General features: G+C 46.4%; 1 protein-coding gene and 1 pseudogene across 1 annotated transcript; both read right to left on the reverse strand.

Moving 5' to 3' along the window:
* Positions 1 to 7,816: 7,816 nt before the first annotated feature.
* Positions 7,817 to 59,085, reverse strand: TNFRSF11A (TNF receptor superfamily member 11a). Its single transcript, XM_036109037.2, has 10 exons — positions 58,985 to 59,085; positions 36,677 to 36,758; positions 35,202 to 35,327; positions 31,238 to 31,381; positions 27,698 to 27,791; positions 26,093 to 26,187; positions 24,469 to 24,582; positions 21,086 to 21,138; positions 19,049 to 19,802; positions 7,817 to 8,274 (listed from the first exon to the last, which is right to left on the reverse strand). Exons 1-10 carry the CDS (start codon positions 59,057 to 59,059, stop codon positions 7,928 to 7,930), a joined length of 1,884 nt encoding a protein of 627 aa, XP_035964930.1. The 5' UTR covers positions 59,060 to 59,085; the 3' UTR covers positions 7,817 to 7,927.
* On the reverse strand, positions 46,239 to 46,755 carry LOC118546334 (large ribosomal subunit protein eL34 pseudogene; annotated as a pseudogene).
* Positions 59,086 to 59,333: the final 248 nt, after the last annotated feature.

The following is a 59,333-nucleotide window of genomic DNA, read 5'->3' on the forward strand; positions in this document are numbered from 1 at the left end:
GAGTCCATGTGAAAGATTTTGGTCTTCTGGGGAGGGAGGGGTAGTTGTGGTCAAATTCATACTGTCCTGATTCCTCTTTTTTCATCATCTGTCCGTCCCTGGCATATTCTACTTTACCACCTGCACGTATAAATGTAGCCACACCTCTTTTATTTTTCCTATTAATTGCTGGAGCCCCATATGTCAAATTGCTCACCTGTGAAGTCTCCCCCTCTAGTCATCCAAGAACCCCAAGCTCTTACTCAATCCAAAGGGAACAGATTTTCCTTCCAAATACCCCTGAGAGAGGCTGAGAAAGGCTAGCGAGCTCAGCTGTGCATTGTCACAGTCTCTGGTCACTGTCCAACACTGTCCCACTCATACAGATACTGTGGACTGCCGAGGGGAGGGAAGGCTCCAGGGTTAAAATCACATTTACCTTGCTCACGCACAGCCTTAGTCTCCAGAGCAGAGTCAGAGGTGCTGGGCCCCAGGTGCACCCACCTGTCCAGCCCAACCTTCACCACCAGTGCAAGAGCCCCTTGGGAGCCCTTGTTGTCCTTCCTGCTGAGGGACCTCACTAGGATCCTCCTGATCCTTCAAGAAGCTCCCTAGTGTTGACCCTCTCAGGAAGCTGCTCTGTCCCCCAGCACTAGCTCTGCAGACCAAGGGGCAAATGTGGAGGCATTTTTGTCAGGAGACAACAGCTCCCTTACCCTCCAGGCCAACAAGACACTACCTGGCCCTACATTCAGGTGACCGACAGCCTTTCCCGAGGCCACCTGCTCTCTCCATTTCCACACACAGAAGATAAGAGTTTGTCTTTACTTTTTTTCCTCCTTACACAGTCACTCATTATTATAATATTATGAATATAAAAATAATGAAATCAGAAAATATCAATAGAAAAACATTCCATATTTCCTCAACCAATAACAGACATTTATGTCGGCATGTTTATCACAAACTCACAGTTTCCATGGTTGAACGTGCTCCCTAGAAGTGTGCCTGCTTCATTCCAGAAAGCCTTATAGGATGTGACAGTCCACTGAGTAAGTGGTGGCTCTCGGCCCTGACACTGAGAGTCCCACTGTGAAAAGAGTTTTTATTGTGGAAAACATTTACTCTGAATAAATATTACTGGTATACATCTCCCAAAACTTAATTTTTTTAGAAAATAAAAAATCGTGGACTGCAGATTAACGCCACAATGAGATACTATACGTCTAGCAGAATGGCTAAAATTAAAACAAATAACTGACAATACCAAGTGCTGATGAGAGCATGGAACAACTGGACTCTCATTCATTGCTGACCTGAGCGCAAAATGGCACAGCCACTTAGAGAAAAGATTTTGCAATTCCATATATATATTTACCCTATGACCCCACAATCCCACTCCTAGGAGAAATGAAAACACATGTCCACACAAGTTTTTATAGCAGCTTTATTTGTAATCGCCCCAAATTGGAAGGAATCCAAAGGTTGGTGAACAGATAAACTGTGGTACATCCTTACCACGGAATACTATGCAGCCATCAAAAGGAGCCAAGTACTGAAGCACCCAACAACTTAGATGCAGCCCAAGGGCATTATGCTGGAAGAAGCCAAACTCAAATGGATTCCATTCATACGACATTCCGGAAAAGGCAACACTATAAGGACAGAGAACAGATAGTGGTTGCCCGGGGGTGGGGGTAAAACAAAGAGGATTGATTACAAAGGGAAACAGGAAATCTTAGGGTGCTGAAAATAGTCTCTATCTTGATTGTGGTGGTTACACAACCATAAATTTTTGTCAAAAACTTATACTAAAACTGTATACCTAAAAAGTGTAATGGAGCAAATAGAAGAGTCGCTGCTGAGGGGAGGGGAGGCTCCAGGGTTAAAATCTCCCCTAAAAAGGGGAGAATCTTACTGGATATAAATCACAAACTCAATAAACCTGATAGGAAAAATTATGTTTGTTTTCCCACTGAGAAAAAGCTCTTTTAAGAACCTTAAATATGTATTTTTTTTTTTCATGGTTCCTTTGTCATTGGAATAGGCCATGAAAGCCAGTAAGTTGAATTTGCTTTTCCATTTGAGGGTAAGATGTTTTACTGCCTCTGCCTAAATTAAGACAACTCGTCAGAGTCTCGTCACGAGGAGGTAGTTTTCTCATGACTTTATAGTCCACATAGCCTTGTTTTTAGGGCTACACCTGCCCATAAGAAATCAACAGCCTAAGTCACAGGGAAGGGCTCCAGTCCACCCCCAACCCCGAAGGGGCTTGGGCCTATAATGCCACCTCTTCCAAGCTGGTGTCAATTTATTATGCTTCCCAAACTGGGAGAAAAAGAAACAGCCTTTCAACCTGCACATCCCGGTATCCCTCACTCTCCCCAAATGTCAGAGGCCAGGACAGAAAGGCCCCCCAGTGCCCATTTTGATTGTACTGGCCAGTGAAGGCAGTATACTGGGGGCCTACACGGCATAAGCCCCCTTCCCTCCATGTGGCATCAGGAGATGACAACTTTGGGTCAGCTACCACAGTCTTATGAATTTACAATGGAAAAGGCGCACCTCTCGGACCTAGTTTCAAAGAGTGGGAAGGTGTCTGAGGTGGGCAGCAGGGTTAGTTAATAGTTGTGTGGCCCGACTCAGGAAGTGGACACGACGTCTGAGGCCACCACTGTGTCCAGGAATGGACAGCTGTAAGAGACAGGGGGAGGGTGACGTGTAACAGATGGTCTCTCCCACTAACATCTTCCAGGAGCTCTGCTGGTGCACGGTTGTCTCTCATCCCATCCCATCCTCACCCCAACCCTATAAACTAATAGGGTGATCTTCAATTTGCACACGTGGGAAGTGGAGCTAAGGAGGGTGGCTGCACGAGGGAAGTCAGGAAGCAGCAGGGCTGGCTCTGGACTCCGGGTCTGCCTGCGACTCTTCTATTTGCTCCATTACACGGGGGATCAGGGGAACGTCTCCAGTGCCTCGCGGTAGAAGGAAGATACTGGAAACGTCCTGGAATTTGTCATTTTAACTTTTATGCTATTGGCAATCTTATTCTTAAATGAAGATTTTGGGGGGGAAAGTGTTCCTGCATGTCAGTTTTACTAAGGGGAATGGAGGAAAGAGATGCAAACTAAGCAGGGGTTTCAACTTCACCCTGGGGTCAAGGTAACTGTGCAGTAACGAGGTGGACAGACCTAGAGAGAGAGTCAGGCTCACAAGAGCATGAGAAGCCAGGGTGAAGGGAATCATCGAAGGTCACAATCAGAGGTCACTTAGGTGTCCCTCCCCACTTGGAAATGTATTCTGTGCTCCCCTTGTTCAGACCTTGGGGGACACTGAGTTGTTTTCCTAAGGGAGGCAGTTCCTTAGTGGGGGCAGCCATGGGGGTGTCGGGCCAGGGTCTCCAGCATCTGTGGCCCCCTGCCCCTCTGGGCTTGGCTTCAGTGATTCCACCCGACATGCTGTGCCTGCTGCTGGCCCCACCAGTGCCCAATTTTGGGTCCCCACCTCTTTTTGGCAAGGCATTGTTGCAAGGCAGTCTGTTCACCGGCCAGCACAGCCCCTCCTTGGCGGCAGTTGGGGGGGGGGGGTAAGGGTGCGGGCGGGGACGGCATGCTGTGGCAGGAATTCCAGATAATCTCTGTTCCCAGAAGCTCCTCTGGTGCCCTATTGCAGAGCAATGTCCAAGGTCTTCCCTAACTCTCTAGGATGTCCCCAGATGCCTTAGGACTCTAGCTAGCTTCACCTCCTTTCTCAGGGATGCTCAGGGCCCAAGCATAAATAAAAATGATGACTCACCAACTGAATGTTTAGGCCTTTGAATGCTTATTCCCTCCCCTTAAAGGGGGCTATGCAACTGGTGCCCAGAGCACCCCACAGCTCCCCAGAGCAGATGGCCAAGGGGAGCCATGTACCCTTGGAGACTGTCAAAGAGCAAATGTTTCAAAATGACACCTCTTCCACCAGAGACAGAACCTTTGCTCAAACTCACTCTTTTGCCCAGTACCTAACCATAAATAGTTTGTTGAGTCAGCACAAAGAGTGAACGTGACATCTTTTATCTGTTTATATAACAGGTTCCTCTACCCAAGTGTCTCATCGGTTTTCTTGACTTTACAAATAGTCGCTTTTCAATGACCTGTGCCAATGGAATGCACTAGTACAGTCGACCCCGGTCCCCAACCATGGATGTTTGGCTTTGGAAGGAATTTCAATACTTAAATATGGATGTGGGTGTCTCTCTGTAGGAATGTGATCACCAGTGATGGAAGCACTCCTTAGGGGCTAGGAACATCCCTCTCCTGCTCCCAGATGAGCTCTGGGAGCGTTTTATTCCGCACCATTTTATTCTGAACAATACTCCAATGGTAGACAGATGGTAAAAGGGACTCATTCTTCCCCTCCCTGCATCCATCCCTCTTCCTCTCTCACACTGCAGCTCTTCCCGCTTAGAGCAGGGGGGTCTGTCTCCCCCAACTCTTGAAACTGGGCTGCCCCTGTGTCTTGCTTTGGCCAACAGAGTGTGGCAGAAGTCACAGCATACCAGTTTGAGCATTGGCCTCAAAAAGCCTGGCACACTTGCTCTCTCAGAAACCTGCCACCACCAGAGAGCAAGGCCAGACTAGCTTGCTGAAAGGATGAGGGAGCACATGGGGACTGTTTAGTCTGGCCCCACTAACCCCAGCCAGCAAGCCAGCCAGCCAGCCTGCACATGGGTAAGCAAGTCTTACCGGGCTCACCCAGGCCTGAAGAACCAGCCAAGCTGAGCCAACCCACAGAATAAAGGGTGGTTGCTTTAAGCCACTATGTTTGGGGGTGCTTGTTACATAGCAGGAACCCCTTCCTCTCGCCACAGGAAGGTTCGAGTACATCACATTCCAACTGCTCTTTGCACTTACAGGTAGAGAGAGAAATGAATTCTTCCTTCTTCTGGTAGTGGAGCTAAATGTGGGCAGGAGACCCTAGACTCCATTTCCCTTTCAACTCTTTCACTGCACAGCCAACCTGTATTTTAAAGAATTTTCTTATGAGATCAACAGCAGATACATCGTCAAAGCAAAGCATTTTCTGTCTCAACTCTGTTGTTGAGGGTTCCACCGATAAGAAATAACATAACCAACATTTGACACCACAGTGGACCAGAGATCAGGAATAAGTCACATCAATTATTTTACAAAGAGCCCCGTTCAAGCAAGCCATGAAAAAAAAAAACTTTTATGGTGAACTCTAAGTTTAATAATCTCTTTAGCACATTCCCCCCAAATTTTTCATTATTGTCTTCATTTTATTCTGTTTACATCTGTCATATATGTCTCTGTAATACATAGACACAGACCTCTATTTGCCATACATTTCTACCACTTAACTGTCTTTGGATCAATATTGAATGTGGGGATCAGGGTGGGAAAGAATACCACCTTTTTCTGAAAGTAGATTCTTATGTATTTATTTAGCACCTTTTATTGAAGGAGCTCAAGATACTTAAACATTCACTGTAACATCCTTTTGTTTTCTCTGGGTAAGTGTCAAAAATGATCACTAGTGCTTTTTTATAGAAAGAAATATGAAAGCACAGAAAGGTGAAAGTAGTATCATGAGATGATGATAGTCACGGTAGAGACTCAGGTGTTTAGCTTTAGCATTCTACTCTGTGAACCACATTTTGTCTGTTTAATACACTCCATATCAAAAGGTATAGTGGTTTCTTCCATTTTTATGACATCTCTCTTTGGATGGATGTTAACTAAATGGGCAGAACAGACAGTAAATTCCCACAAACTAATCATCCCGGCAGTGCAGTTACTTCCTGCAGCCTTTTATGTAAGCTAAGAAGTCCCATAAATTATAGAGCCACCCTCTGCTTCTCCATTAAAAATTATAATTGAGGGGCACCTGGGCGGCTCAGTCAGTTAAGCATCTGACTCTTGATTTCGGCTCGGGTCATGATCTCAGGGTGGTGAGATGGAGCCCTGCGTCGGGCTCTGCACTGGGTGTGGAGCCTGCTTAAGATTCTCTTTCCCTCTCCCTCTAACCCCCTCCACCCCTCCAATCATGCTCTCTCTCTCTCAAAAAAAAAAAAAAAAAAAAAAGTCATAATTGACTGCTACTATTCCAGCACTTCCAAGAGATCTGCAACCAGTAAGGAGAAACCAGTGACCAATGGTCATTCCTTCAGCTGGGCACCTGTGGCCATTTAAGTCTGGACACTGACCACTATTAGCACTCTTAAAACCTACCAGATCCACAAAATTAATTTTAATGTGCTTAGGTATTTTAACTTTTCTTTGGTATATGAGAATAAATACTCACTGACCACAACAGATGGAAGAACCCAGGTATTTCCTTTCAATCTGACTCATGCTGTGTGTTTCCTCACAAGCAGGCTGATCTAAGAGAAAAGTATCTCTGTGATAAGTTTTCTTAAATTCACAATATGAGGATTTGGTTTTTAAATAAGATGCTTTGGAAAATAGCAGAAATGTTTTTCATTTCTACAAGGCTAAATTACAGATGCACAATTATTTAGGAAGAAAATAGGGTCTATTGCCTAAACACACTTATGCACTTCTTATCTAGAAAAAGAAAACACAAATTAACATTTCAGTTTTATCCCTTCTTTCTTTTTTTTTTAAAAGATTTTATTTATTACTTATTTGAAAGAGAGAGCAGGAGGAGGGGCAGAGGGAATTTCAAGCAGAGTCAGAGACCCTGAGATCATGACCTGAGTGGAAACCAAGAGTGGGATGCTTAACTGACTGAGCCACCCAGGTGCCCCATCCCTGCTTTCTTGAATTTCCCTGGCAGCTGCTTTTCACCCTGTACTCGGGCTATCCTGTGTCCTATTCATTTCTCACGTATTTTTGAGAGAGACATTAAGAATAAGAACGCCAAGCTGCAGCAACTTGGATTTTAGAGATTTAGTTACCAAAGTACCTGATTGCCTCTGCTGGAATGAGTAAATACATTCACCTCAGGGGTGAGCCATTTTTGGGGTGAGGAAAAGAAGGATACATTACAGCTTAGTTCTGCCTGTGGATTGACAGAAACTTAAAAACATTCAGGGGGAAAGTAGGGTTTCCCTTTTTCCTTCCTTTAAAAAAAACACGAGAACACAGGAAATTTTTCAAAAACGAAAATCCTCTCCATTTGCTCCTGAGCCTCCCTCTAGGCTTCACAGTCCTGGCCTTTTCACCGAAAGTGCTTAGTACAGACCTCCCTGCCTACCCCCCCCCCAAAAAAAAACCCATCACCAAAACACAGGCAACCTACTTTCAAGAAGGGGTGCAAAAGAAAATATATAAAGAAGACCAGCACCCTTAGGAGAATTTTCAAGAAAACCCTTACAGAGTAAAAACAAAAGGGGGGGAGAGTATCAAGAAAATGTTATGGAAATGAAATACAAACATAAGGGGAAAAAACGGACCCAAAGAGAACAGAACAACCATTAAAACAGATGCCATAAAGAGACAAACTACTGATGAAATGATAATGGGGAATAGGAGGGGACGGAGGAAAACCCTAAAAGGAGGTAAAAAGTGGAGCGACGTGTACCTGTGTCATCAGTTGATACGTGACTGTGGGTATCAGTAAATGGTCATAACAATTGCAGGTTTTTAAAAAGTGCCCGATTCTACAAAGAGCAAGGTGGGCGCTGAATGTCGGGCCATTTGACGCGGATGTACCGAAAGGGAGGGCCGTCAGGGAGCAGAGCCGGACCACCGCCCCGCCCAGGCGCAGGTGCGCGCCGTCCCCAGGCCCCGCCCAGGCGCCGGTGCCAGCCCCACCCCCCGGCCCCGCCCAGGCGCAGGTGCCCCTGGCTCCCGGGTGGGGTAGAGACGCGGCCCCTGTGGTGCCCGCGGAGGCCGGGCTGGAGACCCAGAGATCGGAGCCCGCCCCCAGGCAAGGCGGCTCCGAGGGGCGCCGAGAGCCGCTGCGGGTCCCCGGCCGCTCAGCGCCGTGCCCCTGTCGCGCCGGCCTCGGCCTCCCCCTGCTCCTGCACCGGCCGCGACGCCTTGTCGGGCCCGGGGGCGCCGCGCTCCTGCAGCCCCCCGCCCGGGCGCGCGTCCAGGCCGGCGCACGGGTCCGGGAAGCGCGGCGCGAGGCCGGCGAACGAGTCGCAGCGCGGCGGGCTCTCCTCCTGCACCGGGCGGCCCACCGGCTCCCCCGCGCCGCTGCCCGGCCCTGCCGGGCCCTCCTGGGAGTTCTGGCTGACGTAGACCACGATGATGTCGCCCTTGAAGTTCATCACCTGCCCGCTGGAAATAAACGTGGAGTTACTGTTTCCAGTCACATTTCCTACAAGGGGAGAGGAAGAGAGAACACGCAGAAGGTGAGTCATCAATTCTTGATGAGAACTTGGTCTTGTGAGAGGGAAGTTTCCCAAGGCAACAGGCTGTTCTAGCAGCGGCCTCCCCTCACCGACACGTCTCTAAAGTGCATCGGACACTCCCACTGGTTCCTTCATTTGTCAGCTCACCAGGACCGACTGAGGCAGAGGAAGGAGGGAGAGAGAAGGCGAAAGAGAAGCAAGACTACGGGCCATGCTCCAGTTTTGTCGTCTGCCACATGGGACTCAGGATACCGGCAGGAGAGCACACCAGGTGTTAGACTGTAACAGGTGCAGCCGTTACCTGGGAAGGGGTGTGCGTGCGGGAGATGCAACGGCCGCAAACAGCAAATGCATCAGTAAGGGAACGCGCCGCTGGAGGGAAGGTCGTTGCCTGATAGGACCCTGGAGCCCACCAGCCCAGCCTCCCCGGCGACCAGAGTGTCACACCTTTGTACTTCCACAGAGGTCCCTAATAGTTCAGCCCTGGAGGGGCATGGGTCCACCCAGGCTCAGTATTTAGCAGAGGTTAAATCAATTTCCTTAACACCTTTAACTCCTGGAACAAAAGAGATTCATAAGACTAAAATGGAAAAAAGAAATCCTATAAATCACTCTTTCCTTCTGAACCCTGAGAGGTGATTTGTCCCTAGGGGGTCTACCATCACTTCTTTGTGGGTGACTAGATTTGACCAGTCTTGAATTGATGAGCCTTTTGGGAAACAAATAGAAAGTTCAACAAGTGTTAGGAAACTTGCTACTCTTATTACTCTTCTATTTTAAAAATTGATAACTCTAGAAATGACCCAGGTGAAAATAAATGCCATAAACCAAGCAGATGCAGAAATGTCCCAACACTCAGTATCAGAAACAGAATCTTTCATTCTGAGAAGAGATGAACATCAAAATGGCTCCTCACTGTTAACTTTTTTTCTCATCTACTGTGACCCAGCTTTAATAATTTATACAACTTTCTATCACCACTCCACAAGAAGAGATTTTCCCCAAGTTTGGAAAGCATGTTTTGGATGGTCTGACTAAAATACCAACAGCCTACAGGAAATCCCATTGGGGAGCCTTCCCTCCACCCACAAAGTACCTTCAGAGAAGCTGAGATGGAGGCCCAGTGACCCAGGAAACTATAAGGATTTCAAATGAAAACAGATTTCAAGTGTGAGCAACAAATCAAAAAGATTTATGACTCATGCTATTTCTCTCATAGGCAGTTGTATGGGGTATATTTCAAGTTGCTGGTGGGGATTTATTTGCCTAATGACCCCCCACCCAAACAACAAGGGGGAGGCCAGCTAGTGTTTCCATTCACCAGCTAGCTGGATCACTCCATGTCCTCTGAAATATACCAACAGGTGCTCCTAACATACGGTGTACTCTACGCTAGGAGTCTACTTTCTAGTATGTCTATGCCTTTCTTCTCCCACCAGTTACTGAGTTAGTTCTGTTGTTTTTACCAGTTGAACTCATTAGGAAATCTAATTAACTATATATTTTGTAAAGTGGTGAAATGTAAGTGTGATAAAAAAGGGGAACTGTTTCTGTAAAAACTCAAGTGCATGCAAGACCCAAATAAAAGTGAGTCACACTCAACGCAAAAGACAACATCCACAAACGGCTGAACTAGTAGGTAAGGAGACATGGGCAAGAGAACTGTTGAAAAAAGATACAAAACAAAACACATGAAAAGGGCAGAAGGATACTGGGCTCAAATTTGCTTTGCAAATGTCTACAATTTCTCATGCCACACTAAAGACAGAGAGAGTGGAAATTAAGATCACGAGGTTAATGTAAAAAAAAAACTATCATCAGCCAATACATATGGCCCTTTATTAAAAATAATCCTTGTGAATGTTATATGTTTTAAGTTTAAAAAGATGCCCAAGATATGGACTTGTAAATGACTGCTCCAAGTAACTCAGCAACTACTGACCCAGCGCCGGTACCGGGGCCTCTCCGGTGGCGGCAGCAGGAGTGAGACCGTGGCACGGAAGTCCTCCCAGTGGAGAGATCACTAGTTAACAGAAGTCAAAGTGAGAGGGGTGCCTGGGTGGCTCAGTCATTAAGCGTCTGCCTTCGGCTCAGGTCATGATCCCAGGGTCCTGGGATCGAGCCCCGCATCGAGCCCCGCATCGAGCCCCGCATCGAGCCCCGCATCGGGCTCCCTGCTCGGCAGGAAGCCTGCTTCTCCCTCTCCCACTCCCCCTGCTTGTGTTCCCTCTCTCGCTATCTCTCTCTCTCTCTGTCATATAAATAAATAAAATCTTAAAAGAAAAAAAGTTAAAGTGAGAAATTAACAACAGTATGAAGATACCATCAACATTCTATTCTAATTTAAATATACCATGTTTGTTTAATAAAAGCGATTTAAGAAGCTGTTTAAAAGTATGATTTTCTCGGTCTATTATTACAACATCAGCGACTGCTGGTTCTGTTGGTCTCAGTAGAATAATGGAGCGCTAACAGAGGGCATCACTAGCCCCTGTGTGATTGACTTATGGCTTTGAATTTAATCTCCCATCTTCTTCGTCCTCTTCATACGGAGATTTATCTACTGATGTCATGGTATATATGACTTCTCCCTCGTTTTAAATTTTATTTCCCAACAAATCATCCTCATGAATCCACACGCTGTTGTTTACCTTCTTCCTGGTCAGAATCTTCAGTTTGTCTGAGCTCAAGTCAAAGCCCATTTTTTCTTATCATCTTGCACATCAAGATCTTGTTTAATTATTCACATTAAGAATTTCATCCCATGCCAATTTACCTCGGGGCAAACAATATCTTTGATATATCCCATAGGATCTATATTCTTTTTTTCCATCTAAAATGGAACTCAAATCCTTTTGCCTAAGATATATTTAGACATTTCAGGATCCTCTGACTCAGACTGGATCAAGAATATTATTCTTTTGGGGGTGGGGGAGGGACAGAATGGGGGGTGGACAAGAACAAGGCCTTTAATTTCCTGATAATTAGGATGTAAAGAAAAGGTATCTAGAAGAGTATAAGATTCTAAAGCAATTTTATTCTTCATTTTCTTTCTTTTCTTTTTTTTACTCAAGGTACAATTAATGACAAAAACCACCTTCGACCAAGTCCAAGCCCATTCCGTACTGCCGACTTTTATGAGAGTAGTAACCTGGTACAGACTGAACTTCCTTAAAAAGCTCTACTGATCTGCCAATGACAGTAAGTGGCTACGGAGCTGTCTTCATGGGCACATGACCTGTGCGGTTAATGGTGCCCGACCCTCAGAAGGCCATGCTTGATTAAATGCTCTGCTGTCATCATCTTGGATTTCTTACTAATTTTTGCACATGGACACCTCGTGTTTTCATTTTTCACTGGGCTCTGGAAATGATGTAGCGGGTCCTGAGTAGCAGGCAGCTCTTAGGAGTATTGCTCTGGGTTCTTCCCCCACACCAATGCTTTAATTCAGTGTCACTCTTTTTGGAGGTAACCTCTTATAAGTTGGATGTCTTTCAGTATCGCAGAAGTGTTTGTGAATCTGATTTTCTGTACTGATAAAGAACTCGATGTTTGGGAAGACACTGAGTCCCAGAGGCTATCTACGGTGCCACTACAACACGGATCCTATGATATGTTTCCCTGATGTTCAAAGCCACTTGTCATTTGTGGTGAAATGTTCGACACCAACTTTCTGGTGTAGCACTGAGGCTCGTCCCTTTAAGAAAAAGTCTAGTGATGGTATCAATGGTACCTTTGATGCTTTGCCTATAGTCTAGAGTCTTGGTTTCTTTAAAGTGCAATGAGAACCAAGCCACCTGCCAAGCAGTCTAAGTGCAGAATCCTTCTAGAGTTGTCTTCCCTCAACGTTCATAGTTGTCTCATCCACCTCAGCTTCAACAGCAAAAAGATTTTAGCAACTCATTCTTTGAATAGTCCCAAAGCACTGAATGGTTTTCACAGAAATAGTTCTCATGCTTTTCAAACTCACTTCTTTTTACCAGCTCACCAGTTTTAATAGGATCAACTCACAGTCCCGGGACAGGGAACACCCATGGATTTAGTACGCACAGCCATTCACCAAGTGGGAGCAGAAGGGCCTGGGTGTTCTGGAGGGATCCATTAGGTGTGAGTAATCAGTGTACTGTGGGCTTACTCTACAGAGGGAGGGAAGAATGTGTGCTAATCTATGTTTAGGTGTACACGGTTAAGAGAGCACCCATTATAGTAACAATAGTAATGGAAACAACGCCCCCAATCCAGAATTTATTGAGTGCTCCCTCCACGCCAGGCTGGCTGCATTGCAAACACCAGCTCGCAGCTACTTTGCATGGGAGCATTCCAGGCTGGCTTCTTTCTCCCCTCTCTGCCTTAAGGAGGGAAACTGTCAAAGAGCCTTCTTTTTTCATGGCTTGTCTTAATGCAGACTCACCTGCCAGTCATCTAATAATGTCAATGTCATCCTGATTTTGTGGTCTCTGAAGAGCAGAAGGTACTCACTGCTGACTAAAGGGATGAGTTTTCAGTCTAGGAGGGTAAGAAGTAGGAAGCGACAGAGGAGAGAGCAGGGGTCTGGAAGCTCTCATCTGGTCCTGCTCGGCCCTCCCTAGCTGTGGGATTTGGGACAAGCCACCTAAGAACCTCTCCAGATTTCGGTCTGCTCGTTTGTGAAATGAGAATCAAGTTTCAAGCCCTGCTAGCCTGGCGGGTGCGGCCACACAGAGTAGCACACAATACCTGTTAAATGAAAGAAGAAATGAATGAATGAACACCCGCAGGATGGTGTAAGGGTCAAACGAAGATGGATTTGAAAATGCTCGGGGAATCGCAGAGAATCAGTCACAGGGACGCTGATGGCATTACTGCTCCCGGCAGGTGGACGTCCAAGGGAGAGAGATGGGGGGAATGTGCTGGGCAGTAATGTTATTTTTCCATCCATGTCTTGTTGGCGGATCTCAACATGTCTTAAGGACCAAGAGGGCACTTTCCTCCGGAAATCTAACCAACTTTTGTTTTCTTTGCTGAACTAATTCATCATTATGACTGTCACTGGTTTGAACGCTCGTCTATATCGTTCTGCACTAAACCCCCACAGTCTTGCTTCTCCTCACACAAGTCAGTGATGACTTGCCTGTAGCACAGGGTTTAGAATGAGTTGGTAATATCCTTCTCCTGTAATACACGTAAGTCCTGAATTGTCCTTCTCAATAGCAAATAATTCCTTACAATGTGCTTTCTACCTTTTAGGACAGAAAGGTGTTATAGGGTTATGCAAGTAGACCAGAGAGGGCAAGTCAGTGGGTCCCCATGTCAGCAAGTTGCATGATTGTGTGGGTGCTGTGAGGCCTCCTTTTGGGCATGGCTGGATAGCTCCTGTAGTTGACATCTGCCCCAAAGGGGTAACTCTTTCCACTGAGGGCCAAGGAAGCCCCAGATTGTTCTGCTGTTGGGGGGGGCGGGCGGAAGCCCTTGTTGGTAGCTGGTAAGGGGAAATAGGAAAAGGGAAGGAGGGTGTAGATGAGGCTTATCCAAGATGCCTTACAAAGGCCTGAGACTAGTCTATTCAGCCTCCAGGAATACAAGGCAAAGCAAGGGCCCGTCACTACCCCCTTCCTTCCCTTCCTCGGCTGTCCTCTGACACCTTTCCCTTGCTAGGCTGCCCCTGGCATTGATCTTAACTTTACTGTCACTTGAGAAAAAGATGGGGTTGGAGGTATATGAAGGAAAGAGCTTTCCTCACAAAAGAATCGGGGATAGTGAAAATAGTACCTTCTGGAGACAGCTGGTGGAAGGGAGGTGACCCATAGGCCAAGGTAGCCATCCCTTGCTGCACAGACCCTAGTGTCCCTGCCCATGGAACTTTCTGGGCCTGGCCTGGCTACGGCCCCTCGCTCAGCCAGAGTAGTCAGCTATCCCAGACCCTTATTCTGCGGCACACTGGAGACTCTCCAACACACAGTGAACAAAGGAAATCAATATTGATGGCGCCAATTTAATGGCAGCAGAACAGCGGCTTAAGGTACAGGCCTCACAATCAGATGATCAGGAGGTCAAAATAGTCTCCTCATCTCTCAACACGAGGTGACTGGGACTTGTATTTGAGGCTACCTAAAAGTGGGATTTGAGAGCCAGAATGACAGGAGGATTTTTCCTAAATTAGAAAGTTTGAAGAATTTCTAACATTTAAAATGGGTTGGTTGGGTTAACATTAATATTTAATGTGACTTAACTAACAATATCTTCAGGTAACTCGAGACAGTTAAAAATAGCATTGAAGTCAACGGAAACAATGGACAAATGAACTGTCCCATCCTAACTAGAAAGATGTCTACACTTTGCTAAGTCCATGCTTGACATGGCAGCTCCATGGAATCTCTCTTGGGCAGAGAAAAACAAGCTTTGTTTTAAGAACTCAGTCTCTGCAGAATTCACATTTTTAAGCAAGGTAATACACACTCTTCTTCCCAAAAGCTTATTATGTTGTTTAAAATGCATAACGTATGAATATTAAATCACAAGAACTATAGCAAATAATACCACCCAATTGTCATGTAGATTTTCTCCCAAGGAACAGCACTAAAAATATACACAAATACACTCAAACTACCCAGACTACATGGAGTTCTTTTGGAATTTTTTAAAAACTTATATTTAACCCATATGCTTCTCATGTGATTTTCCTTTTTATGGAAATGCAAGCTCTGTTTTAGGCATTTGGAAGAAACTGAGTATATGATGATGATAAGGGAAGGGAAGCAGTATTTAATAGTTCCATTCTGAATCATGCTTGAAAGTTACTTAGAATGGCTTACGAATGAAACTCTTCCAAAATGAGCCCCATTAGAACAGAGAGAAAGCAAGCAGGACTGAATTAAAGTATACAGTAACCAAGTTTTTCATATACTTTGAAAGAATGCATTGACTTTTAGTATCAATGAATATTGCCAAACAACCAAATAATAAAATATCATTTTTAACTTACAGGGTCAATGAGCTAATACTTGCCCTTGCAGTACTTAGCTAAAAGCGAAACACAAGCTAGTGGATGGCATTCCAACCAGAAAGAAGAGAAAGTTAGAACTAGATAGAGTGTTGTCCATTGCTTGGGGGAGGGGGAGGGAAAGGGAAGAAAATTAAGGTAGGAGAACCTTTATCTGTCTTTTCAGGATGGAACCAGATGGTCAAAGATAGTCATTTCAAGAGAGGGGGACCCAGGGATGGGAGACTGAGGCTGGGGAGAAACGGGGTCAGTCAGGTGCCCTTCAACCTCCAGTGCCCTGGGCTCCCAGGAATCAGCCTTGGTGTGTCACTGCCATTTGGATGAACCAGCTCGCCTTGCCTCCTCTGCCCAGGACACTGAGGTCCGTCCAGGACAGCTCAGGCCAGTCCTTCCATCCCCTACTTGGCCTCCAGCTCCCAGAACAGACTAAAAATGTGGGAGGCTGAGAGTGACTTTAGGGAACAAACAGGGAGGTATGGTCTCCTGTTCCTCTAGTTACTCATGACTGGCTGAATGGATGACCTTCACACCCTGTGACTAAGCCGCCTCGGGAGATACTGGAAAGATCAGGTGTGGCGAAGGTCATGGAAATTCCCACTGAATGGTGTGCTACCTAGAGCCTGTTGTTGATAAAGGTGTGCGCCTGCCGGGCTCAGTGAGAAAGTCGGAAAGTGCACAGAAGGGCGGGGGGAGAGGGTGGCCGCTCAGCCAGCACACCTGCCCTCCCTGGTTCCAAAGTAGCACTGGAGTTGCGACTTGAAGGACAGGAGGAGGGGGCGCTCTGGAAAAGGGGACAGTGTGCGGACAGGGCGGCTCACACTAGCAGAAGCACATGACAGAGCAGAAGAGGCAAGTGAGAGGTGTCTGTAGTAAAAGGGGCTGGCTTTGGCCAAAACTGAGGTTGGAGGGCTTGGGGGAGAGAAGGCCGAGGGGTGGCAGGTGGGGGGGGAGGTGGGGTGCGGAAGGGGCGGCAGGCGGGGTGGGGGCAGGGGCAGCAGGCTGCCCAAGGCCTTGCTGTCTCACGTTACTGATTTCTTCAGTTATCCATTCCCTGACCTCAATCTCTACTTGTTTTGCCGGTTTTCCCAAGTCTCCGGGGCTCAGTAGACCCTCAATAAAGATACGATAGAAAAACAAATATGTAGTTGCTGTTCATTAATAACCACCGTGGACCCTGTAAATAAACAACTGTTTCCAACTCCAAAGCAGCCGAAGCAAGAAAGCGATTTCAGGAGGCAAAAGCAAGCCCCCGGCCACTACAGACGCGTTAGTTGTAAGAAGTGATTCTTTCTTTCATATGAACGAATTTTCAGGACACAGTGAGAATTCTCCAAACTCCAGGTGAAAGGATTTGTAACCAAGGGTGCCTCCATTATGTCATCAGGGTAGTAATTTAAGATGTAAATTAAGAAATGGTTTTATAAGACATAACCAAATATATGTTTTTCCCGTATTGGTCTTTGCTAATAATTCTCACCGTTCTTGAAGGGTTATAACATTGCTAGAATAACCTTAATGTTGGATATTATTTTCAAAAGTTATACTTGTAGAACTGTTTGAAGAACCATCATTCTCTTCAAAGGGATGCTGAGAGCAAAGGAGATACTCGTCCTTACTGAGGAAGTGCCCAATCATGTCATTTGATTTGGTTGTGTGTGTGTGTGTTTTAAATACCCACAAATAAAAATCTAAAACCTAAAAAAAAAGGCCACCTCTTTCAAGTCCCCAAGAGCAACAGTGGCTTTCAGGAGATCAAATAGGATTAGACTCCTTCTGATCTTTCACTCAAGCTCCATCCTCTTTCACACATTTTATAGAACATAAATGATGACAATCTTTAAAAAAAAAAAAAAAAAGCAATAATGAGAAAGAGCTATTTTGACCAGACACCAGAAGGCCTGTTCATGTAGAAGTAATTACGGAGAGAAGAGCATGGCCTCAAAAATGAATCTGGCCGCCGCTCCTCCTGGGGCGAGAATGAATTTGGCCCTCTTGCTGGCACCCACAGGCAGACTCTCCACGGATGGTTTGCATGGCGAAGCACCAGACGAAGAGAGAGAAAGCAGTGTAAACTTCCTGCAAATCAGCACCATTTAGTTGATGACACACTTTTTTTTTTCTTTTTTTAGTGCTGGATAAATAAATGGTAATGAAAACCAGACTAGGGCACCGAGATCTGGCTTTTGGCTTCAGGACACTAAGGAAAAAAAAAAAAATCTCTTTAAATTTGGCCAAGTCTTTTCTTCCAACAGCTGCTGACGATTTTCACACAGTGGCAAACATCACCTTCCTGGCATCACTAACGGAAAAACTGGTCTGCCCCTGGCCGTGGTACCAGGACACGGTCACTGCCACACTCAGCTCAGGCCTCCCCACGCCCCCCCCCAGCCCCCAAAACTCGTGTTCTGTATGTCTCTATGACCAACAGGAAGAAAATTAACTACTAAAAAAAGAAATGGAATTATACAAAGGAACAAGAGAACCAAACTTTTAGTTATGGAAATTCCTTAAAATCTTAATGTGGAGGTCTTCGGAAGGAAAAACAAATCAGTTCTTTGAAAAATATCCCCCAATGTATCTCCTCCTTTCAGTCTGACTGAGAACTGATGTCATAGAATTTACACATCAGTGGATTTGTATGGTTGCAGCAAAACCACAAAGCTTGGAAGACAGATGAAAGTACATTGTTCTACCAAATAAGCCAGGGGCAGCCATCAGCAACGTGAGGCAGGAGGGTCTCTGTGTTTAGGGCAGGATCTAGCTACCTCAGGGTTATAAAATAATTCAAACAGCAGCTGCTAGCACTACTTGCTGTCTAAATAAAGAGGCAGGAATGAAAAAGAAAAGGCATCCCAGGATAAAGGAGGTCCACGAATGGGCTTTTTTCTTTTTTCTTTTTGAGGGTGGGAGGATTCTGTGAAGCCCCTTAAATAGCATATATCCATATATTCATTTTTCTGGAGAGAGTATCTACAGCTGTCAGAAGATTCTCAAAGAGATCCCCGACCCCCCCCATGTGGTAAACAGTACCCAGAGCCCTCACCATCAGTGGCAGATTTCCCTCTAACTACATCATCAAACAGATGGTGTTTTACCCTTGTGAAAAAAAAAAGTTATAATATTATAATTGGTGGGCTATTCATGCTCAAGCAGTGCTGCAGTGATAAACCTCTACAATGATTTTAAATTGTAAAATGATCCTCCTGGTTCCATAAATATATTACATGCAGCGGTTGTAAAAGGGGCTTCTCATATAAAGCATCAAAGGACAGCTTTAGTGCATCATTAATTTGGTATAGAACCAACAAGCTACTCTGAATAAATATTAATTAATTAAGGATTAACTAAACAGTGTTGTTTGTCCCCCTGACAATTACAAAAGCTTTCTCAGGGGAGATGTGAGGTAGAGGCTGCTTTAAAGACAAAAACAAAACCCAGAGATCTGAGGGAATGCCTCAACGACAGGGGATCCCGAGGTCAATGTGGACGTTGCCCCCAGACAGTGAGTGCTGGGCGCCAGGCACGTGGAAGCGAAGAGACAGCCCCCCGGGTGGGGACAGGGGGCACAATCCACAGCCTCAACGTGGGGATTGAATCAAAACCCACCCTGCCAAGAGGCCTATCAGGAGACCAGGTTCGAGTGGCATCCTCCCCATGTTAGCGTCCTTCTTCCCCAAATGGTCTGTGCCCCTTGCCTCCAGACACTGCACCAGGAACAGGCCTCTCTGCTCAGAAGCGAGAGAGAGCAGGACATCACTTACCAGACGCAGGTGGCTGGTCACTGGAGGCGCTTCCAGACCCAGGGCCCCCCCGCATGGAGCCGGGAAGCCTTCGGTCAGCCCCGTCGGCGGGCTGGCCAGGCCCAGCGGCGGCATCTTCGGGCGCAAGGCCCATGCCATAGGCACACTGGGGCAAGGGTCCGCTTTGTGGCAAAGCCGTGAGGGGTTCCCGGGCCTCCCCGGGCGGGTTCCCACAGTTTGCACAGCCCTCTGCCGAGCTGCCGCTGGCTGCCCCCCAGTGGGGGCAATGGCCACCCTCCATTTCTTTTTGCAAGTCCTTTTCGGAGGCCGTGGGAATCCAATCAGTCCTGCACGGGGGCTCGGCGAAGTGGCAGCTTTCAGAATCGGCCAGGCTCTCTGTCCCAGTGAAGCACTGGCTCAAACTGTCATTCTCCCCCACCTCCAGGGGCTCAGGGAAAGGGGGTGTGGACTTGCTCCCAGGCTGAGTGAGGAACAGCGAAGAGTCTGGGGTCTGGGAGGGCCTGTCCACATACTCGTCTTCTGTGGGAATGTGCCGGAAGGGATCCCCCTCGAGCTCGCTGACCAAGGGGAGCACCCTGGCCCGGGGCCCGCCGCCCGCACATGCACCCTCACGGACACCGCCACTGTCTGGACAGCACATATCTTCAGAGAACATCTTCTCTTCCAGAGTCAGCAGTAGGACACCTTCACAAATTTCACGCTGACTAGAGGCTTCCACGTGAGTGTTGCTGAAATTGTTGCCCGAGGACTCCTGCTGATGTAAATTCAGAAGGCAGAAGTATTAATACCCAGAGTTATTAGAACATGTTTCTGCTAAACATGGCTGAAAATGGTTCAGAATAATGATTTCCACCATAACAAGGACATAACAAACACTCATTATGGCGCTTTATTTGTGTTATTTACAATTACAGAGCGGGGAGAACCCTAAAATGGAATATGGGAACCAGGGAGTCAAACTGCATTTCCAATGAATAGCATGTTTACACTAAAGCAAAGTGAAGCGCTAACTCAAGTAACTTTAGAACACAGTACTTTGTCCAAATACATTCAATCTAAATTAAAAAAAAAAATACTGTAAACAAACAAGGAACTCTAGTTAGTAGCTTTGTTTTCTCTGTAGTACGGTTTAATAATTCTGAAAGTACTTTCTGTGTATTCTGGCACTGAGCAAATGAGTAAACATATTGAGAATAATAGGAGCCGGGCTTCGTCCTGTTGGAGAAGGAAAGATTCAAATCCAGGGAAGGGAAAGACCAAATGAATCCTGTGGTGTTGGGACTGGAACTGGAAGAATCAGGATGAGCTCACGGTTTAAAATGTATATTCTTTATGCCACAGACAATAGATCTAAGGGACATAATGTGATAATCAAAGACATTTTTAGTATCACATGTGGATCAGATAATAGTTGGTACCACGATTACATTTCTTGATTTTGATAAATGTACTATGGTTATATAAGAGAATGTGCTTGTTCTCAAGAAAATCACACTGAAGTATTTAAGGGTACAGAAGCATGATGTCTGCCATTCACTCTAAAATGGTCCATGAATAAACACACACATATACACACTTACAGAGAGCAAATGATAATGCAATGTGATAAAGTGCAAGCAGTTGGTGGGTCTGAGTTTAGCGTGTGTGGCAGTTGGTTTTTTTTTTTGGTACTATTCTCACTGCTTTTCTATAATTTTGATTATATCAAAATGAAAAGTTACCAAAATAACTAAAGAGTAGAGGGAAATGGCAGGTCCTTCCTCCTTGGAACCTGTCCTAGGCAATCAAGATCAGCGCTAGAACAACAACATAAATAATGTATGTTCACAGAGATGAGGAGGGGAAGGAAATGCAAAGAAAAGAGCATTTATGATGGGCACCCACTTGGGCTTTGGGTTATTCTGCGGGGATCAATCCTGGGATTTGAGGTTCCACCCCTCAAGGAAGGACCCCGTTCACAGTGGGTGAACTAATAACAGCCACATCAGCCTAAACCATTAAAAGGATGTTTAGGAGGCACTTAAGACTTAAATTTACCTTATTTCCACTTAGGCGGCCACAAGCCTCATTGACCCAGTGCCACAAATTAGCTAGAAAAACAAAGGATAAGAACTTCGTATTATTTCATCTAATTCAGTATTATCAATCACTATGTCAGCTCAGTATTTCTTTAAACACAGGCCTCTGCAAGTCTTTCAGTGAGAGTTCCTGAAAGTGAAAACATTTAAAAGAAAAATCAACCAATTCAAAGACTCCTCCCCCAAACAGAACTTTCTGATCTATGGAAAGCAAAGTATCCTCTGGCTAACGTTCCATTGAACTCCTCTGGGCACACTCAGAGCTGCTGTTAGGAGTGGAAGCATTCTCATTCCCTTTGCCACTTTCCCGTGACTCCGAGGGACGGGGCGAGGCACTGCAGGGGAATGACGAAGACACAGGTCCAGGGCATTGCCTTTCCAGTAGACTGGCTCACATGGATGTGCGATAAAGGAAAAGGGCAGGCCGGAAGGTGGTCAGACCCCATTGAGCTCCAGGGGGCCTCAAATCCTTTTCCACTATACCTGGTTGCTTCTCAGGAGGAAGAGTTATGTTCCGTGGCATAAACAAAGCACATCTCCCATTAACTTCTAAAAACAGAAGTGATGGGATTCCTGAGCAGCTTAATCAGTTAAGTGTCTGCTTTCGGCTCAGGGCTCGGGTCATGATCTCAGGGTCCTAGGATGGAGTCCTGCATCAGGCTGCCTGCTCAGTGGGGAGTCTGCTTTTTCCTCTCACTCTCCCTCTGCGTGCTCTCTCTCTCTCTCCAATAAATAAATAAAACCTTTTTTAAAAAAAAGTCAGATCTACGAACTGAAAAAAACCTATGAATTTATGTTCTACAAAGATACAATTTTACCCCACTTCCACTGACTATTTGATGCTAAATTCACTATAAACACTGAAGCGGGAGGCTGTCCATTGTCCAGGAGATGATCAGGTCATGATAACAGTTAATGATCCCTATCACCTGAACTTGCCCGGTTCATTTCACTTCCCTGAGTATCAGTTTCTCCATCACGAAACGGGAGAAATAGCAGTGCCTGCCTCCTGGTGCCGTTGTGATTTTGTGAGTATGTGTAAAATGCATAAGTGGGGCTGGCCCAGAATAAATGTTCAATATATGTCAGGTATTGCTAGCATCTTCATAATTATTCTTGCTTCCTTTCTATAGTTTTGAAATTACATAAAGTTACACCAAATTAAAGGAAATTTGTAGCTCTTCCCTTGTAGGGATCAGTACTAGATAATCACAAATGGTACTAAAAAATGACATTTGTACACGAGGAGATCTTCATCTCTCTCCCGAATGCTGCAAAAGCCCTCCTAACTGGTGTGTCTGCATCCAGTCTTACTGTACCCCCGAATTTGTTTTCTATCCTACAACCAGAGGGCTAGTTTTACTTCTCTTTGCTAAGGACCAGGAGCAAGCCTGCAGGGCTGCATCATCTGGCCCTGGCTTCCCTTTCCAGTGTTTCTCACGCTGGCTCTGACTTTCAGCACCAGCTGCATGAACCTTAGCCAATTCCAGAGGGCTTTCAGGGCTCAGCTCCTGGTCTCCTCTGGGAGGCCCTTGCTGGCCCCAAGGTCAGACCACCCCTGTCATCTGCTCACCTGGAGCTCTGCAACTTCCCTTTCAGCACGCGGCCTCATTCTGGGGGCCTCAACCTGCCGTGCCCACCTCCCCAACAAGGGCACTCGCCATGTGCCACTCAGTAAGGAGCCCCCAGGGCCAGTCCTGCCCCCGAGGGGGGGGGTCCCATGAACGGATGAAGAGAGGGCTAACAGCTCTACCTCCTGATTCGGTAACTGGTAGGCCCATTGTCCTTCTCACTGATGAGATATGGCAGGAAGAGATTATTGCAGAGACAAAAAAAAAAAAAATCAGAAATCTGTTTATCTCACATAAATGTGACTCCACGAGTGATCCTCATCATCTGAACATGCATTATTCAAAACCCTTGTTACCAGGTTGCTAGGGAAGTGGAGCGGCATCAAATAAAAATACTCAATAATGAGAAGACTCTTAAAAAAAGTCACTTAACACTGTCCTCTGCTTAACATAGGCATCTCCAAACACCATCTTCCCTCTTTAAAACTTTTGATGGCCCAGCGTTATGTAACGTGACGTTAGTGGAAAGAGCAAGATAGGCAGGGTTTCAGGAAGTTCATGCATGTGATGCAGGAGCACTGATCAAACCACAGCAAAGCAGAGGTGGACGTGATAAACCCCTGAGCAACCCCAAAGGGAAAAAAGGATAGTAAGACAACAGTGCTCCTAGAGAAGGCGATCTGACCACGAAAGCATGAAGAAATCTCTTGAGGAATCTTTTCTTAAAAATGACACCCTTGGGGCACCTGAGTGGCTCAGTTGGTTAAGCATCTGCCTTCGGCTCAGGTCATGATCCCAGGGTCCTGGGATCGAGCCCCGCATCGGGGTCCCTGCTCTGCGGGAAGCCTGCTTCTCCCTCTCCCTCTGCCCCTGTCCCCCTGCTCGTGAGCACGCGCTCTCTCTCTCTCAAATAAATAAATAAAATCTTTTTTAAAAATGACATTCTATTAGCCTTGTGTAAATGTCAAATATGCCGCAATGTTAAAAAGGCACTATCAAATAACTGTTTGTGAAGAAATGATTTCCAAGAAACAAGGTAACCCCGAATGATTCGTTATAAGAATGAGCACTTAAGGGGCGCCTGGGAGGCTCAGTCGGTTGAGCGTCTCTCTTCGGCTCGGGTCATGGTCCCGGAGTCCTGGGATTGGGCCCCACGTCGGGCTCCATGCTCGGCGGGGAGCCTGCTTCTCCCTCTCCCTCTGCCTGCCTGCCTCCTTGTAATCTCTCTCTCTCTCTCTGTCAAATAAATAAATAAATAATCTTAAAAAAAAAAAAAAAAAGAATGAGCACTTAAATTTTACTGAAAACAAGAAAACTTATTTTCACAATTTTATACTCATCTTTTAAGGTAAGACCCCAATCAAAACTTCCCGTCTGCCATTTACCCGAACACTTGTCTCTATTTTAAATGGGTGCATCAAACATGTTGGTATTCTTGGATGAAGGCAACCCATTCATACCTAATGGTGCATGATCTACCTGCCACGAACACACAGCTTACAAGTCATCAGCTTCCTGAACCTGGCGTATTTTGTTTGCTTACACATCCACAGGCACCATGGGTTTTTGTTTATTTGTTTGGCCAGAGAACGATGAATTAGGTATAAAGGGTGTTTCTCCTTGGTTTAACTGCAGCCTGTGTCAAGGCACTTACTCGAGGCTGATCACCAGAGACAGTCACGGGCAGTATGTGCATCTTCCAAAGCATACACCTAGAAATGCATCTCCTTGCTTTAAGCTTAATTTTCAAAAACCAGCGTAGACACAGTACCTGTTAGTGCCTTCCCTTTTTTCCTATAATAAACACCAAAGATGACAGCAGCAACCAATGCCACGGATATGAAGAGAAGCAGAATAATTAAACTGGGCAAGTAAATCGGGGGTTCTGCATTGGAAGAAAATGAGAAAAAGGTGTTAAAGAGTATTTAATTTAATTCTCTGATCATTTTCATTCTTGTTTAAAAACAAAACCCTCTGAGTCAAGGCCCAGAATCAAGGATGTTGGTCTGGCATCGGAGAAGGAGGACGGTCCCTGACTGTAGGCGTGAGGAGAGTGTGCTCACCTCCAGAAGGGCGAAACCACACTGCAGCCAGCCCCATGCTTGGCGTCACTCCACGGGAGGCCAGCCCACGACCGTCTTTAAAAGTGGCTACTTTAGGGGCGTCTGGGTGACTCAGATGGTTAAGCGTCTGCCTTTGGCTCAGGTCATGATCTCGGGGTCCCGGGATAGAGTCCCGCATCTGGCTCCCTGCTCAGCAGGGAGTCTGCTTCTCCCTCTGCCTGCCGCCCCCCACCCCCACTTGTGCTCTCTCTCTAACAAATAAATTAAATCTTTAATAAATAAATAAGTGGCCACTTTATCACAACTCTAATTGTCTTGACCACGCTATCCAGTTCCATCTTTGCTTACCTACAGAACACCTCAATCTCTCCAGGTGGATGGCCTCTGAGGCCAAAGGAAGCCCCTTATCATATCTCTTTCCAAAGAACAACATGGCACCAGGGTTCTGCTGGTCATGAGAACAGAACCACGGCCATCCTGCAAAGCGTTTCAGTATTTCATCTACAACACAACATGGACTTAACCATTTCTCCCATCCTCCTTGATCGCTTCCTTGCTAGAACCTTTATATTATGAAGTCTTGATTTATGTGCCCTGGTTTCTGGGAGTCTCACCTCTCCACTCCTTCTCTTTTGTTTAAAGTAACTTTTTATTCCCTCTGTTATTTTCAATGTTATCTTTAAAATGGTCTTTTTTACATGCTACTCTGGGTAACTCCATATCCATAATGCTTAGATATCCTCCTGTTTCCCAAAATGTCAAATCTAAACCCCTGATTTTCTTAGTTCTTTAACCCCATTAAACTGTGGCCTGGCTTCTTCCTGCCGTGTGTCCATTTCCAGTGCTGCCTATCTGGACCCAGCTCTGCACAATCTCACGCCCCTGGGCAACCAGCAACCACCATGAACTGTCAACTTTCTGTCAGGCTTTGAAACTGTACTTAAGATAAACTTGATCTACAAAATGTGCCCTATATAATGATAGCTATATTCTAACTCTGGTTGGTAACCAAAATCTCCCACAGACACCCCTACTGGGACCGCCACAATCCTGCCATATTTGGGCATTTTAATTCATGTTTGTAGCTCAGTTTCTGTGCTTTCTTTTTTTTGTATATATGAATTCTTTATTAGTTATCCATTTCAGAGTAGGAAATTTTCAAGTAACAACATATCTGGAGTTAAAATACTGATAAAATTGACCACAGATAAGATGTTCTTGATGAACAGGGAGAGGTGAACCCCTTCAGACACAGCATGTAATTCGGAAGAAATCTAGAATTGCTGACTAGACTGGGCACATCTACAGCCAACGGGCTCTGTTTAAACATACCTCTTGGAGGCTTTGCTGATGACAGAGAAGAACTACAAACCACATCGGATTTATCCGTCCCATGACGTACTTCTGCCTCTCCAAGAATGCTACAGCTGTAGAGGTAAAGGTAGTTAAGTGCTTTGCTTTTATAATCTTTCTTAAAAAACAAAACAAAACATGCTACTAAAAGGCTCTACTCTGCTAGATTGCTAGCTTCTTCAGGAGAAGAACTGAGAGGTCTTCCTGCATGTTTGAATTCCCAGTGTCTGTCCACACGTCGGAAGGGTGGACCAATGAATACGCAAAAGTAAGCACCACCAGATTCTCTAAGAACCACTCTGACACTACGGTCCAAAAGAGGGTGCATTGGTGTCCTCGGTGAAGAAGATTCCAAATGCCTCAATTGCCTTTGGTAGAGTGATAAACTTTTGATGAAAGCTCTTTTGAAGCTGAAAACACAAAAAATCTTTTCAACATCCAATAAAACTTGGATAAGTGGATCAGAAAATAAGTATCTAATGAGAATTAATATATTGCGGGGGGACGCCTGGGTGGCTCAGTTGGTTAAGCATCTGACTCTTGATTTCAGCTCAAGTCATGATCTCAGTGTAGTGAGATCGAGCCCCGTGTCAGGCTCTGCACTCAGCAGGGAGTCTTCCTGAAGATTCTCTCTCTCCCTCTCCCTTAGCCCCTTGCCCCCACTCTCTCTCTCTAAAATAAATAAATAAATCTTTAAAAAAATATTGGGACTATATTAGTATTTAATTATAAGCATGCAATGGAAGGACCCAGAAATTCCTCTCTCTATATAGATATATATGTATATATCTATATATATATATACACACACACTATATACATATAATTCCACTATACACACACACATACACACATACTCACATTAAGTGTGAAACCCAGTATATATATATATATATGATGATTCATTGCAGAATTATTTATTACCATGACAGACTAGAAACTACCTGAATGACTACCAATAGGGAATTTATTAAGTAAAATTAAGGTACATCTTTATGGAACATCTCTACCAAGATAAATTACGGTACAAACCAAGAGTTGGCAGCAAATGTCTTCTAAGCTACAAGAAGCCATGAAGATCTAAGTGAACAAATACAGAATGAGCTTCCTTTAGCATATATTATGTTAAAAAAACCCAAGATGTTTAGCGTATGCAAACATTTATATACACAGGATACTTCTATTTGCACACACACTACACACACACGTTTCTGGACCAACAAACCCGTGATGCAGGGAAGCTGGGAAGCATGGGAGTGGCGAGTGAAGGATAATAAACATTGGAAATCATTTTCAAGTAACCAAGGTTAGTAAAAGGACAAAAGAAGCTGCAACTGTAAGTCAAAGATTCGGTCCAACTGAATCTGAAAAGCAATATGGAGTTCCTATCGCACATGAGGCTGAAGGTGAGTTGGACTGGCTTATTTTCCCCATGCCGAATTGACAGAATTTTCCCATTCTGAAACCGGGTTTGAGCGGAAGCCTCACCAAATGGAATCAGTCCGGTTTCAACCTAGTCTGAGATAGTGCAGGTTGAGTATAAGATCAACACACTCTCCTGGCTCCTCTACAGTTGCCACTTACTTGGTCCAGGGTTTGCATTTCTCGGTGGAAGAAAAGGCATCAGAGAAGGAGCCCGCTAGGCAGGGCTTGCAAACAGTGTCCTTGTTGAGCTGCACTGTCAGAAAAACGAACGGACAAAGGACAAGCATGACAAGCAAGGACACTTAGAGATCGGCCAGGATGATGCTCCTGAGGACCAGAGATCAGGAGCTGCCCCCTGTGCCTCTGGCCCCCCATTCCCATCCCTTTCCTCCTGGCTTCAGAGGGCCCCCGGTCCCAGCAGAAGGTTACAGACTTGTGTTCAGCAAGGTAACGAACGTCAGTATTTGAGTTAGGTACTGACCCTTGGCTGTTCAGAGCCACTGTCCTGGTCACCGATCCTCTGTTTCCTAGCTGGGGAGCCTGCTGTCTCCTTTATTTTCACCAGGCACATGTCTGCCCACCCCTTTCAGCCTTTTGGGATTGTATCAGTCTTCGTCTACAGAGAATCACAGCCCTTTTCCCGCCTTGAAGGGAAACTTCCTGTCCTGACGCCTTCTAACCCAGATAAGTCTTACCAGTCCAAACACTAGAGTGATGGTAACACACTTTTCTCAAACAAAAACATTAACAAAAACAACCCCCCCCTCAAAAAAAAAAAAAAAAAACCCTATAGGTCTCTCTCTTAAACCAAGAGTTGGCAGCAAATGTTTTCTAGAAAGGGCCATACAGTAAATATCTTAGGTTTTGCAGGGCCTCTGATTTCTGCTGTAATTACTTGCAGCATGAAAGCATCATAGACAATATGTAAACAAAGAGACGTGCCTGTGTTCCAATTGAACTCTATTTACACCAACACAAGTGGTGGGATGGATTTTGGATCCCTGCCTTAAGCCACAGCAGTGAAAGCAGGAATTGATCCTGGTTAGGAAGCTTTCTTTAGTTCTCTCACATTCCTCATCAACTACATTATCAAAATAGGACATGTCTCCAATTTCCTACATCTATTAGCCTCACTGCAACGGACACGTGATGACACTTTGGTAATTCCAATAAAGAAGAACATTGGCTTCCACATGGTATCATAATCAGGCAATTGACTAGTGCCAAAACCACAATTTACTCTTGAAATTAGTAGCACTTCTGTGATTTATTGTCATAAATAAAACACTAAAATAAAGAATTACATTTTCTTTGTCCAAAGTCAAATGGGAAGTGCATTCTTGATTTCTGCAATTGCCTCAATAAGCAGGGTACCCCCCAATCTAGTAATCTGAGTCACCTTGTAATGATCAAAACAAAAGCCCAGTTAACATCTAGCTGCTCACATGAATTCAAACAGCTTTTTACAATATTAACACAGTCTAGAAGAGTAACCCTTAAAAACAAAGAGACTTCCTAAGGAGCCACAAGTCACACATAGCCTTAAGGGCATTAAATCCATGCACTTGACTTCCACATTGACTCTGAAATGCTGACCTGCCAGGGGCATCCTGCAGGTTCTCCTTTCCCTTTCCCCCTGACACAATCACCCTTTCCCCACTTTACAAAAGAAGGCACGCTGCTTATCCACTCCAAATCCTGCTATGCCAAAAAAAAAAACCCAAAAAAACAAAACCCCACAACAAATCAAAATACTGGTAACAGCAAAGCTCCTGTGATTCAGAGCCCCTCCCTACCAAAAGACTCTGGGCCTTGTCTTAGAATCGAATTCATAAGGGAGTTGGCTGTCGTCAGGAGACTTATTTTAATAATTAAAAAATCAACGGATGCCTGGGTGGCTCAGTTGGTTACTCATGATTTCGGCTTAGGTCATGATCTCAGGGTCATGAGATCGAGCCCCGAGTCAGGCTCTGCACTCAGCAGGGAGTCTGCTTGAAGATTCTCTCTCTCCCTCTCCCTCAGCTACTTCCCCCCACTCTCTCTCTCTCTTAAAAAAAAAAAAAATCAAGTCAGACTTTTTCCAAGAGAAAGCTCATCTGGTTTAGTTGATACATTTGGTAATAAGGACTGACTGTACCAGTGAGACCCTGATGGACATTTTCCTCCATATGAATTGACATGAATACTATCTTAATTCTCCTAAGCCTATCCAAGTCTTCTGGGTTAAAACAAGATGTGTCTAAGTGAAAGATTAGCAGGTATGAATAATCATTTGTTACACCTTGAAAAAACTGCTTGGGGGTATTTTCCTGAAATCAGGAAGGTAAAGAACTCTAAGAAATACGTTTCTGGCCAAAAGATATCTATTTCTTTACTTTTAACAAAACTGAGAACACAGATGAGTTCTTAACTGAGAGATCATTAAAAACAGCTTTTGATGTCAGACCACTATGTGTCCTGGACATATAACTCAGAAAGTGTTGAAAGAACTGACTGATACTCCTCTACCAGAAGGCTTCCTTAGCCATTCAGTTATCCATGTGAACAAGTTTCTCAGCACTTAGTGGAAATAGAATTAATGTTGAAATCTGTTACATTTTAGCAATAAATAATATTCAAGCATGAATATATGAATCAGGAAAAAAACACTCATTATTAAGTTCATAAAGCTTTTACAACTATAATATAGGAAAATATATTACTTTTTGACAATCCTGTAATAATTGTAATAACAACTTAGTCCAGAAGTGTTTTAACTCTGAAAACCTTGAGTCACAGGAAATTTTTTAAAATTACGATCTCAAGTGGGTACATAGTTTTGATGTGAAAGTGCATGAAAAGGTGATTAGTAAAAGCCCTCCAAGCATAAAAACACATTAGTATAAAATTCTTTGGGGAAGGTGAAATGGATACAAATCAAAGGAGGGGACAAGAACTGAATAAATCTTCCAACAGTGAAGGACGATGAGTGCATTTTAAAAAGGATGATGGGGGCGCCTGGGTGGCTCAGTCGTTAAGCATCTGCCTTTGGCTCAGGTCATGATCCCAGGGTCCTGGGATTGAGCCCCGCATCGGGCTCCCTGCTCGGCAGGAAGCCTGCTTCTCCCTCTCCCACTGCCCCTGCTTGTGTTCCCTCTCCCACTGTGTCTCTGTCAAATAAATAAAATCTTTAAAAAAAAATAAAATAAAAAGGATGATGGTGTTATCAAATTGCTACGGTGTTTAGATTCCACTGAATTCCATTTTTAAAAGTGTTACTGCTGTTAAAATTCCTTGGAAACTAATTCCTTAGCAACTCTTCAAGTTGGCAATAAAAAACGTTAGCTGCCAACTTAAAAATATTCCAGGGGCGCATGGTTCTTCAAAATTCTTCCGGGTGGGGGGGGGGGGGAGGGATGTGCGCCAGTTAAAAAAAAAAAAAGAAAAGAGTCTGAGGCCCCCTGCGTTACCCCTGCCCGCCTAAGGGGGGATCCCAAGGTTTCCCAGAGGGAGGAGCCTTCCGGGGAGCACGTGGGCCGCGCGCTCCCATTGCCCTGGAAGAGCGTAACCTGGCCCTTCTCAAGGGGCCCCTCGGGCTACTCCAGCGCCACCTGGTTCCCCGGAGCGTTAGTGACGCAGGGACGCCTCTCAAAGCCCGCTCTGGCCTGGGCGGAACTGCACGAGTCGACGAGCCGCGGGGCGCGCGAGCCGAAGCCGTACCCGGGTGCTGGGCACCGAAGCCCGGGGCGCACTCCGCGTTGCGGCGGCAACAGTCACAGTCGGCGCTCCAGTGGTAGCCGGCCGTGCATGCGCAGCGCCGCGGGGCCGTCCGGTTGCCGGGCTCCACGGCCACCAGGGCCTTGCCTGCGGGAGACAGAGACACGGCTGCTCACCTTCCACCTCGAGCAACTCCCCAGCGCGGGAGCAACGAGCAAAGCCCCGACACGCGGACGCGGCGCGCAAACGCATCCTTCAGGACAGTAGGTTTCGAGAACTCCCCAGTCCCCTCTTCCTGTGCTGGCACTAAAACATCCCAGTAGGGTTGGTACCCTCCTCAATAATTGAGTCTTGTGGTTTTTTAAAAGTCAATTTTCATATTAGGAGGAGGATTAAGAACTGGAGAGTTTATGATCCTTGACTATTTTGGCTAATGCCAAAGAGACTTCACAGCTTCTTGGTTTTTAGTAAATTCAAATGTGAGAAATATTCTGAACACGAATGCTAGATTGAACCTAAGAGAATAGGGTTCTGGAGACTGGGGATTCATCTTGGGATCCTGCAGGACCACAGGAGTATTCAGAGTTGTGGAAACAGGGGCCACAGGTAATTAGAAAAGGGACCGCACTACAGAACCTGATGACATGCTTGAAGTGAATCTCCCTAAATACTTAAGGCCACCCGTGTGTTACTTGTCTGTTTTCTCACAACATGTAGCAAAGTGCTCTCCTTGTCCCAAATCTCCTGCCCTTTCCAGTTTCGGAATAGAGGTCATGCTGACACACACGGTCCATCTTCATTATCTGTTGACTCCTATTTGCAATTTCACCTACTCACTAACATTTCGGTGTCACCCCCAAATCAGTACTTCTGGCACTTTTGCAGAACTTCTTGGACACATGCAGAACAGTGGAAATTTTGAGCTACGGACTGGACATTCATGCTCTCAGTTGAGGTCAAACAAGGTCACCCTCCGCCTTCTTGTTACAGCTCTTAGACTGGAAGTGAGCGTCTTTTTTGTGGTCTACTTAGTGTCCCATTTGGGGCATTTCTGCTCTTTTTGTTAGCGATTCTACTGCTTACAATGGCCCACAATCATAGTGTTGAAGTGCTGTCTGCTGTTTCCAGGCCCAAGAAGGCTGTGATGTGTCTCATGAGCAAATACATATTAGATAAACTTCGTTCAGGTGTGAGTTACAGAGCTGTTGGTTCTAAGTTCAATGTTAATGAATCAAAATATTTACTAAGGTGTCTAAACAGAAACACATATAAAACAAGGTTATGTGTGGATCAGTTAACAAAAATGTTGTGACTAGAGGCTCATGGGAACCTAATCCTGTATTTCCCCTAGGAGCAATGGTTTAGTATTTGCTAGTTCAGAACACTGACATTATTCTATGAATAACAAGAATCAATCTGCGCGCGTGCGCATGCACACACACACACACACGATGAAACACAGTAATATTATTTGAAACAGAACTTCTACCCCTATAGGACCCCCATGTCACCTGGATTGTCCCAATAACCCATGGACTTATACTCCTGAGTCCTTATAGGAGTTTGTTATGGACTGATGTTTGTGTCCTCTCAGAATTCATGTTGAAATCCTAACCCCCAATGTGAGATGGTACTAGAAGGTGCAGCCTTTGGGAGGTGATCAGGCCATGAGGTTGGGATTCGTGCCTTTATAAAAGAAACAGAGGAGAGCCTGCTTCCTCCCTCTCTGTTCTTCACGATGTGGAGACACAGCAAGAAAATAGTGTCTTGAAATCCTAAAGAGGGCTCTCACCATGAACCCAACCATGCCGGTACCCTGTCTCCCACTTCCAGCCTCCAGAACCGTGAGAAATAAATGTTTGTTGTTTAAGCCACTCGGTCTGTGCTATTCTGTTATAGGAGCCTGAATGGACTAGGACAGAGGTCCAGGGGAAAAATAAACAGGCAGACCAGAACCCTGTCTCCTTCCGCTGTCTCAAGTTACCGCCAGCAGGGAGGGTATGTTTCCTATTTCCATTCTTTTCAGACCAGAGCATGGCGAACCTGGAGAAATCTTCCTGTGTCCCTCCCGTGTGCCACTCTCTGAGGGTCATTTGTGCAGCACTGAGGCCAATCTGCATAAACGTGCATAATGCACACAACAGACATGGACAAGGGTCACTCTCTTGGAAAATTCTAGTTCAACGACCCCACTCAATTACGAGTGAATGCAAGTCTGTGTGGTGATGAACAATTGTGACATATTTTTAAATATCTTAATGTACCAGGTTTGGGGCTTTAATCAACTTTGGCAGTAGACAGAATGAATCTTTATTTCCAAGGGGCAGCAGTGAGTCAAAGTCATTACTAAGCAGCGGGAAAGAAAAAAGACTTGATCAGATGCTTCTGCTCAGTGGAGTTTCCATGTTACCATCTGCGGCCATAATCTGCCAGCTATCTCTTGCCCACTAGAAAATCATGATGTTTAAAAAAAAATACTTAACTCCTAGTTCTGTCCACTGCAGAGAACCTATGAACAAGGATCAATCCGGTAGCAACAAACCTCCCTAGCACCCAGACTGAGGTCGCTAAATAAGATGTTCCACTGGAAGCAATCAGGAATTCTTAAAGAAATGGCTGATTTGAGGTTTGAGGCAGGGAATGTCCAAGATGAACCTGGAAGCAAGGAGAGCTCTTAAGGTCACCTGGGGTCATATCAAAGACTGGGGCGGGGAGAGGGGGGTAACCTGGAAGAGGTGAGACAATCTGAGGACCCATAACCTAGGAACTGCAATAGAGTAAAACACCTCAAATATGTCTGAATGGCTGAGTTTATCATTTTTATATAAATCCTTTGGAGAAAGCATGGAGATCAAGTCATGATTTTGAAAAGTTGCAAATAAAGCTACAAGCATTCATTCTGCCTCTCCCGTATATACTGTACTTCAGGGTAAGGGATAGTTGCCGAGGGAAGCTTCTCTTCATAAAGCATTCCAGCCATTCATGAAGAAGGAATGATAGAAGGTCACCTTTCTACAGCTCCTCATGAAAGTGGATCTAGGCCATGATGGTCAACACCAGTTCATATCACAAGAAGAGAGATAAACAGCTTCTATACGACCCCTGACATAACTACATTATGCCAATTCTGGTTTTGCAAAAAAATAAATAAATAAATAAATAATACAAACCAGGTTCTGATCGGCCTTCTAGATCCAACAACCACTTATAGGAAATATAGGAGACAGAAAAATATGTTAAATGACACCAAGGGAATGCAACCAACAGAAATCAGACTGTGACCCACAGGATTCCTGTAATCCACAGGATTCCTGTAATCCACAGGATTAACAACATGGTTTCTCCAACAGAGAGATTAAATGGAAAAAAAAAAAAAAAAGAAAGAAAGAGAGAGGGAAAGGAACCTCTAGGTTAAGGGACATATTTTGATTCTGATTCCTACAATTAAACTATAATTTGGGAAAAATTTTTTGAGTCCAAAAAAAAAAAAAAACAAAACAAAACTGTAGCAGTCTGATAAGATCAAACTGTAGAGTTAGTAAGACATTTATGGTTCAGGAGAAAGACTTGAGAGTAAGATCTGCTTTGAATCCTGCTTCACATTTGTTAACCTTGGAAAAGTCACCCAACCTCTCCTGGTCTCCATTTCTTCCTTTTCTAAAATGGGATAACTGTGGCTACCTGGCAGGGTTTCTGTGGAAATTAAATAACACAACACACACAGAAACATTGTGGCAAGATTTTGTCAACTGTAACATGTATGTTCCATGATTAAACTGAGACACAATTGTATTCCAGGACGAAAGTTCTAAATGAAGAATGTTAACACAATGCTTTTGGGATCTGAAGCACTTACCTCTGGGGGTCCGAGGTCGAAAACTTCTTCCTATTCCCCCCCAAAAGAGATAGCACTACTGTATCTAAAAATAGCACTTATCCACACTCCCCACTGGCATGACTGACTTACCTGTGTCACAAACTTTATGCAGCAAGCACTTATCTTCTTCATTCCAGGTGTCTAAGTATTCATCTGGGCCACAGGGCAAGCATACACTTTCCGAGGTAGTAGTGCATTTAGAAGACATGTACTTTCCTTCAATTAGAAGAAAAAAAAATGCAGCAATGAAAAATAACCCCCAAAATAACAACAGAACAACAAAAATACAGCAATCTACTGGACCATTTAAATGACTGTGACCCCAGGAAGTCCCCTCACACAGTATGATACACGGGATGAGGCCATATATCAGTGATGGGCTCCTCAGGTCTCCCAGCTGGCTAAAATAACCTCTCCTAGGGGCGCCTGGGTGGCTCAGTCAGTTAAGCGTCTGCCTACGGCTCAAGTCATGATCCCAGGGTTCTGGGATCGAGCCCCATGTTGGGCTCTCTGCTCAGCGGGGAGTCTGCTTCTCCTTCTCCCTCTGCCCCTCCCCCTGCTTGTGCACTCTTGGTCAAATAAATACATAAAATCTTTTTTTTTTAATTAAAATAACGTCTCCTAGACTTGCTGTGTCTATGGTCAAGGCCACCTTTTAGTTCATCTCAGTAAAAGATCATCCTTCCCACCCCACACCTCCGCTGACCAAGGAAAAGGATGATGGTTTTCAAACGTGCCGAAAAAACTTGAGCGGCAAGAATTTCATTTTACCCCTTCCCTCCCATCTTCAATATCCCCTCTACTTCAATTTGGAGTGTAAACTTCTTTTGTCCTACATCTACTGTGGGCCCTCGGTTAACAGAAGGACCAGAGTACCACACACACACACACACACACACACACACACACCTGCACGCTCACAAAAATCACCGGTCTTGGTTCTGCACATCTGAGAAATATTTATAGCTTGAATATCTAAAGGATCTTGATGTAATGTAACCACCGTTTCTAGAACAATGAGTGAGTGAGGAACCTGCGGACTTTCACTGAGGCTGTAGAAATCCTCGGCTACATTCTGGCAATGCAGATAGGATGAGGTAACCAGTCCACCTGCCTCTCAACAGGTATGTGAGAAGGTATAATAGGGTTTAGGCAATTTGCAGCAGCAAAAACTCCAGTATGGTTATTCCCCCCAGAATTTTTTCTGTAAAATACTTTTAAATTGCATTTTATATGTCAAAAGTTTGAATTGCAAAGTGCTAAAATATGGTTTTTGTTTTTTTTTAAAACCTTGCTTTCTCAAGAAATAGTATTTTGGAAAACTGTATTCCAGCATACATTAAGTACTAGTTTCTGCAACTGCTTTTAAGTGATTTTTATCTATTGAAAGTTTTTTATCTTCAGGGTGACACACATTACTACCTGCCACCACCATAGAAAGTCTACGCAATTTCTTTTTTTTTTAATCTGGCAGGATTGAAATTATTCCTTGGATTAAAAAAATAAATAAATGAGAGCCCCACCCACTTTTGAGGAACAAGGAAAGGTGGCTCAGAAATACAAACCTGGTTCACATTTATTACAGCATCGTCCGAAATGCTCATAATGCCTCTCACGGGTACACGGAGGGGTGATCTGAAAAGTTACCTGAAGAGAAAATTGACATCAGGTAGAGATTTTGCACAAGTCCCTTCTGGATAAAATAAAAAGTGAATCACTGAATTCCATTTCTGAAAAGCATAAGAAAATACCATAAACAGTCCTGAAACTGCTCTGTGTGATATTACCTCCCCCCAAAATGTCACTTTCCTACACTAGCCCATTCCCCACTAAGAATGTATAAAGCCAACTGATACTGGCTTAAAAATCCATTAAAGCATTTAAAAATATTCTGGTTATGGGGCACCTGGGTGGCTCAGTCAGTTAAGTGTCTGACTCTTGGTTTCGGCTCAGGTCATGATCTCAGGGTCCTGGGATCGAGCCCGGCATACTGCTCTGCACTCAGTGGGAAGTCTGCTTGGGGATTCTCTCCCTCTCCCTCTGCCCCTCCCCTAGCTCATGCTCTCCCTCTCTCTTCCTCTCTAAAATAAATAAATAAGTCTTTAAAAAAATATTCTGGTTATGCTCATGGTAATATGATGGATTATGGTCACACAGTGGACAAATGCTCATCTACTTTGGTCACAAAATTGTAGAACACAAGGAGGACCCTTCATATATGTATTATATACCAGGGATGTCAAATTTGGTCTTACACACTTTCTCTGATTTTTAAAAAGTGTTTAATACTGCTTACCTTTTAAAATTTATTTTTTTTAAAGATTTTATTTATTTATTTGAGAGAGAGAGAGTGAGAGAGAACACGAGAGGGGAGAGGGTCAGAGGGAGAAGCAGACTCCCCACTGAGCAGGGAGCCCGATGTGGGACTCAATCCTAGGACTCCAGGATCATGACCTGAGCTGAAGGCAGTTGCTTAACCAACTGAGCCACCCAGGCGCCCCTACCTTTTAAAATTTAAACATGCATCGGATTTTTTAAAGTGGGACAGCAAGATTTCATAGGAACCCTGCAGGGTTGGAGCTCAGAGTCCTGGCTGAGGGAGTCCTCACCGCCTGCTGGCTGAGGGGAACCCTCCCCCCGACAAGCTGCTTAAGCTTTTTGAGCCTGTTTCATTTCTGTATGATTCTAGTACAATATAATTTCCAAATCTGCCCGTCTATGTAAAACAAAACAAAACAAAAAGCCAAGTCCCCTGCAGTCACTCAGAGATTCTTATCACTTTGCCACAGAAAAGCTCTTCTCTGCATCAGCTTTCTCAGATGAGAGAAACAACAACAGTCCTGTTGACAGGCGGTCACGCTGGACACTGAGCAGTGCGACTCGCCGACCAGCTGGGCCTGGCTGAACAGACATCAAATGCTGCTGAAGGATGAAGTTCCCTGCTGGGTCTCAGGGATCCAGAGTTACAAACCTTGCCCTCAAGGGGCTTACACACACCAGGGGGTTTACTACCCTCCCCACCCCCCCGCCCCCCCGCAGGGGCAGATGGGCCCCTACCTCAGCTGGAGAAGGTCAGGGAGTGTGTCCTAAGGGATGTGACAAGTGAGCTCAGTCTGCAGGATAAAGAGAAATCAGCCAGAAGAGGGAAAAGGAACTGGCAGGGGGAAGGTGGGGGAGGGGCAGGGAAGACTGCTTAAGACCGTGTGAACAATTCAAACAGAGGCACTGGGGCCTGCAACGGCATGTGGGATGGGGGTGGCAACAGAGGCCCATCAGCAGAGTGGTGGGAGACAACACAGCGCTCACAGAGGGCTTCATTGGCATACGGGATTGAAGGTGTAGAAATAACAGAGCTTAGAAGAAGCCATGCATCCTAAAATACCTCAGTTACAGGAGGAAATTTTATTAAGAGAGCACCACACCCCAAAAACCCTAGGCTAGTTGAGTGGGGTGTGAGGGACACAGCCAGCGTGGACCTCTCTGACCCCATCCTGGCCAGGCAAAGGGCTTACGGGGTGGGGATGGGGGGGATGGGGCAGGGACAGTTACACTGAGGTCAATGAGAAGGTCAAATGTGTTCCTGGAGCCAGCTGTGTCAGGAAGGTTGTCTTTGGACCAGGTCGGGCCGACACTCCCCGTGGACACGGGATATTGCGAATTGGATGCTCTCCATGCCTTCACTGCAGGACGAGGGCTGAAGGACAAGAACAGTGAGGCCAGTGGAAACTAGCAAGAATGACCCAACAGAAATCACCCCTCCTTCCTCTTCTCTTTCTCTTTTTGTTTTTACAGGAATCCGCTTCTCTGTAGGCACCCCTTGTCTGCGTCTAGGATGGTAACGGATGCACGTGGAAGAAAGATGAGCAGAAGCAAAATGGTAAAGCTGAATGTGGTCAATGCAAATTTGAACAGATCGGGTTCCTCTGAGCCTAATGATAAGTGAACGCTCCTGCCACGTTGATGACAAAGGCAAACAAGAGAAATACGTAGTTGGGTCTCATTTCAGATGATAAAGGTTATCAATTTCTTCTGACCCATACGGAAGTTGCAACAGTCTCTGTAAGATAAGCACAGGCTTTATGTTACACACAGAGAGGTTCTTTTTAGGGGAATTTGGTAAGAGGGCTACCCCATGTAGCGGCTGGCTGCTTAGCACGCTGTCAGGCTTCTGGCTATGTCCTGGGCTCCAAATCCTGGTTCCTGTTGAGCACCATCTGACATGAACAGGTGGACAATTTGTTTACCCGTTTAGGAGTGTGGCCGTGATCCACTCAACCCATTGTTTTACACCTCCTGGCAAACAGGGGGAAGTCTACTGATTCCAGAGGTGACCAGATGGCTCAGCAGCTCCTAAACAGAGTTTCACAGACTGTTCCTTAGAACTCATCTCTCTCTCCTAAGCTTACTGTGACTCTATACCTGGACATGTCTTCTTTTTTAAAAATGAACATATAACTCACATAAAATTCACCCTTTGAGAGGGTACATGTCAGTGGTTTTCAGTATATTCAGAGGGCCGTGCAACCACCATTGCTATATAATTCTAGAACATTTTTATCAACCCCAAATCGAGATATCTACTTGACAGAGCTATAGGATTACAGATCTTTTAAGAAGCAGCACCAATTTTGCTACTGGAAAATCTGCAATGGTGAGGCAGAAAATTAAGGTATTAATCTAATTTGAGGTACAACTCAAACAGAATGTTATTTTGTTCTTTAGGCACATTATATACTTTGCAGTATGCCTTCAAACCTTCAAAATGGCAATGCATCTACAACTTAAAAGGCTACATTAAAGGAAATGTGTTTGGGGGTAAATAAAAAGAATCTGGAAAATTCTCTTTAGAATGCCTGTACCTTCAGGAGAAGGCAAGCCATGCCTTTGTCCTTTTTCCTCTTCCTTCCTAGTTCTCTCTACCAACTAACTTTCCCTCCACTTGCAGAGATGCAGCTCCGGGCTGCACCCTCGTACGAGAGGACTCTGCAGCTCCCCAGACCTGCGGCGGCTGCCTTGTGCTGGTCTCACTCCGATCCCGCGCTCCACTCCCAGGAACAGGCTCCAGGCTGCTCTCTGAATCGCAGTACCTGTGTTTGAACGATTAGGAAATCCAGATCTCTGATTTGCTGGCCTGTCTTGTTTCTGCTGGTCCCCTGGGGACTTGTCTCAAGGTGCTGCCGGCCAGACTGGCTCTACCTGCCTGCCTCCCAGCTTCCAAGTCCCCGAGTCCTGCCTGCTAGGGCTTGGTTTCCAGTTAGCCTGCGCTAGATCTCCTTTATGCACTGGAGCTCCTGTATGCCAATCTCCTTCCGCCTGGATGCCTTGCCAGGTACATCCTTTGAATGCCATGTTTGGGTGAATGAATGGATGCCCACTAGCCCCTCCCAGTTCCATCCCTCCTTTTGCCTACAGATTTTGGTCCTGATGTCTACCATCTCACCAGGCCCCTGGAGTCCCTGCTGGTCCTCAAGCCTTCCCTTCCAATTGCTCAGAATTGGGGCCTAACTCCACCCTCCAAGACCAAGCTCTCAATGGTTGAGAGGTGGTGGCTGTTATTACTGATAGCAATGGTAGTAAGGCAGTAATTTGATAAAAAGCTGTTCCTGCTCCAGTGCTACAGAATAGGGGAATAGGGACTAGGGGAATTTAGCCTAAGGCTGCAGTCAGTGGGGTGATTTCTTAGCCCACCTACAGTCTCCTTTTTTGCTCAAGATGCAAGAGCAAAAGGCCTTTGGTAACTGAATTGAGATACACAACCATTTAGTTATCTAATCTTTTTTTCCCCAGTTCTCCTTTAAGAATGACTTGTTTCCGGGGCGCCTGGGTGGCTCAGTCGTTAAGCGTCTGCCTTCGGCTCAGGTCATGATCCCAGGGTCCTGGGATCGAGCCCCGCATCGGGCTCCCTGCTCGGCGGGAAGCCTGCTTCTCCCTCTCCCACTCCCCCTGCTTGTGTTCCCTCTCTTGCTGTGTCTCTCTCTGTCAAATAAATAAAATCTTAAAAAAAAAAAAAAAAAAAAGAATGACTTGTTTCCTTCTAAAACAATAGAGCTTTTGAACCGACGCTGTTTTCATTAAATAAAGCGGAACGACTTTTTAAATTTCTAGTTATTAGGGGCACCTGGGTGGCTCAGTTGGTTTAGCGTCAGACTCTTGGTTTCGGCTCGGGTCATGATCTCAGGGTCGTGATCTCGGGGTCGTGATCTCGGGGTCGTGAGTTCCAGGCCCATGTCCAGCTCCACACTCAGTACTGAGTCTGCTGGAGATTCTCTCTTCCTCTCCCTCCCTCTTCCTTCTCCCCCCCCCCCACACTCCCGCAGCCGCTCTCGCTCTCTCAAATAATAAACAAGAAAATGTCTAGTTATTAAATAAAGAATACAGTAACGTGACACAAAATTCAAAAGTAACAACAGGCTTTGGGGGAAGTCTCCCTGCCGCCCTTCTCCCAACCACTTCTAGTAGGACCAGTGCGACCATTCCCTTGTGCATCCCTGGGCAGGTGTAGGGGAGAACTGACCTATGATCCACTGGGGAAACTATTCTACAAAACAACTGCTCTGGAGGCCAGCCTGGGGGTCAGGTCTGTTTGTAGCACTTGTGTTTGGGGAATACAATGGTTCTTATAAGTCTTAGCAGGGGAAAAAGCCAAAAAAACAGCCATGGGGCCGCCTGGGTGGCTCAGTCGTTAAGCGTCTGCCTTCGGCTCAGATCATGATCTCAGGGTCCTGGGATCGAGCCCCATGTCGGGCTCCCTGCTCAGTGGGAAGCCTGCTTCTCCCTCTCCCACTCCCCCTGCTTGTGTTCCCTCTCTCTATATCAAATAAATAAGTAAAATCTTAAAAAAACAAACAAACAGCCATGTATCGACAGGGTCCTACTACAGTTCTTATAACCTACTAAAATGAGGTCTGGCCCACAGAGTTTATGTCAACCAACCTTTGTTTTCTAATAGACTTCCCCTGAATTAATAAGGAACACTAGAGTCTGTTTATAGCAAATAGTCTTTACGTTGCCCACCCACCCGCATAAATTCCTTGGAAAGTCCTAAAAAAAGGAGTTAAAATGGCAAGACGATATACTTAATTCATTTGCCTTCTGTTGCTTGACTTTCTTGTATGTTTTGTGTCGTGTGTATGTTTTTTCCAAGGCATACAGGCTGCTGTTTATTTTGACAGACAACAAACTCGTCTTGAACAAGCACGTCCACAGCCGGTGCAAGGCTTTGGGAGGCAGGGGCAAGATAATAAATGATAAATCAAGTTTCTCTTTATAAAGCTACATGGATTTATTTCCCAATGCAAAGCCATGTGGGGTCTAATTCTGAAAAAACCCGAAGCCTAGGAAACATGACCTCTCTGTCAGTGGAGCGACAGAGACCAGTGGGTCTATATTTAGATCCTGTAGGGAAGGTTGACTTAAATATTTATATTTTGTGCTGTTAAGCAACCCAATTGTAGTGAAAGTCATCATGAACACTAAAATTACTTTCTGGCCCTACTGAAAATTCATGCTGACATCTAACAAAGCAGAAAGAAGCTTGGCCCCTTCTGTTAGATCAAGGGGAAAAAGAACCCAACCCAGAAAAACAAATGAGGGATTTTCCATAGATTTTATTCTATAAAATATCATCCGTGACTATATTTGAGAAATTTGGCTGTAATTTAAGTAAAGATGGTATCAAATTTCTGAATGTTGCAGAATTGAAAGATGTGGTTTTTGTTAAGAGAGAAACTATGAAATGTGAAACTAACACCTCACTTAATAGTCCTGCTGCCCTTGAGAAAAAGCATCTTTAAAGAAAGTCACCACTGAATACAAAGTACAAGGGACCTGTGTCCCCCAGAACACCAAGAGAACTGGTTTATTAGCACGGTCTCACGCCAGGAAACTGTCTCTGAAGACTTTGTTTCTAGAAACAAACAAGCAACAAACAAAAGATAACGGTGATAAAGATGATTGAACAGAGCAGAGCAACCTAGCAGATGCGGTTGCTCCTCGAGGGTTTCCTTGAGCGACTTTTTCTCTTAGCCGACTGCGAAGACAGGCCAGAGAGCTCTGAGTTTCTCCCCTCACAGACGTCTCAATTAGTGTGCAAAACCCTTCACCTCAAGATGTTCTGAGGAACCTTGGGGTCTTGGTCCTTTCTTAGTTCCTCTCCTCCAGAAGTTTCCAGATGCCGTACTCTACTTTATCTGTTCTCGATCATGGCACAGTTATACGTCTGTTGATTAAAAGAAAGCATCCTACCCTCATGCTTCTTGGTTAAAAGTTCATAACTAGAAGTGGAAATGACACAGGTGTCATTTGTAGCCAGAGGTCCGATAAGACAGGTTTCTACAGAAAAAAAGAAAAATGAAATACTAACTAAAATAAAGTCTGACGTGCCAGCATGTAGGAATTCAGCAGAACAGAGGGAGGGGCCAGGAAACACAGGAAGAGGGGAGCACGGGACCGGGAGGAAGGGCCTGGCCAGGCAGCACCACTGGTTAGGACACTGGGCCCCAGGACAGGATTCTTCCACCCAGTGCTCAGAACTGAGCTTCCCATGTGGCTGGGATAGTAGAATGCTTGACATTGCTTTAATAAAACTGTCTACATTTCTACAATTTGAGGGCAAGGGGGAGGGCAATTCTAAGCCTTAGTCTTCTCACCTGTAAAATGGGGCTAATCATTGCACGCCTCCCACTGCAGTGAGGATCAGATGTGATAATCCGTGTAAATGAGGCAGCAATACTCAGAAAAATTAAGGCTCTGCTTCCTCACGTTGAAGCTGAAGACCTCTCTAGTAACTGGTGGCAGAATGAAGTGAGATAACCGATTTATTCACTCAGCACAGTGGTAGACCCCTGGCCAGTGGTCAGTGATGGGGGGCGGGGAATTCTGTGCACACCCAAGCAGGATTAGTAAGCATCCATTACTTATATCAGATCATTCCCTGAGGGGGTAAAGGGAAGACTGTCACCAGAAGGGGGGAAGAGGGTGGAGAAGAGAGGGTGGGGAACCGCAAGAAAATTCTGAAGGCCCGCAGTCTCACTGAGTGCACCATCCCTGTTTACCTGTAACCTACCTATGACCAGTAAAGGTGATGGCACAGTATTTCATCTGGGTGACTGGAAAAAAATGTTGTTGTGGTGTTTTTAAGATTTTATTTATTTATTTGGGAGAGAGAGAGAGCATGAGAGAGAGCATGAGCAGGGGGAGAGGCAGATGGAGAGGGAGAGTCAGACTCTCTGCTGAGCAGGGAGCCCAACGCGGGACTCAATCCCAGGACTCCAGGATCATGACCTGAGCTGAAGGTAGACGCTTAACCAACTGAGCCACCCAGGCGCCCTGAAAAAAATGTTGTTAATCAAAGAGGTTTATTTTTTTTAAAGCACATAAAGAAGTGCTTTCTCATAGGACTGAAATCGTGACAAGTGGTCAGACTCATTTCAGTGGTTTTCTGTCTGGGGGTTCAGTCTGTGACACAGGCCACACTTGGGTGAGGGCAGAAACAGTTTACTCAGGGTGTCTGCTGATAAAGCGGCTGCTAGATTATATCTGTCAGTGATTTCTGTTAACTAGGACATAACTGAGTTATGACCAAATGCCCTTCTACACATTTACATTTTAAATAAACTTGACAGAATTTCAAGCTTAGAGATTTACAGAGTATCAGACTCATTTTCCTTTTGTACAAACCAAAGCTTCACATTCCACACTTCAGAACATTACATAGGCACTTATGGAGACAGTATGTTAGAAAGGCACAAACAGAAGGGGCAGCTTTTGGGGAATCCCCCATACACCCCAACAGATCACCTAGCATACTCCCCTCACCTGGGGGACATTGAGCTATGGGACACATTAAAAACTTGGAGACGCCCTTAAACCAGCCAGGTACGTGGCCCAAGTCATAATGGAAGTGGATACAGAGATACAGAGTGTCTAAACAGAAAACTCCCTGAATGTTCAAAATATAATTCATTTCACAGAAATATAGTTTACACACAACTCTTGAAAAAAAAATCTGCGAAAAGTGAGGCTCAAGTATTCTCTGATTAACATGAAAAGATGTGTCTAGTTTGTTTGAGAGATTGTGAAGGACATTATGATGGTCACAGATACTCTGCTAATTGACCTGCTATTAAAGGATCTGGAATGGGGCACCTGGGTGACTCAGTCAGTTAAGCGTCTGCCTTCGGCTTGGGTCGTGATGATTCTGGGGTTCTGGGATGGAGCCCCACATCGGGCTCCCTGTTTGGCGGGGAGTCTGCTTCTCCCTCTCCCTCTGCCTGCCGCTCCCCCCTGCTTGTGTCTCTCTCTGTGTCAAATAAATAAATAAAATCTTTAAAAAAAAGGATCTGGAACAGGTGGGTGGCTCAGTCGGTTAAGCATCTGCCTTCAGGTCAGGTCATGATCTCAGGGTCCTGGGATTGAGCCCTGTGACAGGCTCTCTGCTCAGCAGGGAGTCTGCTTCTCCCTCTCCCTCTGTCCTCCCAACCCCCATCCCGCTCTTGCTCTCTCTCTCAAATAAATAAAATCTTTAAAGCATCTGGAACATTCTAAAATGCATTTTATGAATATGTTTCCAGTGACAAAGAGGATGTAAAACTCAGACTTGAAGGGCATTCATCACAGCTGGTCAACTCCTACTGGTCTCACTGAAAATCATAAATATGAATCAACCCCCTCCCCACATAGAGACCACACTCCATAAAGGGGTTGTGATTCATTTACTTACTGTGCAAATAAGAGTAAGGCCAGTCATTCCTTTGCCTGTCATTTGCTGTGCTTATGACCAGAAGACACATTCTGCTCTAGTCTAGGGTTTAATAATAGATAGCATCTATCTCTTTATTTATTTACTTTTTTTACAACAGCAATAACAGATCAAGCCTTCTGATTTTTTTTATTACTCTAAAAAGCTTCTTTTTTATTGTTATGTTAATCCCCATACATTACATCATTAGTTTTAGATATAGTGTTCCATGATTCATTGTTTGTGCATAACACCCAGTGCTCCATGCAGAACGTGCCCTCCTCAATACCCATCACCAGGCTAACCCATCCTCCCAACCCCCTCCCCTCTAGAACCCTCAGTTTGTTTTTCAGAGTCCATTGTCTCTCATGGTTCTTCTCCCCCTCCGATTTCCCCCCCTTCATTCTTCCCCTCCTGCTACATTCTTCTTCTTCTTTTTTTCTTTCTTAACATATATTGCATTATTTGTTTCAGAGGTACAGGTCTGAGAGTCAACAGTCTTGCACAATTCACAGCGAAAAGCTTCATTTTTTTATTTAGCTTTCTGACTCTGTGCTTGGGCCTTCAACACTTTCACAACGATTTTCTGCTCCTCGATAAGGAAAGCATGCTTGATCCTGTCACGAACACACTTAGCACACACGGAACCACCATAGGCCCTGCTGACGTGTTTTTTCGTTTTGGACAGCCTCATAAGGACTTTAGGTCTCACAGCACGAACTCCTCAAAGTCGGCCTGGGCACACGCCACGTGCAGATTTTGGTGCTTTCCCAACCTTCTTGGTATAAAGGTAAACGATTCTATTACCAGGGGTTCAGGACAGCCTAGTTTTGTTAGAGGCTGTTTTATAGGACAGCCTACGACGGTAGGTCAAATGCTGGACCATTCTGAATGCCTATGGACGCCGTCCCCAGAAGAGAGCATCTATCTCTTTAAAAGCTTGGCTATCGGCAGACTTTCAAAGCCATCTTTACTGAGCCCTCACATACTTGGGCAAAGGGTTGGCTGGGTGCAGGACTAAAGAAATTAGCCCATCCCTGGCCTCTCAAAGTGTTTAGCACCGGACACAGGCACAGACAGACAGACAACTGTAATAGAGACCCACATGACCGCACAAGAGCTGGTCCATGTACTGGAAAGATCCAAGTCCCGCTAAGTCCCTGGATTTGGCCCTCCCTGGTCATGGGCAGGGAAGGAGAGAGAGCAGGGCCTGGGCTACATCTTCCCCAGCTCCAGGACTGGGAAGCAATCATAGAGGGAGGTGCACAAATCCCGGAGGGCAGGGGTGAGGGGCGCAGACAGAGCAGGGAGAAGTGAAGGCTGGTGCTTGGGCAGGTGGAGGGAGACAGAGGAGGGTGCAGTGGGAGCCCCGGGGAGAAAGAGAGTGTCCTTGCTTATAGTCCACAGGAGAAGACTGACAATAAAATGCCATCTGGGGGTGCCTGGATGGCTCAGTCGTTGAGCGTCTGCCTTAGGCTCAGGTCAGATCCCAGGGTCCTGGGATCGAGCCGCGCATCGGGCTCCCTGCTCAGCGGGGAGCCTGCTTCTCCCTCTCCCACTCCCCCCGCTTATGTTCCCTCTCTCGCTGTCTCTCTCTCTGTCAAAAAATAAATAAAATTTTAAAAAAAATAAAAAAGATAAAAATAAATGCAATCTGGTTGTAATGACTATGATGAAAGAAATAAAACCGGGTGAGGTGATGTGATGAGCTCAGGAGGGGAACCTGGGGTCAGATGACATTCAGTGGAGACCTGGATGAAGGGAGGGAACAAGCCAAGTTCACAGCGAGTGTCAGGAGGAGGAGTATTGCCCGTGGCCATAAGGAACGTTTGCAGAAGTCCAAGAGTGTGCAGGGCTTGATCAGGAAGAGCAGGAAGGCCCCTGTGACTGGTGCAGTGGGGGGGTGGGGGGGGTGGTATAGGAAGTCACACAACTCATTACATAATCACCCAGATCTCGAGGTAATACACCCCCGCAGCGCCCGGACTGTGTGGCACTGACCGTAGGCTCTCATCCGACAGCGACTGACACCATCAAGGTTTAAATAATTAGCACTTCATACTATTTTCATTACCAGGCAGGAATTACAACATCTGCCATAAGAGGTGGAAATTTTTTTAAAAATTTTAATTGTGATAAGATGCACATAATGTAAAATTTACTATTTTTGTCATTAAAGATTTATTTTTATTTGAGAGAGAGAGACAGTGCACACAAGTGGGAGGGGCAGAGGGAGAGGGAGAGAGAATCTCAAGAAGACTCCCCGCTGAGGTTGGAGCCCCCTGCGGAACTCGATTCCACCACCCTGAGCTGAAATCAAGAGTCAGATGCTTAACCAACTGCGCCACCCCGGTGCCCCAAGAATTTACTATCTTAACCATTTTGCTGTAAGATTTTTTAGGATTAAATATTATGCACAGAAAAAAAAAATCTGACTTAGTTCAGGTGTGATGAAAAAAAACACCTCAAAAACGTAGAGTAACTTATGGCCTATTCGATGTCTTGACATATTGGCCATTTTGACTCAGCAAGCATTCAACAACTGACTTCATCAGCTATCTTGGAAGGTGCCGTGTGGCCCCATCAGCCTCGTCCCCTGAACCACCTGGGTTCCAGGTGTGCTCCTTAAGGAAAACCAGGAGCACTGCACTCACTCGGAAGGGGCGCATCAAAGCTCTATTGATTTTTGCTCAACCCTCTTCCTTACTTTCCTCACAATACAGTCATTATCTCTGTTCCTTGAAAAGAAAACATATGGCCCAAGGGAAAATGAAGAAACAACCTTGCATTTCAAAACTTCAATTTCAAGTGTCTTTGTCTTCCAGACAGATAAAGAGGGAAACAAGTTCGCTACTTGAAAGGAAAGTGCAAGGACCCTTTGTTTCCTAAACACAGTAATTAGGATGGCTTTGACTTGTCTTTATATTATCACCCAAGAGGCTCCAGTGAATGCCGCTTTATTCTCCCAGTGCCCAGCTTTTCTTTCCCTTTTCTTTTTCTTTTCTTCCTTTCTCTCTCTCTCTGTCTCTTTCTTTCTCTTGCCATTCCTGATTTTTTTTAAACTTGTATTCGTTTGAGATGAGAGCTACTTTTCTCTTCTTTCCTGTAGTTAAAGTCAATGACCCCTGTGCTTCCAAGAGCGTGCTGGTCTGCTGAAGCCCAAGGTTCATTCTAGGCCCTGCCTTCATTCTGGAGATGCACCAAGCTAATAAGACCACTATCCCCCAACGTGGCCAGAGAAGGAACTAGATGGTCCCTGGCCCTCAGAATGAAGTCCAGTGCTCTCAAATGTGCATAGAATCACCTGGAAATCTGATGAAAGTGCAGATTCTGATTCAGTAGGTCCAGGGCAGGCCCTGAGATTCTGCATTTCTAACAGGCTCCCGGGTGCAGCTGTGGCTGGTCTCCGTGTGGCAAGGTCAGAGATTACGTCAAAGACCAAGATCCAGAACTTTCTCATATCCCCAAACACCACACAGTCATCTCCATCTACATAAGGATGTTGAGAACCACCTCTCCCATTGCTGGATGCAGACACCATTTACCTTGAGGGGGAGTGAAGGAAGAATTGGCCCTTACAAAACACCTACTGTGCGTGAGGCACCATGCTGGAGGCTTTTCCTTTCTTTGACTTCCGGCATCCTCACAAAGAGACGGAGTGACCTGCTCAGACGGTTAGTGATGTAGCGAAGGCATGTAGCAAAGGCTCAGATTCTTGTTAAAGTGACGAATAATTCTTCCTGAAGGGCCACTGGGATCTCCTAACTTCCCTTTATAGAAGACATAATCATTTCCTACTAGTTCTGGATCAAACTCGAACTCCCAAACATGGGCTTGGAAGAGTTCCACCAATTTTGGGCAAAATTAGAGCTACCCTGGGGGAAGGGGGTTCCAAAATCAAGATTAAAAATCTCTTCCTAGGGCGCCTGGGTGGCTCAGTTGGTTAAGCGACTGCCTTCGGCTCAGGTCATGATCCTGGAGTCCCTGGATCGAGTCCCGCATCGGGCTCCCTGCTCGGCAGGGAGTCTGCTTCTCCCTCTGACCCTCCCCCCTCTCATGTGCTCTCTCATTCTCTCTCAAATAAATAAATCTTAAAAAAATAAAAAAATAAAAAAATAAAAAAAAAAATAAAAATCTCTTCCTGGGCTCAAATTCTCTTTTCTAATCAGGACAGAACACAGGTCTGCCGAACCAGCACACAACGCAGCCGGCCTAGCCTCATGCCCGGCACTCCGGCCCGGGAATGCGGGGCCTCTCGCCCTTTCATGAGGTCACTCTACATTCCCTGTCCAGGCACAGCGGCCAGGTGCTCATGCCCCCTGCACTCCCTGGCCTGTGAGGCTCACTCTGCACAATTAAGATGACAACCAGTCAGCTGTACATTCTGGTCCTTTGCTCATTTGTAATTTTACGCATAAATCGGATCTTGATGGCCTGGTCACAGGGACCCCAATTGGGCCATGGAAAACCTGAGCTCATCGGAAGGGGGCAATGTTTTATGATTTCATTAAAAAAATTTAAAACCTCGTAACCATTAGAAATTAATGAGTTAAAGTTTAAGACAGAGATTCCAGTTGTGCCCCCCCCCCCCAGCGCCGAATTTAATTGCCCCTGTATCTGACACTCCCTTGTCAGAGGTTTGGGGTCCGTGTCTAGGTTTCTTGCTACTGTGCATGGTAATACAAACCCCACTGGAGGCTCCCTCTCTCACTCCAAGGGAAAGCTCAAGACCTAATGGTGACCAGGGGCTGTGTATGTTCTGACTGTCTTTCTGTTTGGAACTTTTCTCCTACTGCTTAGGGCAGAGACTTTTACGGCACTGAAAAACAGCTGTCATTAATAGGAAGGATTTAGATGCATGCCATGGTAGAGACGTCAAAATTGGAGTCAGGTCATTTGGGCCAAGAGAGGAGTCCCCAGATTCACTGTAATTATAGTAATGCTAAGACATACAGAACCTTTAAAGAGATAATAGAGCTACATTCAGCCTGTCTCCCCTCCAGCCCACCTCATTCAGCACAGAGCCGGGCAGGTGGCAGGAGGGGGACACACACAGGACGGTGACCTGTCCTGGCAGGAGCAGAGCGACGGTCCGGTGTACTCCCGGTGGGGGGAGCACAGAGGAGTCAGAGATGCCTCTGCGTCAGGAAGTGGCCGAGGTGATTCAATATGTCACATTTCTTTTCCTCCTGAGTCAGGGATCAACTGGCCCACGGACAGACGGACGGACGGACGCTGTGCTGGGTGTTCGGGGTGCCGCTTTAAACTTGGCTGGCCTTAAAGTCACAGCATTTTTCTTTTTGCATAACAACAGTTAACCAAAGAAAACCCTCACGAGTGTGCACCCTGGATCCTGGTTATGGTATTTCCAGAAACACTAAAAAGCTTGCTTCTGTCCTAGCACGCCTGGAGGGTCTTGTTCCCATCCCCACCGGGTCATGCAGTCGACTGCATGAGCACCTTCCCTGAGCGGGGTAAGGCCATGTCACTGGAGGGGACGCTTGGGAGGAGTTCCAGCTGGACCACTTATGAGCTGTGCAACCTCTCCCTCCTGCTAAAAGTGGAGTGAGGATTAGAGAGAATCCATGTAAAGCACCAAGCACATCCTGGCACATGGTGGGGGGAGGGGGATTCAACAAATGGCAGGTGTTTTTAATATAACCGATCCTATACTATTAACTTAGAGCTGAGCTCAAAACCTTTTTAGGGAATCCCAGGGTTTCCAGCAGTGGTTCTCAAGCTTACTGGTGCATCGGAATCCCCCGGAGAGACTGTTAAACTGGATTGCTGGGCCCTGCCTCCAGAGGTTCTGATTCGGTAGACATGGGGTACGGCCCAGGAATGTGCATTTCTAAAAGCTCCCAGGTAGGGTGGATGCTGGGTCCAGGGACCACACTCTCCACAGGGTAGAGTCCCAGCTCCTGAGGTTTGTTCACACAGCTCTTCACGACTAACCAGCTCACGCCCCCTCCTCTGCCAAGCCGGCCTGATCTTTTCCTGGTCTCTCTGGCCAGCCCTGGACTCCAGACATCAGGACTGGACTCAGTTTTCCCCTGTGTGCTCTGCCCCTTCCCCTGCTGCCTGCCCTCAGAAACACCCCCACCCTCCAGGACCAGGTCACGAACTACCTGCTCCCGTGCATCTGCCCCACCCCGTGCTTCTGGCCATCTTGCGTGTTCCTCTTTTGTGGGGCTTTAGACCCTCGTAACTGCAAGGAGTGCAGACTGTCCAGTCTTGTCTGCCCTCCTAGATGGGGAGCCTTCCGGGTCACGGGCAGGGTGGCAGGCGTCTGGCATTTTCCATGGGGTCTTCTGGACTTTTGTTTGTGTGTTTGTGGGGTTTTGCCACTAAGTACAAAATCAGGATCCACTGGATTCAAAGGAAAAAAAGCTGACAGATAGGTTAAAGGAACCAGAATGAATAACTCTGGGCAGAGGGAAGTTGTGGGTAACAATCTTCAACAATGGAAACATTAAAATAAAGAACATTGACCAACTGATCTTTACCCCTCTGTAAGAACAAATTTGAGGAAATGGGGTCAAATTGTGACATATCTGATTTAGGTCTGCTATAGGGAAGTTCCTGATATCGGGAATTATTAACAGTGAACTGGATTAGCAAAGGCGGATGTGAATAATCTCTACTCTCCTCTAAAATGGAACAGATTCTCAACCGTGAAAGTTTTAAATGTGATGTTGCTTTTGTATCTTGGGTACAAAGTTGAGAGGAGGGAAGGGCTCTTTACAGGTTTCTTCTAACTGGATATGGGTTTGGCAGCTGTTTGTGTTACTTAAGGATACACACTGTTAAGTTTGCTGCTAACTGCATTACAAAGAGTAACATATTTTTTTTTTTTAAATCAATACCTTAGGGAAGTGGTTGGTTTTCCCTCTGGGGGGGGGTGTCATGAGAACCCACATGTGCCAACCCTGTGGGGCTAGTAGGATTTATGCAACACCGCAGTCCTCTCTTCCCACTTGCCAGGTTTAACCATCACATTCACGAAAAGCTAGAGAGTTTTTCTTCCTCATTTTTAATGGAAAGTCTTCAAATTTCTGGTGGTGGGAGGAAGTGGCTCTTGCACTCTCAACAGTGAACAGGAAATGTAATAAGTTATTATTACTCTGATAAACTGGAAGGATAGTTTTTGCAGTCAGTTCTTCCTTCCACTTTGAAACCTGGCAGCTTTCTGACCATGCTGGTGCCAGACGGGCCTCTGTGTCACCTGCTCAGCTAGATTTTTTTTTTGGGGTGGGTGGGTGGCGGGGGAGGCGGAAGGGAACTGGGCAGAGAGAAAGGGAACGCTCCTCTGTGGCGCTAGCAATCCACTGGGAAAATGTGTTTCGTGTGAGCGAAAGGGGTTTGCTGAGCCATAGTTCCAAGGTAAACACTGCTTCTATTCAGGGGCAGGTGACATATTTAAGGCCAGTGCAGGAAAACTGAGGGTCAGGTCACACCTGCTTTAATGATGGACCCTCTGGGATCCCTGGCTGCTTATCTCTCTTTAGTCCTGAGTTTGAGAGTTTTGATGTTGCCTACATCCTGAACTTCTGATTCAAAGACACCTTTAGGTCAGGAAATGGCTCTAAATTCCAGAGCACACAAATTTCCATGGATCCCAGGGCCTTGGGGCTCTTAGCTTGTTTACCTTGCTGGGGTGTGAAGAATTTTTGTCTCTGCCTTACAGTAAAATAATCCAAAGCAGCTGGGATTCAATGGCCTAAAATTCATCCTCCTTTATTGCTGGTTTAGGGAAAAAAAAAAAATCCTTCTTTACTTGAACCTGAGACAGAAATCTCCTTAAATGCTGTGAGAAACAAAATTCAAATGGTCAGCTATTTTACTCTGACATCTATCACATCTTTTTTTCTTTTTAAGTAATTGGTCCAACCACATCCTTTGCCCCTGTATTGTGGGCGCCTAGCACAGCTCGGCTGGCTCCGAAATCACTCCTGCACTTGGCTTCTCCTTTCTTTTGCCACTACACCGACCTGATTCAAGCCTTTACTAGCTCTTCCCCCAAACCAGGGCAGTGGCCTCCTTACTGCCCCCTGGACCCACCTCCGGACACCCTTCCCCGTAACGCGCAAATCTGATCATGACCCTCCCCAGCGCACAATGCAACGAGATAAAATCTGAACTCTTTTGCTTGCATATAAGGCCCTGGAGTGCTGGCTCGCTCTCCCTCCCTCTCCCACATGCCTTTGGGAGTCCAGGAGTGCTGTCCTTTTTAGAGTTCCCTGAAAACACTGCACTGTCATGTCTCCTGGCACCAGCCACCCTTGGCCCCCCAGACCAAACGCTGCCCTCTTGTCCCTCCTTCTGAGCTTCAGACGTACACGACTGGATGGTAAGGAAGAAGGAGATATTCTTTCAGGCAGGTTAAAGCACTCTGTCCTGGGTGCCCACCACACATGGAAAAGGCTCTCAGTAAACAGGTCTCCTCTAATCCTCTGGGTGCGGGTCTAGCTGTGTGCCTACTGGAGAAGGGGGGGCGGGCTATGTCCCTGGTCTCTGTCTCCCCAGCCTGTTGCAGAGTGTCCCACATGCCGTAGTAGGTGCTCACTTCGTTGAAATAAATGAACACAGATTCAGTGTTATTTCTCACTCTTGGGTTCCCTGTCCTGAATGTGGCAGCCCGCAGACATCAAAGGCTGAAAGAGGAGGGGCCCACACAGCAAATACAGATATCAAGTGATCAGCACACATCCATAAAGAATGACGGGGGGGCGGGGGGGTTCTGCCGTTTCTCACGGCAGCACCCGGCAGCCCTTGACTTCGGAGACAGAGGGGAAGCCTGCCAGGGGCGCACGGGCAGGTCGGTCTTGCTGCAGGAAACAGACTGAGCTTGTCTCTCAGAATGAGGACAGAGATATGGGGCTGTGCTTAATCTCACTCGCCGCCCACGCGGGGCTCAACCTCAAAAGCTCACTAAGAACTTTAGATGGACCAAGTCTTTTGTTTTGCTGAAGCCCCCTGTCTCCATCTTGGTTTCTTCAGGCTCAGTGTTTTGGGGGCAGAAAGAATGAAATGAGTTTCTAGAGGTGGATCCTATGGGAAGCCCACTCATTGCAAGCAGAGGGAAACACAAAGAGAAAGGGAATGACTTCCTACCAACCAGGTGGAGAACATAACGGTGTGGTGCTCCGAGGGAGAATCACCTGCTGGGCAGAATGCTCCCCAGGCCAGCTCTGGATGCCTGGAGGTGAGGCCAGGTTGCCTTAGGCTCAGTCAGGGGTGCTTCCCTGTGGACTGGGGTCAGGATGCTGCAGGGAGATAGCAGACAGGCCACTGGTTGTCTAGGGAGGCCACCTGGCCAGGCAGGTAGGTGCCCTTGGGAGTGAATCACCTAGAGAGCCGTACCAGCAAAAAACCAAAACAAACAAACAAACAAAAACCAAAAACCAAACCAAACCAAGACAAAACAAAAATGGCCTAGACAACATTCCTAATCCATTGGACACACCAGGACACACCGTGTGGGAAAAACACTAATATTGTTTTCCCCTGTACTTCAAAAATAGGAAAATACAATGAGGGAAATTTTAATACTGACATGGCATATAAAGTTCACGCAGCGCCTTCTTAACACAACACTCTCTGCAAAGGAGGCCCTGGTCTGGAACTCCCCTTTTCATGGCCTCATAAAACACTGATTTACTGACCTTCAAAGATACACCTTTATTGTTTCAGTTTTCCTGGTGTAAGAATTTCTGGTAGATAACTGAAAAAGCAAGCTCATATTTCCTTATCAACACAGAGAATGTGTTTATATTACAGATTTGTCATTTTGGGGGCGGGGGGAGTAGTGGGAAGGAAGTAACAGGCGAGGCATTTGAAATACTTGTTATCAACAGAATGGACTAAAAGACCACTGATCTACATGTCTGTGGTTCTCCAAACAAAGTATTAACATATAGCCGAGTCTTCTCTCTAGGATGGGAGGGGGCAGGAAGACAGCAAGCAGGTGCCTATCCTACAGCCTGGAGCTCCACTCTAGGGGATTTCCTCCGTGGGGTCTCCCCACAGGCTTTTCCAGGGCCCTCTGGCTTATCTGTCTGATCAGTCTACCTTACCACCTCAGCAAGGGCCATACAAGAGCTATTTCAAAAACTGTAAATGTTTAATGACTTGTCTGTTGTGGGTTTTCCTGAATTAAGTGCTTTGTACTATCTGTAAAGTCATTAAAAAAAAACAAAACCAACGTGGGTTGTTTTGGTTTGTTTTTTCAAGATTCCTTTAGGCCTGAACCACTCACACCACCCTCTCGACTAGAGAGCTTTCCTTCCCCAACAGCTTCTTGGCATCAATCCCTCTTTGACCCTTGATTTCCCATCTGTGCTGCAAAGACCACTTCAGAAAAAAACCCCTTCCTCCAGACATCCACCCTAATTGCTCTAGCTGCACTCTTTCCCTCCTTCCCTCCGCCCCCACTCTGCACTTCCGTCATCACGTGCTGCCTTATTATTATTACAGGTTCACCTGTCTAGTCCTCTGACTAGACAGTGGCCCGTGAACGCAGTTGTCTTCGTCCTGTTTCTCACTAGCACGGTGTGGGTGTCGCAGGCCATAAATCTTTGTTGGCCTAGGTCTGAATCAATCTGCCCTTAGGTCGTAGATAACTGGGGACAAACACGGCTACTTCCAGTCAGTGACCTTAAGGAAAACAGTGAGCTTCTCTATTTTCTTCCTGGGAATAAACAGCAGAACTATTAACATAAAATCATAAAATGTTTTTATCGGTGGGCAAACACTGAAAACAAATTCCCTCCCAGATACGAGCAGAGATCTAATCACAGGAACGTTTTAAAAGGCAAAACTTTCAGCCTTCCAGGGACGTTTCCATGTATCTACCAGAATGTCAATGAAACAAAATACAATACTTGTAGACAAAGCACTTTCTAGAAGCCGGCTTTGCCAGCGATTTTACAAAACCAACACGCCCTGCCTCTCACTAAGCCGCTCTTCAAGCCTTGCCCAGGGTGTGATAACTAACACCAGTGGATTGTCAATGCCATTCCTTTTTTTTTGAACGAACGAATCGGTTGGCCAAAGAAGCAATGAAACACTCAGAGAACCACATGCCACAGCTGAACATACCACGTTACCATCTGGGGGTAATACTGCCACTGTTCCAACACCCAGCCCCGCCTTTCAGAATTAATGGATTTCCACTGGTTGGACTGGGCACAGACTTCTATCATTTGATTAGAACTGTCGTAATATCATTGGTTTCCTGTTTAGGTATAACTCAAAACTGCACCTAATTCGAGTGGCCAAAAGGGAAAGGGAGGGGAAATAGCACTTGCTGAAAGCTATCTCCAAAAAAAATAAATTTGTTTTCATAGCATCTGCTGTTCATATTAGAACCTACTGCGTCGAATGAACAGATGTATGTATGTAGTTTTTGCAAGAGCAGCGTGAGATGCTTTTTTGGAACTGCAGAGTGGGTAGGTTTTTCTCAGGTAGCTAACCGTTCCCGGGCACCCTGGTCCTTTAGTTCAAATAAGGTAGCACCCTGTCCAACCTGTCGAGCACTTCATTAAGCAACACCTGACGTGCTTAAAATGAAAAATTCCATTAGGTTTTTCCGCCTTCTTTTCCCTCCGCCATTCTAAGAGACCCATCCCCATAGGAGCGGAATAGAATGAACCTTCACGAGAGTTTTCTGCTCCAGCCTACAGCATATTCCTATTATTTTTGTCAAGACTTTAAATCCCAAGCCAGGTTCCCCCCCCCGACCCCCCCGCCACCGCCGGCCCATCTCTCACCCCAAACACAGCTCTACAACAAGTGCCTCCCCCGTCTTCACGGGGTTCTGGGCCATTCTGCGGAGCCCCTGTCAACAACAGCCCCAGCCAACTGTAACAGAAGGGAAATCTGAAACTGCCGAAACCATGAAAACCACCACCATTCACTCTTCCCTCTGAGGAACTTCCAAGCATACGAGGTTTTTACAGTGCTTGCGGCGCTGGGCTTGCTGCACTACAGCTCTCCTCCAGGAGCTCAGGAAATCAGGAACCAGCTTTATTTATTGGCAGCTGTGCTGAGTGATGCGGTAAAGAAATTTCTGTCTGAGCAAACCAGGCGGCAACAAGGATCTGAGAGGATGTTCATCTTCGGGCACGCTGAAGCCTCGCCCTCCCGAGGCAAAGGGCGGACGGCCCCCGTGGGGAGCCCCAGGTGCATCCCGGGCTGGGGAGCCCCAGCAGGGCTGGCAGCAGCGAGGACGAGCCCCGCGCCGCTGGGCATGCCTGCCATCCCAGCCCCAGCCCGGGCCGAGCTCGCGCACAGCGGGGCTCAGTTTCGGGCTCCCCCCACGCCCCGGCCCCCCGCCTGCAGCACCCCATGGGCCTTGGTTTCTCCAACTGCGAACAGTATTCTGTCCTAAGGTCATCAAAGTGTTTCCAAGGACAAGTGATTCTATGGGCATTGAGACCTGGGGACCTTAAGCTGTCAGTGGGGAGAGTCGGAGGGGAGGACGAGACAGAAAAAACAGAATGCGGGCGGGGGGGCATAAAAAGGAAATCTTATGTCAGCTTTCCCGCAGAAACTGCCAAATTCGGTTTCACTGCGCGCTCTAGACATCCCGGTGAGGCGACGAGCCTTGCTCTCTCGTCTTCAGGTGACCAACGAAACTGAGGTGGGGAGAGGGTGCGAAGCCAGGTAGAGGGAAGGGCCTAGCGCTCCCGACGGACTCAAAATGGCCTGGAAGGAGCGGTGGTGTTAGGAGCGCTTAGCTAATGTGGGCACGTCTGCGGCTCCGAGTTTCCCCCTCGCTTATTCCGTTCGCAGGCGGACACGGGCCGCGTCGGCACGGCAGCTACTCTGCGTGGGAACTCGAATAACTGCCCCCAAAGCCTGCCACGAAGTGGACTTTTGGAAGCCCGTGTCCGGGGGCTGGGGCCCCGCGACTCCGGGTTCTGCGCCCCGACACCCCTCCACTCGCCCTTCCCGTCCCTCCACCGTCCAAGCCGCGGAACCCCTTTCCGCCGTCTCCTGCTTCTCGGCCAGGTCCCGGGACGTCCCAGGACGTCTCGCTGCCCCCGCGCCCGGGACCCCCCCAGCTCCCGAGGAGGCGTCGCGCGCGGGCACGGGTGCGCGGGGAGCGGGAGCGGCCGGGCGGCCTCCTTACCTGCAGCGGGCCGAGCAGCGCGCAGATCGTGAGCAGCGCGGGCAGCGGGCAGCGCCGCCGGGCGCGCGGAGCCATGGCGCGGTGGGCGGGCGGGCGCCGCGCTCTGCGGCCTCTGCGGCCCGGGCTGCGCGGCTGTCTGGGACCTCCCGGTCGGCCCGCCCCGCCCCGCCGCCGCGCGCGGCCCCGCCCCGCCCCGCCCCTCCACCTGTCCCCGCCCGCCCGCGCGGCGCCCCCTCCCGCCCGCCCGGGCCGCGCCCGCCAGGTGGTGCCCGAGCGCGGGGCGCGCCCCTTCCGTTCCTCGGGTTTGCGGGCGGACCCGGGCCACGGGGAGGTGAGGGTGGCCGGGGGC

This window comes from Halichoerus grypus, chromosome 13, assembly GCF_964656455.1.
Source record: "Halichoerus grypus chromosome 13, mHalGry1.hap1.1, whole genome shotgun sequence".
NCBI classification, from domain to species: Eukaryota; Metazoa; Chordata; class Mammalia; order Carnivora; family Phocidae; genus Halichoerus; species Halichoerus grypus.

Coding starts and splice junctions, on each gene's coding strand:
- TNFRSF11A (XM_036109037.2), bottom strand. CDS start 59,059: ATGGCTCCGCGCGCCCGGCGGCGCTGCCCGCTGCCCGCGCTGCTCACG. Junction 35,328..36,676: donor CTGTAATAAATGTGAACCAG/GTTTGTATTTCT, acceptor TTCTAATTGAAG/GAAAGTACATGTCTTCTAAA. Junction 24,583..26,092: donor ATCAGCAAAGCCTCCAAGAG/GTATGTTTAAAC, acceptor CTTCCAATGCAG/AACCCCCGATTTACTTGCCC.